The sequence below is a fragment of the Malus sylvestris genome, chromosome 5 (genome assembly GCF_916048215.2).
Source record: "Malus sylvestris chromosome 5, drMalSylv7.2, whole genome shotgun sequence".
NCBI classification, from domain to species: Eukaryota; Viridiplantae; Streptophyta; class Magnoliopsida; order Rosales; family Rosaceae; genus Malus; species Malus sylvestris.
The window spans coordinates 42,795,010-42,855,957 of NC_062264.1; the positions used below are offsets into that span (position 1 = coordinate 42,795,010).

General features: G+C 37.8%; 10 protein-coding genes and 1 pseudogene across 14 annotated transcripts; 7 read left to right on the forward strand and 4 right to left on the reverse strand.

The window, feature by feature from the left end:
* Nucleotides 1–9,720: 9,720 nt before the first annotated feature.
* On the forward strand, nucleotides 9,721–13,466 carry LOC126622262 (WUSCHEL-related homeobox 9-like). The gene is made up of 5 exons (XM_050290946.1): nucleotides 9,721–10,045; nucleotides 10,478–10,813; nucleotides 11,063–11,932; nucleotides 12,613–12,830; nucleotides 13,215–13,466. The coding sequence occupies exons 2-5, from the start codon at nucleotides 10,675–10,677 to the stop codon at nucleotides 13,218–13,220; spliced, it is 1,233 nt and encodes a 410-aa protein (XP_050146903.1). The 5' UTR covers nucleotides 9,721–10,045; nucleotides 10,478–10,674; the 3' UTR covers nucleotides 13,221–13,466.
* A 6,608-nt stretch (nucleotides 13,467–20,074) lies between these two features.
* Nucleotides 20,075–21,833, forward strand: LOC126622263 (ras-related protein RABA1f-like). The gene is made up of 2 exons (XM_050290948.1): nucleotides 20,075–20,624; nucleotides 21,112–21,833. The coding sequence occupies exons 1-2, from the start codon at nucleotides 20,404–20,406 to the stop codon at nucleotides 21,542–21,544; spliced, it is 654 nt and encodes a 217-aa protein (XP_050146905.1). The 5' UTR covers nucleotides 20,075–20,403; the 3' UTR covers nucleotides 21,545–21,833.
* Nucleotides 21,834–22,687: 854 nt separating this feature from the next.
* LOC126622264 (uncharacterized) lies at nucleotides 22,688–24,823 on the reverse strand. 2 transcript variants are annotated; one of them, XM_050290949.1, is made up of 8 exons: nucleotides 24,555–24,823; nucleotides 24,121–24,158; nucleotides 23,945–24,031; nucleotides 23,754–23,840; nucleotides 23,633–23,667; nucleotides 23,461–23,546; nucleotides 23,064–23,129; nucleotides 22,688–22,940 (listed from the first exon to the last, which is right to left on the reverse strand). In XM_050290949.1, exons 1-8 carry the CDS (start codon nucleotides 24,619–24,621, stop codon nucleotides 22,906–22,908), a joined length of 501 nt encoding a protein of 166 aa, XP_050146906.1. In that variant the 5' UTR covers nucleotides 24,622–24,823; the 3' UTR covers nucleotides 22,688–22,905. The 2 variants fall into 2 exon arrangements, with proteins under 2 accessions (XP_050146906.1, XP_050146907.1); XM_050290950.1 differs by having other exon boundaries at nucleotides 23,754–23,837; nucleotides 24,555–24,822.
* Nucleotides 24,824–26,521: 1,698 nt separating this feature from the next.
* LOC126622265 (cyanidin 3-O-galactoside 2''-O-xylosyltransferase FGGT1-like) lies at nucleotides 26,522–28,339 on the forward strand (annotated as a pseudogene).
* A 3,328-nt stretch (nucleotides 28,340–31,667) lies between these two features.
* On the forward strand, nucleotides 31,668–33,432 carry LOC126622266 (cyanidin 3-O-galactoside 2''-O-xylosyltransferase FGGT1-like). Its single transcript, XM_050290951.1, has 2 exons — nucleotides 31,668–31,792; nucleotides 31,874–33,432. The coding sequence occupies exon 2, from the start codon at nucleotides 31,939–31,941 to the stop codon at nucleotides 33,316–33,318; it is 1,380 nt and encodes a 459-aa protein (XP_050146908.1). The 5' UTR covers nucleotides 31,668–31,792; nucleotides 31,874–31,938; the 3' UTR covers nucleotides 33,319–33,432.
* Nucleotides 33,433–35,197: 1,765 nt separating this feature from the next.
* Nucleotides 35,198–37,036, forward strand: LOC126622267 (cyanidin 3-O-galactoside 2''-O-xylosyltransferase FGGT1-like). Its single transcript, XM_050290952.1, has one exon. It carries the CDS (start codon nucleotides 35,486–35,488, stop codon nucleotides 36,863–36,865), a length of 1,380 nt encoding a protein of 459 aa, XP_050146909.1. The 5' UTR covers nucleotides 35,198–35,485; the 3' UTR covers nucleotides 36,866–37,036.
* A 2,657-nt stretch (nucleotides 37,037–39,693) lies between these two features.
* On the reverse strand, nucleotides 39,694–43,992 carry LOC126622268 (uncharacterized). Of its 2 annotated transcripts, none has more exons than XM_050290955.1 (8): nucleotides 43,514–43,992; nucleotides 42,947–43,150; nucleotides 42,302–42,793; nucleotides 41,856–41,966; nucleotides 41,099–41,287; nucleotides 40,573–40,800; nucleotides 40,112–40,232; nucleotides 39,694–40,027 (listed from the first exon to the last, which is right to left on the reverse strand). In XM_050290955.1, the coding sequence occupies exons 1-8, from the start codon at nucleotides 43,904–43,906 to the stop codon at nucleotides 39,915–39,917; spliced, it is 1,851 nt and encodes a 616-aa protein (XP_050146912.1). In that variant the 5' UTR covers nucleotides 43,907–43,992; the 3' UTR covers nucleotides 39,694–39,914. The 2 variants fall into 2 exon arrangements, with proteins under 2 accessions (XP_050146912.1, XP_050146910.1); XM_050290953.1 differs by having other exon boundaries at nucleotides 42,302–42,796.
* A 539-nt stretch (nucleotides 43,993–44,531) lies between these two features.
* On the forward strand, nucleotides 44,532–46,803 carry LOC126622270 (transcription elongation factor 1 homolog). Its single transcript, XM_050290959.1, has 5 exons — nucleotides 44,532–44,692; nucleotides 45,645–45,772; nucleotides 45,937–46,007; nucleotides 46,357–46,378; nucleotides 46,533–46,803. The coding sequence occupies exons 2-5, from the start codon at nucleotides 45,660–45,662 to the stop codon at nucleotides 46,594–46,596; spliced, it is 270 nt and encodes an 89-aa protein (XP_050146916.1). The 5' UTR covers nucleotides 44,532–44,692; nucleotides 45,645–45,659; the 3' UTR covers nucleotides 46,597–46,803.
* A 280-nt stretch (nucleotides 46,804–47,083) lies between these two features.
* LOC126622269 (transcription factor VOZ1) lies at nucleotides 47,084–49,689 on the reverse strand. 3 transcript variants are annotated; one of them, XM_050290958.1, is made up of 5 exons: nucleotides 49,560–49,689; nucleotides 48,909–49,161; nucleotides 48,573–48,722; nucleotides 47,849–48,368; nucleotides 47,084–47,740 (listed from the first exon to the last, which is right to left on the reverse strand). In XM_050290958.1, the coding sequence occupies exons 2-5, from the start codon at nucleotides 49,134–49,136 to the stop codon at nucleotides 47,187–47,189; spliced, it is 1,452 nt and encodes a 483-aa protein (XP_050146915.1). In that variant the 5' UTR covers nucleotides 49,137–49,161; nucleotides 49,560–49,689; the 3' UTR covers nucleotides 47,084–47,186. The 3 variants fall into 3 exon arrangements, with proteins under 3 accessions (XP_050146915.1, XP_050146913.1, XP_050146914.1); XM_050290956.1 differs by having other exon boundaries at nucleotides 49,337–49,632; XM_050290957.1 differs by lacking the exon at nucleotides 49,560–49,689 and adding an exon at nucleotides 49,405–49,556.
* Nucleotides 49,690–51,486: 1,797 nt separating this feature from the next.
* Nucleotides 51,487–54,494, reverse strand: LOC126622271 (OPA3-like protein). The gene is made up of 4 exons (XM_050290960.1): nucleotides 54,022–54,494; nucleotides 53,383–53,517; nucleotides 52,848–52,934; nucleotides 51,487–51,908 (listed from the first exon to the last, which is right to left on the reverse strand). Exons 1-4 carry the CDS (start codon nucleotides 54,148–54,150, stop codon nucleotides 51,750–51,752), a joined length of 510 nt encoding a protein of 169 aa, XP_050146917.1. The 5' UTR covers nucleotides 54,151–54,494; the 3' UTR covers nucleotides 51,487–51,749.
* Nucleotides 54,495–55,819: 1,325 nt separating this feature from the next.
* Nucleotides 55,820–56,617, forward strand: LOC126622272 (histone H3.2). Its single transcript, XM_050290961.1, has one exon. It carries the CDS (start codon nucleotides 55,916–55,918, stop codon nucleotides 56,324–56,326), a length of 411 nt encoding a protein of 136 aa, XP_050146918.1. The 5' UTR covers nucleotides 55,820–55,915; the 3' UTR covers nucleotides 56,327–56,617.
* Nucleotides 56,618–60,948: the final 4,331 nt, after the last annotated feature.

Below are 60,948 nucleotides of genomic sequence, written 5' to 3' on the forward strand. Positions count from 1 at the left end.
ATTGTCTTTGTTTTAATCAGCAGAATTCCCTGACCGTTTCCAAGCTAGTTTCAACCGTCACAGGGTTCCAGCACAAAGCTTTGTTAGAGCTTTGAGGAACAGGAGGATTATGTTATTTGAAGAAAATTGATGAGTTGGGAGTGAGCTCTGCATGTCAGAAATCCAACCGACACTAATTAGACTAAAATCTTAACACCTCTCTCTCTCTCTCTCTCTCTCTCTCTCTCTCTCTCTCTCTCTCTCTCTCTCCGTGTATGTGCATGGGGAGTTGGACACGATATAATAATCCACACGATAACACATAGATATGCTTGCTGCATGCTTTGATCATCTTCCCCCAATACCCTGTGAAACTTTGCTGCAATATAATGTATATCTGTCTGTGTCTGACTTTTGAAAACTTTATACATATGCACATACATATCAAATAACGAAAGAACATGTTAGAAGATTATATTTTATAAACTACATAATGTGTCGATTGATAGTTAAATTCTTTTTTTACCATCAATTATTGTAACATACCACATCGACCAATGGAGAGGGAGTGATGTGCCTTATATGTACATGCCCACCTCCTATAGCACGAGACCTTTTGGGGACTTACTGGCTTCAGATTCCATCGGAATTCCGAAGTTAAGCAAGTTTGGGCTAGAGCAATCCTATGATGGATGACCAATTGGGAAGTTGCTCGTGAGTTCCCAAAAACAAAACTGTGAGGGCGTGGCCCAAAGCGGACAATATCGTGTTACGACGGAGTCGAGACTGGGATGTGACATAATGGTATCAGAGCCACTCTGCCATGTGGTGCGAGTGTGCCGACGAGGACGTTGAACCTCTAGGGGGTGGATTGTAACATCCCACATCGACCAACGGAGAGGGAGTGATGTGCCTTATATGTACATGCCCATCTCATATAGCACGAGACATTTTGGGGACTCACTGGCTTCGGATTCCATCGGAACTCCGAAGTTAAGCGAGTTTGGGCTAGAGCAATCCCAGGATGGGTGACCCACTGGGAAGTTCTCGTGTAAGTTCCCAGAAACAAAACTGTGAGAGCGTGGTCAGGGCCCAAAGCGATCTGACACACCTTGACCTCGATATTCCTCGAACACCAGGATAAGTACGTGCTGGTCAACACCCGAAGGTGACAAAAGTCATTTATTGAATGCAAATGTTGAGAATAAGAAATTAATAAGACTTATAAATATAAAAATAATGAATATGCATTTCAGGAACTTGTTTAGAGCACCCATCTAATCTAGAATGCTAAAGGAAAATAATATAAAATTGAATGAACAAAGCAATGGGGCCTACACCAAGAGGACTCGAAGATGCCGATGCGGAAGTGTCTGGACGCCGGGATTATATGCCTTAATTTTAAGTCTTGAAGGGGGCGCAAAACAAATATGAGTGGACCAAATTGATATATATATATATATATATATATATATATATATATAATAAAATAGTTATCAATATACTAACCCCCAAGTTTTTATGAAAACACCAATAACGTGATAAAATAGGTTTTCTGAACCCTAGCATGCCGTGCAATGTTTCAAATCATAACTTGTATATATAATAAACACTAGTGAATGTCCAATAACTCTCCAGGCCCCATGCTGGCTCCTCGTCTCTAAGCAAACAGTCAGAGGAAAATTACCCCAGGCCTATATATATATATATATATATATATATATATATATTGAAAAACAACTTCATAGTATAAAGTCATCTATCATCTATACTATAAAGAGGTGTTCTAAATATGTTCTAAATATCATATCGTCATCCATCAGATATTCTATAAGAACACGGGTTATAGGAAAAATAATAGTAATTCAAACTAGCCTAAATAAGTATGCTATCTCAAATCGTTTCATAGAACATAATTGTTAAATCATGTTTTTCATGTGTGCTGTTCTTTTATTAAAACATGCATTTTTTTAAGAGGTCCACTCACCGTACACTGTTGGGCAAGGCTGTACCAAAAAGGAATAACAAAATCACTGCTATTAATTGGACATATGTACATAAAGGGTACATTTAATAAAACTCTATTATAACAATTGAATTTGGGAAAACGGACGTAGAAAATGGATTCAGGACGTTGAATTACACAAATGCCGTCAAATCTCGACTGTGTCTTCGGCAAACCATACACAAAATCCATAGTGATGTCTTCCCATTTCCATGCTGGTGTCAAAAGGTTTTGCATTAATCCCCCAGGTCGTTGTCTTTCGGCCTTTACCTGATGACAAATGATGCATTTACTCACATAATCTGCCACATCCGGCTTCATTCCAACCCAATAATAGAATAGACGGATAGTGCGATATAGTTTGGTGCTTCCTGGATGCATGGCATATGCTGAAATGTGCACTTCATCCAGGACTTCCTTCTTCACTGCTTCGTATTGTAACATCCCACATCGACCAACAAAGTGGGGTGATGTGCCTTATATGTATATGCCTACCTCATATAGCACGAGGCTTTTTGGAGACTCACTGACTTCGGATTCCATCAGAACTTCGAAGTTAAGCGAGTTTGAGCTAGAGCAATCCCAAGATGGGTGACCCACTGAGAAGTTCTTGTGTGAGTTCCTAGAAACAAAACCGTCAGGGTGTGGTTGGGGCCCAAAGTGATCTGACACGCCCTGATCCCGATATTCCTTGAACACCATGATGGGTACATGTTGGCCGACACCCGAAGGTGACGAAAACCATTTATTGAATGCAAATGCTGAGAATAAGAAATAAATAAGACTTATAAATATAAAAATAATGAATATGCATTTCAAGAACGTGTTCAAAGCACACATCTAATCTAGAATGCTAAAGGAAAATAATATAAAATTGAATGAACAAAGCAATGGGTCCTACACCGAGACGACTCGAAGATGCCGATGCGGAAGTGCTTGGACGTCGGGAATGTATGCCTTAATTTTAAGTCCTGAAGGGGGCGCAAAACAAACATGAGTGGACCAAGTTGATATATATATAATAAAACAGTTATCAACATACTAACCCCCAGGTTTTTATGAAAACACCAATAACATGATAAAATAGGTTTTCCGAACCCTAGCGTGCCGTGCAATGTTTCAAATCATAACTTGTATATATAATAAACACTAGTGAATGTCTAATAACTCTCCAGGCCCCATGCCGGCTCAACGTCTCTAAGCAAACAGTCAGAGGAAAATTACCCCCAAGCCCCATGCCGGATCCCCGTCCATGTGCTAATAACTAGTAGGGGTTGGCACTTGGAATCGAAAACCGAAATCGAAACATGAATCGAATCGAACCGCACCGAACGTTTTGATTTTGCAGTTTTGAAACGGTTGCGGTTTCAAAACCAAACCGCGGCAAAGAAAACGGTTTTGTTTCGGTTTTGGGTTTTCAAAACCGCACCGAAATCGAAACCGCACCATATATTGAATGTTATGTTTTAATTAGTTCAACTAGACTAGTGACACATTATATATTAGGAACCACCCAAGTATCAATTTAAGTTCTAAATTATTAATTTCTTTAGGAACCACCCTCCACTATTTTCTGGTAATTTGCAGCTCATTATATATTGAATCCATTGATTCTTTAAACATGGGACGAGATGTAGAGACTTTCATTTCCTTTTTTAGTTGAGTGAGACTCGATGGGAGAGAGAGAGCGAGAGAGAAGAGAGACAGAGAGGGAGGGAGAGAGAAAGAGAGATAAGGATTTGGTGAGGGAAGGCATGCGGCTTGCAGGCAGATAGTGTCACAGGGGGTGTACGATTTGAGGGAAAGAAAGAAATGGGATTCAGTGGTGATGTTCGATTTGGGAAGAGAGAGGGGGAAAGTGCGATTTTGGGCATTTTTCTACAGCTCATCTCAAAGCCAAAGTCATTTTATGCAAGAGGCTTGAAAGTCGTCTTTCAATTATGGTTAAATTCCACATACAAATCTGACAAAACAAACTCATTAATATTATGGCATTGAAATTCAAAGTTAGGACATTACTTTAGTAATTAGTATTAATATTACTCAAAGTTAGGACATTACTTTATTAATTAGTATTAATATTATATTGTACATTATTTTGTCAAAAACCAAACCAAAACCGTTTGAAACCGCACCGAATCGAACCAAACAGTTTGGTTTCATTTCGGTTTTGGCTTTAAAATCGCACCGCAAAAAGTTTCGGTTTCGGTTGTGGTTTCACTCGAAACCGCACCGAACCTTACCGCGCCCACCCCTAATAGCCAGAGGAAAAACACTTCAGACCCTATGCCAATACCATAACCGTCGCCCGGGACGGACCGAAATCTATCCCTTCGTCCCGTAACGGAATAGGGACCACTAGGTAAGTACAAAACCATTGAATATATATATATATTGAAAAACAACTTCATAGTATAAAGTCATCCATCATCTATACTATAAAGAGGTGTTCTAAATATGTTCTAAATATCATATCATCATCCATAAGATATTCTATAAGAATACGGATTATAGGAAAAATAATAGTAATTCAAACTAGCCTCAATAAGCATGTTATCTCAAATGGTTTCATAGAACATAATTGTTAAATCAGGTTTTTCATGTGTGCAATTCTACTATTAAAACATGCATTTTTGAAGGGGTCCACTCACCGTACATCGTTGGGCAAGGCCATACCAAAAAAGAAAAATGGAATTGCCGCTATTAATTGCACATATGTACATAAAGGGTACATTTAATAAAACTTTATTATAACAATTGAATTTGAGAAAACGGACGTCGGAAACGGATCCAGGACATTGAATTACACTAATGTCGTCAAATCTCGACTGTGTCTTCGGCAAGCCATACACAAAATCCATAGTGATGTCTTCCCATTTCCATGTTGGTATCAAAAGTTTTGCATTAATCCCCTAGGTTGTTGTCTCTCAGCCTTCACTTGTTGACAAATGATGCATCTACTCACATAATCTGTCACATCCCGCTTCCTTCCAACCCAATAATAGAACGGACGGATAGTGCGATATAGTTTGGTGCTTCTTGGATGCATGGCATATGCTGAAATGTGTGCTTCATCCAGGATTTCCTTCTTCACTGCTTCGTATTATAACATCCTACATCAACCAATGAAGAGAAAGTGATGTGCCTTATATGTACATGCCCACCTCCTATAGCACGAGGCCTTTTGGGGACTCACAGGCTTCGGATTCCATCAGAACTCCGAAGTTAAGCGAGTTTGGGCTAGAGCAATTCCATGATGGGTGAGCCACTGTGAAGTTGCTCGTAAGTTCCCAAAAATAAAACCGTGAGGGCGTGGCCCGAAGTGGACAATATCGTGCTACGGCGGAGCCGGTATGGGATGTGACAAAATGGTATCAGAGCCACTCTGTCATGTGGTGCGAGTGTGCCGACATGCCCACCTCCTATAGCACGAGGCATTTTGGGGACTTACTAGCTTCAGATTCCATCGGAACTTCGAAGTTAAGCGAGTTTGGGCTAGGGCAATCGCAGGATGGGTGACCTACTGGGAAGTTGCTCGTGAGTTTCCAAAAACAAAACTGTGAGGGCGTGGCCCAAAGCGAATAATATCGTGCTACGGCGGAGTCGAGACTAGGATGTGACAATTACCACATTATATCTATAAAACATAATTCAAATAGATGGTCATCAACTATGTCCATATGTTTGTGAGATGTTTCTAGAGAGAAAACGCTAGCTACTTTCATTGTATAAGTTAATTATATACTTATATACTGGACATATGCCCACACTTTCGTATCTCTACTAATTAATGAAACCCTCTTTGTCAACCAACAGAGGATAAAAAGACAACTTAGTCTTTTATCACAAAAAAAAAATGATGGGCAATAATGTAAAATCAGAAAGAGTAATGCTAGAAAAATTAAATATGTGGACAAATTTTTAAAAACTAAAGGACATAGAAGTTGATGATTGGTTTATTACTTACACGTTTATAAATGTACTTATTCTTATTGATGACACATCATTTATTTTGTAAATTTAATCTCCAAATTTGGTCCCCTAGCATTACCCAATCAGAAATTACAATGTGCAGTGGTTAATTTCCCTCTAATAAATGTGTGTTCCTGATTTGCGCAGATGGATAGAGTTCTTAATAGACAAATAAAAGAGCTCAGTACCCAACAAAATTCAAATCACTCCAATTCAGCGCATCGAGTTATGATTCAGTAATTTTCTCTGTGATCAATTACTAATCTCTTTGCCTGTTTCACTTGCTAACTATCGACAAACAAATGGCAGCTGAGACCAATATTGCATTTAATCGTGTAGACAACTATGAACCCTAGTCCACAAACAAAAAGAGGTTTCGCGTGAGATTAATCGTGCGTGCTTAAATGTTCAGCAAGCACTTTTAGAAAGTAAACCCTAGGAATTGGTCTAACGGCCATGGATCATTAAGATTAAATAATCAGTCAAAACCCCTTTTTTTGGCTGGAAATTAATTAGTCAACGATTAGATATCATCAAAACGCTCCTTGCTTTCACACGTGTATTTTGTAAATCACTCAAATTAATTAGTATTTAAAAATAAAATACAACTATCAACAATCATATTTATGTGATTTACGAAATAAGTTTAAAGTATATAGTCTTTCTAGCACCACCCTATTGTATAACATGAAATATGTGATACTATAAATGTTTTTTTCTTAATAATTATCATTCAGAAAATTTAAACTAAACGTGAAACATGTGGTATATGACTAATTTAGACCATCTCCTCAAATTTTGAACATAAAATTTAAATTTTGATAGCTTATGTGGTACTTTGACATTTTTTAAAGTTTTGTTCTCCAACCGAGATATGTCAAATTAAATTAATGTTTTATTATTTTATAAAATAAATTATTAAACTAATTAAAATTTAATAAAGAACATTTAAAGTTTAATCAGCAAAAAACATCGGTATTAGTTAGAGTAGGTTCTATTTAAACCCATTGTGGGACTTTATCCCCACCGATGTGGGACATTTAACAAAAGCACCATCAGGATATTCGGCCAGTTGGCAGTGATGAAGGGGGTCGAGCACCATCAATCATCGGTGAAGGAAGGTGAAATTGGAGAGCGAAGAGGGAGGAGGCCCAGTGGTGAGGCTTGAAAACGGGAGCAAATAGGTTTCATTATTATTTTTTAATTATTTTATTAATAAAAATCATTGAGTAAAATCGTAAATATCCACCTTAGCAGACATGAGATTTTTTTAACTGATGTGGATGTCGATCTCAATTACCACATAAGATGGTATAAAATTATGGTATATTTAGATGGTAAAAATAGCATCTCCTTTGGCATCTTCTTTGGAAATGCTGTTAAGATTATAAATTGAACTGTTCAAGTTATTTATTTGTACGTTTCAATGCTGTTTGACATGCATTGTAGATATCAGTCATGTTGCCCTTGATTTTTCTAGGCATAACCAGTCGAAATGATTGTTGAGGAAGTTTTCTTCTCTACTGATCTGTCTACTTACCCATCAGCTGATGAAGCTAAAACCAGGAAGCAGGGCAAGCACCAGTACAGTCACATCGCAACACTTTAACCTTCCTTTGCCTCCAGCATTTTTCTGTAACTGCCATTTCCACTGTATGTGTTGCGTGCGAGCTTTTCAAGTGGTCATGTCGTTCATCCAATGACTTCAATATATGTTATTACAAATTGGCGTTGTAAGTTAAATTTGCGTATTTCACATACATATTTTTTAATGATTCGTCAAGTTATACATTTTTCTAAAAGTATATGTACAATACACGTATATTGTATATACAGTCATATTTCATATAGATATTTCTTACCCATTTTTAAATAATACATACAAAATTGAGGTTGGGGGCCGGCTTATGCAGTGGCACGATAGCCAAGTGAATACCCCCCTCATCGAAGGTTTGAATCCCTCACCCCCAATTCCTAACTAATGGCAAAAAAATAAAAATAAAAAAATAAATTCACATATATGTAAATATTTTAGATAAATAAATATTAAAATTTTAAATAGTGACCTAATTTTTAAACATCTGTTTCATGCTAGAGGCACCTTGATAACCATTTTACTATTAGTTTTCACTTATTATACCACAATCTTATACCACATTATGTGGCGGCTGAGTTGGACATGCCACCTCACTTAATTACAGTATACTTGGATTTCCATATAAATTTTAATTAGTTTTTGTTCAGAAACAGATATTAGATTGAATTAAAACACTTCAATTTTCATATTCTTGCATCCCTCGTCCAGTCGTCCTCAAATACTCTTTTCGTCATCCCAATCTCCTCCTCCCTCCTTAAAGTTCCTCGAATTGTCTTGTGCTTCTTCATCCTCCTTCCTCATCTTTTCCAGAACAAATAGAAAGAACATTAAAAAAAAAAAAACAAAAGGCCAATTGTGAAAGGAAAAAAAAAGCATAATTAATTTCAATAATTGACGAGCAACTGCAGTATAAATCTGAGGATTTTTCAAGAATAGTGACCTCATAACCTTCAATCTGATAGAAAACTTGTTCCCCTTGACTCCATCAAATTTTTAAAGATGCATATAAAGTCATTGTTCAATAAAACGATTAGCTAACCCTTATTTTATGACAATAAAAAGGAAAACAAAAACGATCAGTTAGAAACCAAAAACAATGGAGATTGCAGGAGGCTGAAGATGAAGGAGGGAGGAGATTGGGGTGAGAGGGAGAAAGGAGATGGAGTGGAAAACGAAGCATCAGACCTAATCAATTCTAATTAGGGTGTTTTAATTATTAATTAAAAAAAAAGAATAAGTGTGTTAATTATAGTAATAATAAAACTAAAACTAAAGATGTGGCATGTCCAAGTAAGCTGCCACAAAAGGTGGTATAGAAATTATGGTATAATAATATGGTAAGAATATCATTACTCTTTTCAAAATTTTGCTTTCAATATGAAAACTAAAATTTGAAAGTAGTATCAAAAGAGTTTTTAGTTAAAAAATAAAAAATGAAAACGAAATGATTATCAAACAACTCCAAAATTACAAATAACACGTACGTATTTTTATGCACTTTATCATCTTATATTTTACTGAGGCTTTTATATTTTAGGGCTTAAATAAAATTCCTTTTAGACTTTACCCTGAATGGTTTTCTAAATCTAATTTAAGTCTCTATTTTTAAAACTTACCATATTTAAGTAATTATAGCACATTTATTATTTATAAATTTATCATCCGAAATTTATTCAAAATTCAAAGTCAACAGCAAAATAAAAACAATTTATATTAAACAAACCTCTTAGGTACATAAGTTTTGGTACATAAGTATTGGCACAAATGTATCGGTACATAAGTATCGGCACTAATGTATTTGTACATAAGTTTTAGTATGAATGTATTGGTACATAAATTTCGATACGAATGTATCGGTACATAAGTTTTTGTACGAATGTATCAATATGTAAGTATCTAAACATACATAGATACGTAAAATACATATACATATATATGAAAAAAGTCACACACAATAAAATGTGTGGATGATAATATATGAATTTTCTTATTGTATGAACTTAATAAGGATTATCACTTTATAATATAACAGTAACAATAAATAAATATATGCCCTCGAGTCAATCCAAAAGCCTACATTACTTTCGCTCAAAATAAACCCAAATGTGAGATATGCAATTACTGTACCACGACTCCCACCACCGCTTTCCAATTAAACCCTACATTACACTGCATGCTCCCTTCTCCCTTTGCCTTGACTTTCAAACACCCTTCCCCTCCCCTATTTATTCCCACAACGACCTTTCCCATTAGAATAATCCCAATATCTCACTTCCACCCTCCTCACCTCTCCCGGCCCAATTAATTCCCCACTCACGGCAAAGCAAAACCCCAAACAATTGATCAGAGCAAGCAGGATTCCTCTTCAAATATCAGAAGATAAAAATGAAAAAGAAGGAGACAAACTGATCAGAACAATCCTCACTTCTCTCTCTCTCTCTCTCTCTCTCTCTCTCATATCTCTGATGAAGGTTCTAATTAAGCCCCAGCAGGTATTCTTTTCTAAGTTCCCTTTGCTTCTCGTCGGGTGGGGGGATTGGGTTTGTACTATACTTTTCAGTATTTGAGTAGAGTGCAATCATCAGTTCATGATCATCACTCTTCACTCACTAGTTTTAAATCTAAAGTCTAAAAGAAGGTAATGGGTCGATATATAGTACCTCCCTCTCTCTTTCTCTCTCTTTTAGTTTCACCCCACACAACTTTTTTTTATTTTCATTTCCTTTCTTGTCTATTTTTCTAGCAGGCGATTCCTGTTGTGGGTTCTGCCCATTTTATATAAAAATGAAATTATATTTGTTTAATTATATAATTTCTCATCAGTTTGTATCCTATTTTATATATTTTCTTTGGGAGATGGGAAGGACTAGTGTTTTTTTATTGTACAAGTGTTAATTAATAAACAAGAAATATTGAACTCACAGGAGTAGGTGATGAGACTATAAGAAATGATGTTCTGCTGGGCTAAGGAGAGGATATATCCAGTGCCAGAAAAACAAACAGCAGAAAAGGGTTTCTCCTTCTCTTTTGTTTGGCTATACCTATAGCTTCGTAGCTGCTATAATATCTATCTAGCTTTCTCTCTGTCTCTCTATCCCTCCCTTTGGTCGTCATCATCATCATGGCTTCATCAAACAGACACTGGCCAAGCATGTTCAAGTCCAAGCCTGCTAATTGCAGCACCCACCACCAATGGCAGCATGAAATCAACCCTTCTCTTGTCTCAAACGGCTGCCACCGACCCTCCTCCTACTCCTCAGGTAAATCCCCAAATTCCTATTTCATCACTCACTTCTTTATAACCGTCTTCAACGCTCATTTATATTAAAACTCTTTTCAATATTTTATAATTATTTTTCACGAAAGTTTATACAATCCACTTTTCTGTTTATAATAATCGTAGAATTTTTTTTTTCATAATCCATACCAATTATGCATAATTTGTTACAAATATTATGTTAAGTTTATGTGTACATGTATATTTTTGATTAATTATGTGAATGTAACAGTTGGAGGGTGCGAAGAACGCAGTCCGGAGCCAAAACCTAGATGGAACCCGAAACCGGAGCAAATTCGCATACTCGAAGCAATCTTCAACTCCGGGATGGTGAATCCTCCGAGGGATGAGATCAGGAAGATTAGGGTTCAGCTGCAAGAGTACGGTCAAGTCGGAGACGCCAATGTGTTCTATTGGTTCCAGAACCGAAAGTCAAGAAGCAAGCACAAGCTCCGCAACCTCCACAACTCATCCAGGCAACAACAAACCCACCATCACCACACCCAGCTTCCTATCTCCACCCCCGTCTCTGCCGCCACCACTCTCAACATCATCAATGCCGCCGCCCCTTCGTCCTCGTCCTCATCCTCCTCCGAAAAGTCATCCCCCAAAGCACCAAACAACAAGGCCTTCTCCATGGGGTTCTCCACTCATGAGGCTTCAATCAACTCTCCAACTGCTTCTGTGAACCAAAGCACTAACTTTTTCCAGCCTCACCATCCTCACCACAACGAGGTCTTGCCCGAATCTCCGTTCTTTTTTCCGGTGCATCAGGCCAACATTAATCCTAATTTGACACAAGGGTTCTGCTTCCCTGAGCTGGCTAATGTGGTTCATGTTCCACATCATGAGCAAACCAATAATGATAATAACAACATTGGGCCTTGCACTAATATCCTGCTGAGTGAGATCATGAACCATGGAGCAATATCAAGGAAAGAATATCACCACCATCAGGAAGATCAGATCAAGGCCATGAAGAATGTGGATCATCAGCAACACCTCAATTACAATATCGATATCACCACAACTCCAACTACTGCTGCAGCTTCTTCTACTCCTACTGTCGCTGTTCCATTCCCCGTGATCCACAATAGTCGAGGTAAATAAACTCAAAATTTCATGTTTTGCTAATTTAGATCTCCATATATATGTGCAATACTAGTGATAGATTAGAGCATTTTTCTTTGTATTATGAAGCCATAGTATATACCAAAATGTAACAAAGTGGGATTGGTTGATGATGGGTTTTGTATTTTGGGGTGAAAGTAAGGGAGAGGCATATTCTCCGATCCCTTCCTCCTAATCCACCAAATCAGGGAATCCGTACTATTGAAATTTTGATCAAACGATTACAAACAAGGGTCCGCTTTAAGAGTTATAATAATTTCAACCGTTAGATCAAATTTTAATGGCACGAATCACCTGATTTGGTGGATTAGGAGGAAGAGATCCGGAGATGATCCATTTTCGAAAGTAAGGTTTTATATCATGGGACGAAAGTGATTGCCATGTTTGTCATATATTAGGTATCGAAGGGAGGGTAGATTTGTCTTTTCGATGGGCATGAAGGTTTTAGCTTGCTAGGTTTTTGCGTTTGGGATTATGATGGACGAGTGCATGGGTTTTGATTGACTAGTATGTTCTGTAACCTGTTTGAATTTGGGTAACAATAATTACTACCCGGCCGGACATTACCGGACTGTTCACGTACTGGTGAAACGACGTCGCATACTGTGTGATTGTGTGACTTAATGTGGTGGTGTTTGGAGTTTTGGACAGGCGGTGTTGGTGAAGCGGGTGCAATGGCTCCGGGAGGTGTGGCGAAATCAACGGTGTTCATAAACGACGTCGCATTCGAGGTGGGTGCGGGTCCCTTCAACGTGCGTGAGGCTTTCGGGGATGACGCCGTTCTCATTCACTCCTCTGGTCAGCCCGTTCTCACCAATGAGTGGGGTCTCACCCTCCACTCTCTCCACCACGGTGGTTTCTACTATCTGGTATTAATCTCACACTTATCTTCCTTAAATTATTTTGATTTCTTTTTGCTAATTAAACTTTAACAGTAATGTTATTTGGTTCCTTTCTATATATATATATATATATATATACATGTATATTTTTCCAAATTATAAAAATGTGATACATCAGAGTTCCGGATTTAACCAAGTTGGTTAGAATAGTATTTCTTCTTACATAAGTTCGAATTCCACTTCGTATGAAATATTTTAGATTATCTTATTGTTTGTAAAACAATGTGATTTAGTTTTGTTTTGCATCTTTATTTGTTGGCATCCAGCTAGACCACTGTTATATACGTGTGTGTATTTATTTTATCTATGCTTGCAGTTGATGATCATTAATGTTTTCTTCTGGGATTGTAGATATAGAAGAGGTGGAAGCTATAGCTAGAGGAGACGGGCTGTGGTTTCTGTGTGCCTTTTCTATATATATGTCTTCTTTAATTTGCGCTAGAGTTTGCAATATTATAAACCAGGGCTTCATCAATTTAGGGTTATTTCAGAGTTTGTGGACCTATTGATGTACTATTAGTTTACTTGTTTGTGGTTATATAAAGGATGATAATATATATTTACGTGTGAGGTGTGCTTTTTCTATGAAAGGTTTTAGCTGCACTTAAGTTCTGCTACTTTTCGATTCACTTTCTTATTGTTGAAGGAATCCAGACATCTGGTACTTTTCAATTTTTTTAACATTTGTTCTACAGCTTCCACCCAAAATTTAGATCTAACTGCCACGTTTCTTCCACAAACAACTGTCCACTATTCGTAGTTAGATTGTCACCCAAAGTATGGATAAATAAACCTGTAGTAGCTAAATAAACAAACAATATTGGCTAAAAGGAATATCTGTGATTATATGCTATATAGTTCACACGTATATGGTTTCTTTGCAAAAATTGTAAACGGATGGGTGTATGATATAGAAGCAACAAGTTAATCATAAATTAAATTAGCTAGGAATTTCAACCAATTGTGCAGACCAAAATAGTATATAAATTAGTAATGAATTGAACTAATTAATATACGGTAATGCTTACAAGTAATGGAATGAGCTCATCCTCAAGTTGGGAATGCAAGTATTATCCTTGGTAGGTATGGTCTATATATGTGAAAGGAAGAGGAGGGGTGGGGGAGTAATATATCTGGCTAGGGTTATCATTGGGTCAGATATGGCCTTTTGCTATAGGCGCCCTCAATGGAAGTTTTTGATGAACCCGATCTCTGTGTAACATATTAACTTATTGTCCGTTTATATATAATAATACGTAAAATGGTAACACTATGTGATCATGTTTTGAATACAAAAATTCTTGACTCAATGGGACCCTGGTGAAAAAGACCCAAAAATGCTATCTCATGCAATAACGTCGAAGTAGTTGCATCGTAGTCAATTCAGTTCAATATCTTAGTGACCTTCGGTTCGATCCACCAGAAGACAAAAAATTATGTAAGAAAGAGAAGCTATCTATTAGATGGTGTACACCATTCTGCAATGTGGTAGGGCGCGCCTTACTTTGTGTACATGCACTGTTAATGTGTGTCAATGTGTCATTTTTTTTCCTGAAAAACTTAAGGCATGTGTACTTACTACGAGAAGAAACTTACATATTAGGGCGCGTCCTAAGGAAATAAATAAATTTTAAGATGATAAAAAAAAAGAGTTGATCAGCTGAGTGGTATTTAATATATAACAATGATACACGTGTTGCCAAAACCTTGATCCGGTGTTCCCTGCAAGTTGCCATGGATCGTATGTATGTATGTACACAGAATGAAATTAGGGCTTTTTAATGGATCTGTACATAACATACATTATGAGGTATCTGATATGATTGAAGGTGTGTGCATACAGAAAGTGAGCAGGGTGCCTTTCAGTTTCGGCAATACTTGGATTCGATAGATCATCACCATTTAATAAACATTATACATCTTGCTTCGACGACACATAACAATGAGAATCGTAGGGCCTGACCAGAAACGGAAAAGTATTAATGTTTGACAAACAACCGGAATACATGTTGGAATCCCAAAAGAAAACAATGGGGTTAAAATATGATTACTCCATTATAACTAATATTCAAATTTTTTGTAATAAAACCCCACATCTTATAAATTGGGCATGGGGTAAAGTTAGAGATAGTATCGGTGTCGTTAGAGTGGGGTTCCCCAAGCCCGTTGATCTAAAAAAATTCAACCTGATATCCGAGCAATGTTCGAGCACATGCAAGCCAACGAGCTTAACAAAGAGCTAACCTTTGAGTTTTAATTGTCAATGTGTGGATCTTCACACGTGAGGAAGGTTTAAACATGATTACTCATTCTAACTAATACTGAGACATTTTGTAATAAAACCTCACACCTGATGAATTAAATAAGTGGTAAAGTTGAAAACAATATCAGTGTCGTTAGAATGAGACCTCCGACCTCGTCGATCCAAAAAATTTCAACAATACATGCACTCACTACTCACAGCTGTGTGTTTAATTTCTGCCACATGCTTTCTTTGCCGTATGTATGTGCTTTGCAGTCGGTGATCATCAGAAGAAGGCAAGGCAGATTGTAAGCAGAGCTAGATAGGTCAACTTTTTTTTTTTTTTTTGGTGGTGCAGATTTGTTACGTGCAATTTGCAATCTGAGAGGCCAACAGTACGTAGCTAGTGTTCTTACTTGGATTTGATTGAGTGATATATTGCGATCGATTGGATATATCAAACAAGACCTGCAGGTCTACCAAAATTCCTTGCCCTGTAGTCTATAGCTACATGAGGCTAGGCCTACCACGTCACGTCGTATAACACTAGTCACTTGTGTGTTTACTTTTGCATGAACTATCACGTATTGTGGTGGAAGAAGATCGACCCCTTTACTACACAGGAGAGGTGGAAAGGGATTCAAAGCATGGCGGTGGAAGGGGAAGAAGAAATCTGTTTGATCATGAGGTGCCTTTCCGAATCAACGTATCCAGGGTTTCGGACAAGGATTGTCTGTCCTTCCATTTTCGGTATCCTTCTGTTTTGTATGATTACGATTAAGTTATATCAATATTTTATATTATTTTTTTATAGAAATAATAAGATAAAAATAAATAATAATATAAAATATTAATGTGGCTTAACCGTGACTACATAAATAGGAGGGCATCGGAAATGGAAGGGTAGACAGGGATGATTGTTGGGGGACACTATACAAGCTCGACGTGCCGCGTTAAGATTGGCTGATGTTGATCAGATCATGGCCTACACTCTGCAGTAATCTGCATTTACATGCTCCCACGAGTGGATTAGGTGAAGAGTGAGAGAAGAGAACAGTCACCTTGATGGGATTGTTCTTACATGTCCACCCCACGTATGTGATTTGAAGCTGAAGGTTTCATGTAAATAATTAATTCGGAAATTGACGTGAAAGGAGCGGCGACAAAATACACCCATGAGGTTTCTGGTTGTATTTTAAGAAGAGATTTTTTAGTGTGATTAATATACGAGATGATACATTACGTATTACTAAACAAATTGTAAGATATGTATGCTGAAAAGTTAATAACTTGTGTTTCTCTCACAACTAAAAATTTATTTTTAAGAAGGATTATGATTCTCTCCTCTCCTCTTTCCATCAATTTCTATATCCTTCTCTTACATTCTCTTTTTTGTCTTTCTCTTTCTATAAAAAATTAATGTCAGATGTTGATATGACTTAACTGTGATCATTCAAATAGGAGGGGAGGGAAATGGAGAGAAAAAAAGAGGGGAGATAATTTTACTCCTTTTAGGAAACACAACCTTTATTATTTGGCAAAACTATTGAAAATAGCTTAAAAACTTTGAGTTTTAACGAAAATAACAAAATAAAGGGTAAAGTGAATAATATCATAATTGATTTTTTAGTGTAAAAATGTGATTTTCGCTAAAGTGGACAATACCGGAAGCTTTTCGTTAAAATTCCCTAATTATTTTTACATTACAACATGAAATATTACAGCTTTGATTTTGGCATGAAGTTTATAACCTAAAGTAAGCTAACTTTAGTGATTTAACTTGGACGATCAGAGATGTTGAGTTATCTTGTGTTAGAACAAATTTTAGTTGAGTTGTCGCCTAAAAGCCTTCTAGAAGTGAGCCCGCTTGCAACATCAGTAATTAACGGATGTTCGTATAGTTAGATGTAAGTGTGATTTGAATTGTTATTATTTTCAACCCCAAACCTAAAAATGTATTTTGCAATTGACTATTTATTTTCTCGGTTAGTATTTGATATGATTAAAATCCACTTGACCACGCTCGAGTCTTAAAACAATATGAGCCTCGTGTTAAAGCTATATAATTGTATAAGAAATTAACGAAAAAGTCCATCAAGCTAGGTCTCCGAGGGCGTGAGGTCATCTCCAATTAAAAGGACTAAGGTCATCTCCAACCGAAATGTCCAGAGGGTCAGATGGTAAAAAATATCCCGAAAACCGTCTCCAACCGAGAGCTAAGCTAAAGGGCTCATAGGCCCCACTAAACAAAAAAGGGTCAACCGGCTGGCTTAACCCAACCAGCTAGCCAGCCCTAGGCTGGGCCAGAAATTTCAATGCAATGGCTTGCTGACGTCAGCTAGCCATTATGTTTGAATTTTTTTTTTACAGTTTTTTTTTTTTTTGGGCCACAGTTTTTTTTTAAATATATTTAATTATAGGCCCAAAGTTGATTTGTTCAAAGCTGTGTGTTGGAAGGTGGCTTTTATAAGCATGTTTGGTTACTCAACTCTCTCCCACAGCCGATATGGGACTCTCCCACGCACTTTCAATTTTTTTTTTTTTTTATACTTCCTCTCGCACAGCCAATGTGGGACTCTCCCTCCCACCCACTTCCTTTTTTTTTATTTTTTATTTTTATACTCTAAATAAAACCTCTCACATTTGACTTGAAATATATAAGTTGTATTTTTTAAATTTTACTTGTAGTTATTAAATTTAAGTTGTAGTTTTCAAATTTAAATAATAAATTATGTTTAGCCCTTTGACCCTCGGTTGGAGATGGTTTTTTGTGACATGGCTAAAACGAGCCTTATGGCCCTTTGGCCCTTGGTTGGGGATGGTAAAAAATATGACTATGCATTGTTCATTAAAATATTAATTTTTTGAAGGGCCAGATGGCTCAATTTCTTGGAGGGCCAGTGGGCTAAAATGAGTCATCTGGCCAGCCTTCGGTTGGAGATGGCCTAAATATAGCCTTGTCCAAAATTAGAGCATCTCCAACCGAAGAAACTAAACATGATCCCCTCAATATTTATTAGTTTTAAGTTTATTCTTTAAATTTATTGGTTAGTTAATTAAACTACAGTTTGATGTTTTTAAATCTAGCCACTGAATTTGAATCAATTATTGCGATTGAGGAGTTGACCCCCAAGAAAGGGCTAAGCTGATGGCTACATTTGACCAACCTAATGCCCATTTGGCCAAATAATGGTTTGGTTAGCTGCATATAATTATAGCTCAATCATTGATTGAAGATGAGTTTTTGGGCAAATCATGCCAGTTTTTTGCTTTTAAACCTTTAGCCTTCTCCATTGGAGATGACCTGAGTTTGCATGCTTTTTTCTACCATGAAAGCTGATCCAACATTCACTTTCCTTTTAGTTCAACCTAGCCTAATCTTCAACCTTTGCGCACAATACATAAATTTGTTATAGGGCGGATATGTGGCACTATTTTTTTTACACAATGTTTTACATGTTTTGTGGGACCCACTCTGTAATGTACTTTAACAATCCATACCATCTTTTTTTTTTGGACATTATTCATAGATCATCCTTACAAAAAATTAGAAAAATTCAAAACTATTAAGGCATTCATTTGTAGTGAAGAAAATAGACGAATACTGTTCTACAAAGAAACCCATAATTCTTAACTCAACAGTCATATAGTTTCAGATTTGAGTGATTTTTGGCAGACATGATAATACCTAAAAGATTGACCGTTCAGATAATTGAAATACATTACGAAGTGAACCCTACAAAAATGATGTAAAAAACTTCTAAAAAAAAAGTGGTGCCATGAATACTTCCCCTTTGTTATAATTCAAAACTTATATGATAAACGTCAAATTAATCATGTGTCGGTTAGAAATTATCATGAACATTTGAAAGTAACCAATTATTTAGTCTGAATGAATCTTAGAAATCACGTATCTTACTGGACATCGTTTTTCAATTTTTTCTTTTGTTGGATGTTTTTCAAAGCAGACTCACTCATAAAAAAATAAAAATCAAATCAAATTTGAAATTTGAAATGGTAAACGTTGGATTATTGCTGGTGAAATTAACGTGGATTTGTGGCTGATACAGTCGTAAGAGACTAGAAGAGCTGACCTTTCTTCCTAGAAACTATATCTCAAGATATATGGTGTTCCAACAAAAAAAAAATTATATGGTGTTGAATCCAAATAAATTAAATATATTTCCACAAGAATTTGGGTGTGTATATATTCTGTAATAACAATTGGACCCTTTCTCTATCCAATTTTAAATAAAAGAAACAAAATTACAGATCTATCGGGTTGAATCTAAATAGTAAATGGAGCAATATCATGTTATAAGCAACTCAAATCAGGAAAAAAAAAAATTTAATTTTTGAGAGGAGATTCAAATTTGAATGTAAGAGCAAAATTTCCGTATATTATTGATACGTTATCATGATATTCTAAATAAATAACACGAGATGATATGATTGCATCACACATTTAACTAAAACACCATTACATTATTACTTTCATTTCACGTTCGTCATTCTTGAATGCAAAAGAACAAACACCTGTCGGCCTAATTTTGAATAATATTTGGTTACTCAAATGATAAATGTGAGTTTCTACTTAAAATCGTTCGTTACCAATTTATAAAATTTCGTGTTTATAATTAGAATTGTTCATATTATAAATAACTTTATGAAAATCATCTTTTGCAAAATCAATTAAAACTAAGATTGTTTAGTTATCGAACTGTGTAAGAACAGATAAATAGAATTGGTAAAAGTACTCCAACCGTGCATGTATTTACTACAATAAATTGACTAAACGATCTTATTTTTAATTCATTTTCTGCATAGATGATATTTACAAAGTAATTCATAAAATAAACGGTTCTGATCATAAGCACAAAATTTCGTGGTTTTTTTTTTTTTCTTCATATCTTTGGTTGTTGTGACTAAAAGGTAAAAGGGTCGAGAACTTTTATTTGGGACCGGGAATTCTTAATCATAACCACAATTTCGCCAACTAAGAGTAAAAAGAAAAAACCAGAATTCCAGCTTGCTTTGGGTTGCTGGCTGTCTTCAACCTCCATTTTGCTATATTTCTCGCGAAATCTAACAAAACCCGTTCACCACATAACTCACAGACACACATACATCCACTGCCATCGCCATGATTCTTCATTATTTATAACCAAGTTTCCCAAAACCCATCATCCCAGAACTCCCTCAGATTCCTTCCAAATCGAAAGTAAAAGACAAACCCAAGAGCAAAAACACGACAAAAATTCGCTCCTTTTTTTGCAGTATTTGAATTTTGGAGAGGAGATGGGGGCGTACAGAGCCGACGACGATTACGATTACTTGTTCAAGGTGGTGTTGATCGGCGACTCGGGCGTCGGAAAATCGAACCTTTTGGCGCGGTTCACGAAGAACGAGTTCAGCCTCGAATCCAAGTCCACCATTGGCGTCGAGTTCGCCACCAGAAGCATTCGGGTCGATGATAAGGTCGTCAAGGCCCAGATTTGGGACACCGCCGGCCAGGAAAGGTTTGGATCCGCATTCTCTGTTTCTTTAAAAATCTGGGGTTTTCTTAATTAGATCTGGGAATTCGCATTTTGATTTATTTTCTGGGTTTTCTTGATTTCCTTGATTTCCTTTGAAAGTTGGGGTTGTTTTGCTCATATGGTATTGCACGGATTAGATTATCTTGTTTCTGGATAGGAAAAAGGTTTGTTTTTATGGGTCTGTTTGTTTGATTGGTATTGTTTGGTTGCTGCGAATGCTGAGGAAGATATCATGAAATTGCTAATAAAAACATTGGAGCTTTTTTTTCTCATTGTTTCAGCCATGGGAGAAGGGTAACTTTTTAGTTAGCTGAGCTGAATCTTACTGGGTTTGTATTTGTTTTCGGAATCCATTTCGAACAATCTTCGTTAAGTATGAACACTAGCAGATTATCTTCTGGTTGGTCGACCCCGAATAGACTGCATTGTTCGTAAATATCCATCTGATTTTGTTCTTCTTATGTAAAAGGTATCGTGCGATCACAAGCGCATACTATCGAGGTGCCGTTGGGGCCTTGCTTGTCTATGACGTTACTCGTCATGTTACGTTTGAAAATGTGGAAAGATGGTTGAAGGAGCTTCGCGATCACACAGATGCCAACATTGTGATCATGCTGGTGGGAAACAAGGGAGATCTGCGTCACCTGCGAGCCGTTTCCACCGATGATGCTAAGGCGTTTGCCGAACGAGAGAACACCTTTTTCATGGAAACTTCTGCCCTCGAGTCCATGAATGTCGAAAATGCTTTCACCGAAGTGCTGACCCAAATCCATCGTGTTGTGAGCAGGAAGGACCTTGACATCGGGGATGACCCAGCAGCCTTGCCCAAGGGACAGACGATCAATGTTGGGGGCAAGGACGACGTATCAGCTGTGAAGCAAGACGGGTGTTGTTCTACGTAAAATTTGAAGGAATTGTTCCAAGTGCCTTTCGGAGTTCTATCGGGCGAGGTCATGTCTAATTGTCCATGCAGATGTTGGCCTGACTCCATGAAATTGCTTTTCTCGACAGGATGCTAACTCTTTGAACATTATGCTTTAGATGCTCGTAAGCTTGTCCATGTTACCCAAAAATTTAGGATGTTAAGATCATGTTGTTTTTTTCCTTTGATTCGATTTGAACGACTTGCTTCCCGTTGTGTACTATTGTTCTTTCTTGGTTGAGTTTTATATAAAATTCATTTGTTTGGAAGACACGTAACTCCGCCGCATCTCCAGCACAAAAAGTGAAAATTCAAAATTCGAAACGGAATGGCGATTAAACAGGTTCCAAAAGTTTTCTTTAGTTATATGAATTTCGTGGTTATCTTGCTGATTGCTAGGACTACCACCATTTTTGTGCCATGTTCTGATTCAGATGAAAAATCGAATTCGCACCACAAGATTGCTTCTTTAAACTTCGATTAATATGTGCAAGAGCTATTGATTTAAAATTGAATCGAAATTACGCAGAAGAAGACTAGCTCACCAGGAACTGGTGGAGAAATGGGGCTCATGAGCGTTAAGCTTCATCGGGTTTGTCGGGAGGAGGAAGAGGAGGAGAATCGTCGTTGTGGCGGCCGGAAGAGGGTAGAGGAATGGATTACCGCCCTTGATGAACCAACCGAGGGCAAAAAAGGAAACTCCAGCGAGAATGGTGCTGCCCCAGGCGGGAGAGTACCATCTGCTGTACTGCCTGATGGCGAACTTCACTGCTCCCGGAGCGTCACCGCGTCTGGGATTTCCGGGTCAGGCGGGTTCAGGAAGTGGACGTTTTGGCCTGAGAAACTACTGTTGGGTTTGTTAGTATGGGAGTTGTTGATATAGGAAATAGAAATAGGAACGTTTGGAGGTGTTTTGTTGGGTTTGGGTTCAGTCATGGCTGGTGAATCGGTCGGTTCCCAAAGTTTTGTTTGTGTTTCAGGTTTTGCCGAAGAGGAAAGTGCATCTCTTTTGTTATATATTCCCGGCATTTGCCACCTATCCTAATGGACATATGGCTAACTCTCGCAGCCGAGGAACTGCAATAGAACTGACTAACCAGCTGACTTGTCCGACCATCAAATATCGACAGGATCTCACTTACATTTGATTGATAACATTAATCTTTTATCGATACAGTAAACGTCTATAAATGTTTTACACAGTAAATATTCCAAAAGTTTCTAAAAGGTCTAAAAATATCCAATGGATTTTTACCACATAAGAGTGAAAAATTTCCAATCGGTTTTTCCATTACCGATAATATTCTAACAGCAGCATGACCATGTTTTGCTTCAAGTTGATCATTTGCGGGCTTCAACCTTCTTCTGTTCTTTGGCTGAAACAATTAGGAGTTGAACAATTACAGTTCTTGAAGATCCAGAGCAGAGAAATCGACCCGAAAAAAAGAAAAACGAACAAAGAAAGAAGAAATTAGTTGTGGGGGTCTCAGAAACATTACCAGCTTTTTCTTCTTCTCTCTTTTTAGCAGCTTCCGCCCTTTGCTCTCGTATAAGAGCTAAACGCTCTGCAGGATCAACAAAATGATATCAATAAAAATTCAAAACTATAGCGATAAAAATGTAAATCCAGCCCATAGGAGCCTCCTTTCATTCATTGTTCTTCTCTAAAGAACCCATATCTAACAAGACTTTTCAGCATTAAAATGTGCAGCAATCAATAGGTGTGGTAATAGAACGTGACTAAATATTCGTATCTCTCTCATCATGTGAACGTGTCACATGATGAAAGAGATGATAATAGGAGGTTATCCCCGATTACACCCCATAATTTTCCCCTAATAGACATTCGAACGGATTTAAAGGTACTTTTTGCAAACAATTATCAACGACAATTACCTAGATCTTTCCTTGCTTGTTCAGTTTTTCCCTGTTCTTGCAACCTCATATATCTCTCACGGGTCCTCTGTTTCTCTAATTCTTCTCTGAAAACAAATGAACAAAAATTGAGGATGTCAAAACCGATTAAGATGAAATAAATACGAATATAACTTATATTCCACAGACAAACCTTTCACGCCTTGAGAGTTCAGTTGTCCTTCCCATCTGTAGAGACAAAACAAATATTACTCCTTCACAAAATTCACTATCAGAATTCACAAGCTATTCTCAAAGAAATTTGCAGAACTTACATCAACGTCTCGAGCTTTCACAGTCTTCGGCTTTTCCAAATTCGGATTTTCAATCTCAATAATCCCTTGGATCCCCTTCTTCTTCTGCTAAAATTATTTGACAACACGAAAGAAGATTCGCATTTTTACAAACCAAGACAAACAAAAAACCAAACTTTTCTACAAGGATGACAGTTCATATGTTGACTGACCTCATCTTGTCCTTCGGATTCATCTCCGGACTCCTCTTCGGAACTTGCTACAAAATCTACTTCAACTTCATCATGTTCAGCTTCTCGCTAAGGAAAACAAACAAAATAACTTTCTTAAGCCAAAAAATCAGTAGTTTCGTATCACTATATAATATGTGAGTGCGAGAAGGACAAACCTTGGAAAAAGTTCGAGGACGGCTGGAGGTACCAGCAACTGCAAATTTACAAATACAAGAAAAAGGATATCAGAATTGCTTAATTTGGAAACAATTAACCGATTCTGCGAATCAAACAAACCAAAACAACCAAAATTCATATCAATTACCTAAATTTTACGTCAAATCGTTTTCATGGTCTAAAAAAATTGTAACATCAAACAAACCAACGATCAAAATTCATATAACTTCAATTCAATCACTCACAAAACACAACATGATCAAGCAACACAAATACAACTTGCCAATTCAACGAGCCGAAGGGCTTTAATCCTCTGTTTGGTTACCCAGAAAACCCCCAGAAAGTTGGAGGGAAAGCAAAATTAAAACAACAAACTGGTTTTTAAAACATAAAAAAAAAATTAAAGTTAAGAATTAAGAAGTATTTAGCTTACGAAGATCTTCGGGAGTGGAGAACTGGCGATGGCCGGTGGGCTTGCCCTTGAACTTCCCCCTTCCCATCGTTTGAATTCAAAAGGAAGACGAAACGGCACAAGAAAATTCCGGCTCAAGAGTCTGATCAGAAAATAATCGGAAATTTTGGTGGATTCTGGTGTTTATTTGGGGGCTAGGGTTTCGATACAATTCGACTGTGAAATCGAAAAACCCTAGTCGAATCGTCCCCCCGAGATCCGAGCGGCGTGTTGTGGAGGGAAATCCTCAAAATCCATCGATAAATATGTGAATGCTTCGGCTTTGTTGACTTTGACTCTTCTACTATTGGGTTTTGGGCCTCACGATCAATTTACTGTAAAGCCCAATAATTTTGAATGTCCTGAGTAATCAAAGGGCCCAATTACTTGCAAAGCCCCATTGTAAATGGGCTTGACTACAAAGACCCAATTTCTCTCCACTCCCACAAAAAGAAAACCCGATGGAAGAGTGGGTGGCTAAACTCATAATGGGCAAACAATAATGTGGTTTAAATTTATCTTTGACGATAAACGAACCTAAAATCTCTCACTTACAAGTGAAGATGAATACTAGTAGAATGTAATAATAAGTGACACCTTCTTTTAAAAAAGAAATTTATTATTACTAAAGGAAGACGGTAGGGTACGAAATTGTTAAAAGAGCATCTCCATTTAAGGACTCCAACCGCCATATATGAGAACTCATTTAATGACTTAACAAGAATCTTCATGTCCCTAAAGAAATTTATCTCCAATGGATGAACCTCATATAATCTTTAAATTTAGGAACTAAAACATTAACAAATTCAAGAAAAAAAAAATTGAACCGTTGGATCCCATAGGTAATTAACACTTTTTTAAACTTATCCTTAAGAAAATAAAAACAATTTTTAATTAACACTTTTTTAATTTAACAAAGCTACGTCATTCCCCTTACCCTTCAAATAAAGGAAACATGAATACGGTGCTTCTCCACCACAGCAAACGCACAAGAACTTTTGAGCTTCCTTTGCGCAGGACTCCTCCACAATATCCCTTGGTGTATTTCCTAGTAAAATTAGCATTGATTTTATCTATTGCGGCTGCTTCAGTTGAAAGAGCTTTTTCAGTGATGAAAATTGTGAAGAATCCACATGAGAGTGACGTAACAATTTACACAGTTCGGAAGCTTTAAAGAATACAATTACTAAGATGAAACACCTGAGGTGAGTCCTACTTTTGTGAATTCTGTCAGAACACCGTTGGATTCCTCGTGGCCACCAAAGCTCTGTTATCTTAAACCTGGAGGGGTGCAAAACAAGATTGAGTGGGTTAGTAAAACAAAGTTTTTTTAAAACATTTCAATTAACAACAATTCTAACCCCTCACTGTAAAACCTGTATACTTTCCCAGAAAAATAGTATATATATAATCATATATAATCTCAAAACTCAAATCGCAAGTCTTTAACACTTTTCAAGAAAACATGCCATGCTATGCATCAAAACATAATAAGGATGCAACATTATAACAGGTGAAATAAGGAATTAACCGGACATCGTAATAGGATGGGTGATCAATGGTTGAATGATAATTTGGTTGTGTACATTGAGGAAGATGGATTTGATTATATTGATAATGATGCTATGATACGACGTTTCCAAAATATGAGAACACGTAGTGAACAATTATAAATGAAAGTATGATGATCGATTTTTTATAGCTATTTTTTTACCCAATCACTTTAAATTCCCGGCTCCGACACTGCTTCCATCCAGGTATGTGCATGTTTTTGCACCATGGCATCTAACTTCCAGTTAACTAAATATACAAGTATTGTTTTGTTTGATCTGAGCGATATTCTAATGTAATCAGATTACCGACAGGAGAACCGACAGGAGAATCCGAGCTTCAGTGTATAGGGTTGTCCACGCCGATCTAGCCAGCTTGACTACATTCCGTTTGCAAACATGGGGGACAAGAAACTTCACGTTCCCATGTATCCTTGGTTTGCAATGCGGCACCTGATCGCATTCCTCCACACCTGCAACAAATTAGCTGAGAGAGGCCACATAATCTCCTTCTTTGTCCCCGTCAAAACCCTACAAAAGTTAGAGGTTTTTAATCTCTACCCGGATCGCACTGCCTTCATCCCCATCAATGTCCCTCACGTTGACGGGCTTCCACCGGGCACCGAAACCACAGCTGACGTTCCTTTCCCCCTGCACTCGCTCCTCATAACCGCCATGGACCTCACCCGGCCTGCAGTTGGACAAGCCCTCAGGGAACTCAAGCCCGATTTTATTTTCTTCGACTTCACGCATTGGCTGCCGGAGTTGTTACATGAGCTTGATATGGGCATTATGTCCATACATTACCGTATTATTAGTCCTGCAACCATCGGGCACCTGTCAACTCCCGAAAGGAATCCGATGGAGAAACAGCCAACAGCGGCTGACCTTATCCTGCCTCCGCCATCCTTCCCTGCATCATCGATTACCAACGCACGAAGCTCATGGGCTTGTAGCGGTCATGTCGATGGAATTCGGCAGTGGGGTGACATTCACGCAACGCCAATTTATTTGTTTTAGTGGATGTGATGCTATTGCTTTCAAAACTTGTAGAGAGATGGAAGGGCCCTATTGCGATTATATCGAAACCCAATATAAGAAGCCGGTGATTCTGGCAGGGCCGGTGGTGCCAGAGATCCCAACTGTTGAGTTGACGAAAAATGGGCAAAATGGCTTGAAGGGTTCGAGGTCAAAAGCATGATTTACTGCGCATTTGGAAGCCAATGCATTCTGAAAATTGATCAGTTTCAAGAATTGTTGTTGGGTTTTGAGCTCACAGGTTTGCCCTTCTTCGCGGCGCTGAAGCCGCCTATGAGAGCTGAATCGATCGAGTCAGCATTGCCGGAAGGGTTTGAGGAGAGGACACGAGGAAGAGGGGTTGTTTACGGTGTTAGAATATAAGTATGAAACTGAATATTATAACCGGTTACAGTGTTTCAATTGACATAGAAAAGTCTTGCTAGAAAGCTTAAAACTATCCTAAATCTTGTAGGATTGTAATTCAGATATGATTTTGGATTCATAGTTGGTATCCTATGGTGTTTCTAATAGGAGAATTATTAGGATTAATCTATAATAAATAGCGGTCACTGCTCTCACAAAATACATGCTCAATATTGAACTAAAACCTATTGTTAGTTTGAGTACTTTTGGTTTTGCAAGAGAGGAGAAGGTGCACTGTTTAGAAGTTTACTTTGGCTTCTTCTTCTGCTGCTTTTACGTGTTAGTTTGTCATTGTGTTTATCAAATTGTGATTTTAATACTTGAATAAGTTTGTGGTTCATGAGTTTAATCTCTTAACTTATATTTTTGATAAGTTTAATCTTACATACGGGGGTTGGGTTCAGCAGCCATTGTTCTTGAGGCACCCTTCTGTGGGGTGCTTTGTGACTCATTGCGGCTCAGGGTCTTTGTCCGAGGCGCTAGTGAATGAGTGCCAATTGGCTGCTGCCGAATGCGGGTGATCAGATCATCAATGCGCGAATGATGGGCCGCGATCTGAAGGTGGGAGTCGAAGTGGAGAAAGGAGACTTAGACGGCCTGTTCACGAAGGATGGTGTTGCCAAGGCAGTGGAAGCTGTGATTGAGGATGGCGGTGAGGTAGCTGAGGAGGTGAGGAGCAACCATGCAAAATGGAGGGAATTTTTCTCCGGCAAAGGGCTTGGTAGCTCTTATTTGGATAGTTTTGAACAAAAGCTGCATCAACTGCTTGAATGATTTTCTCTAAGTAGCCTTTGACGAAGTAAACTTCCTCAATTCGTTTTCTTCTGCACGCTATGATAATTATCTTGATTGATAGAGTTTTATGCTTAAATCTTGTTCTTTGAAACTTCATTCCTAAGAAGAATGTTGGAATTTATGTTGAAGTAAATGAAACAAATTACTAGACGTGTTATGAATTGAAAGGATTTGTAGCACCACGGCAACATTCCATATATATATATATATATATATATGTTTGATCTTTTAAGTTAGAAGTAACAGATTATTATTTTGTTCTTTGTTTCAAGCTTTTTTCTTGGTGTGACCTTTTCCTGATTTGCAATTGTCAGTTTTCTACTCTTGCACTTGATCTTCGATTAAGCCTTACAATTTTTGACACCCTTACAGAAAATAATATGTGCTGGATAATGGTTTTTGTATGAGACCCAATAAAACTCAATCCTATCCTAACTTTTAGGGACTGACCGACAGGGACCCCAAATTTCCAAAATAGAATTCTCTCATCTCCTATTACCATCCTCTTCAATCATCTCCTCTCACTCTTTTTTTTGTCTTATTCTCTATATAAAAATTTCAACACAAAATGTAGATATGACGTAATCGCAATCGTTTAAATAGAAGATAATAGAAGAGAAGAGAGATTCGGAGGGGAGATAATCCTACTCCCATATTCCCAATCCCGCAAATTTAACAAATCATGATGGTTTACTTTTCAAAATTCGTTATCACAACTAAAGTACTGCATTTATTGAAAAGAATTTTATAATAATTGGGAACTTTAATGAAAAGGTTTTGGACAAAATTTATTTTAATAAAAAAAATCCACTAAGTAAGCGGCATTTTATTACAATTGTAGAAAGGTGTTGAGTCATTGCATGACAACGTGGGTTTAAACCCTACTGGTAGCAAAACTAACATCTAATCAAACAAAATCTATTGTTAGACAAAAAAAAAAAAAAAAAAAAACCATCTACTAATTTTATTTAATGTAAAGAGCCTCAAATTTAATGAAAATGATAAATATTTACTAATTAATGAAACCCTCTTTGTCAATCAAAAGAGAGTGAAAATACAACTTATTCTTTTATCACAAAAAAAATGATGGGCAATAATGTAATTTTACAAGTCTAAATTTTACTGTTTTTTTATTAAAGTCTCACCTACAGGTGATGTTAAAATATCTCTAATATTTGAAATTAAAAAAAAAAACAAAAAAACAAAAACCCGCTACTTTCTCTCTCCCTCTCTCTTTCTCATTTTCTAAAAAAATGTGTTCATACACACAAAGTGTGTAGGCAAATGCTAGTACAATATAATAAGAACAAAAAGTAAAGCCCATAAATAGCAATCATGTTCGTCAGTCCAATTCCTCTCGATTTGTCCGTCAACTAGCAAAAATTCCTCTCAATTCATGATATTTAGAGAGTGAGAAATGTTGATGCTGGAATATGGTGTTTATTTGGGGGCTAGGGTTTCGATAAAATTCTACGGTGAAATCGAAAAACCCAAGTCGAATGGCCCCTCTTTGATATGCAAGCCGTGTTGGAGAGATTTTTCAATGTGATCAGTATACAAAGTGATACACCACATATCACTATACAAATGATGAGATGTATGTGCTAAAAAGTTAATAACTTAAAAAATAAAATTTTCCACAACTTCTATTAAAATACGTGGTATACCACGTGTGTTCACGTTATAATTAAAAAAATTTCGCCGTGCTGTGGAGGGAAATCCAAAATATCCCACTATAAATATGTGAAAGCTTTCGGTTTTGTTTGACTTTGACTCTTCTACTGTTGGGTTGGGCCTGATGGTTAATTTACTCTGCATAAACAAGGGCCCAATTACTTGCAAAGGCCCGTTATAAAAAATTAATGGGCTTGACCACAAAGACCCAATTTCTCCCCATCCCCGAAAAGAAAACTCTGATACGGGACGGAAGCAATAGACTTGTAGCTTAAATGGTTGAAAGTTTTTATTCATGCATCTCATTTTCACGTCTCATGTCCCAATCTTCCCTCCTCAGTATCATTAGCTTTAGGCTGGACCTATCTGCACACTCTCTGTTAATTTTTGTCTTTTGCTCATTTTTAATTTAATTGATATGACGACAAAAAATAAGAAGGATGTGTATAATAAGGTATATAAGAAACATGATATGGTGACTGAAATGGAAATGGAATTTGGAATTTGGAATTTGGAACGACACCACACACATTTTACACTTTTGTGGCTTACCCTAGTTAGTCAATTCGGAGTTGGTAAATTCAAGTCTAATATGCGCATGTGCATATTTTTTTATATAAATATTATTGTATCGTATAAATACACGTAATTTTCAAGCAATTTTGAATAATACAGGTTAAATTTAGCATGTTATACACCTATTTTTTCATACATTATTGAAAAAAGACTAATATTAAACAACATTGGAAAAAAAAAAATCCTTATCTTTTTATGTAAATTTGATGATGCATATATTTTTCAACAATTCATCAAGGGGTGCAACTCGGGTGGGTTGGACGGATTGGAAGGTCAACCCAATCTTAACCCAACTTTTACAATTCGGGTTCGGGTTTAGGTTGTCATTCGGGTTCATTTGGGATTGGGTTTAATTGGGTTAGGCTTTACTTGGGTTGGGTTCGGATTGTCCAACTTTTTCAAGTTTAATCTTGTACCAACTTAGTTTCCAAGAATTCCTAAAAAAATTAAGCCAAGTAGCATCAAAGCTAGCTAACTTTACATAAATCAATCTACTATAAAACTTTAGGATTTAGAGACTACGAATATGAGCTGACTAATTAACGCCTCTTATTACCTAAAAGTTTAAGTAATTATAAAGGATAATTTATTAAAAAATATTAGAAATGGCGGAAGTTTTTGGACTTGGCTCACTTGGGTGTAGTATTAGCATTAATTGATATGTATTTGGTTAGTCGGGTTGGGTTGGGTTGGGTTGGGGATGGACGAGCAAATGATCAACCCAATTCAACTCAATCAATGAACGGGTTGAAATTAGGTTGGGTTCGGACGAGTTATAATTATATAAAAAACTCACTCGTTCGGGTTTAAAATCGTATGGACGGGTTAGGATTGGCCCAACCCAAGTTACACCCCTAAATTCACCATTCACCATTCACCAACCAGAAAAACCAAAGGAAACTAGAAGCACATCACATTTAGCATCACCAAAACGACCACTTCTCACTCATATTTTTTAGCCGTGATCGATATCTACTTCTGACTACCAGTTGGTTAAATATCCAACAAATTCGCAGATTTTGTGTACTTTGACTCATTCTTCTTTAGGCATGCAATACTCATTTCGAACCCCGAGTTAGGTAAACAAATTTTTTTCCTTCTTATTTTTGTCCCAACTTACAGCAGCTATTTGTGCTGATTTCTGATTAGTACCAAGAGTTCCTTGGTTCTTCGATGAACAAGGTAAGTACAGCTTGTACTGTACATGGATTGTTTTGTTTGATCTGAGCGATATTTTGATATTATAATTTAAACTACTGAAAGGAGAATTCAAGCTTCAGGTTGCCCCACACTGATCTAGCCAGCTTGACTACGTCCAGCCTGCAAACATGGGGGCCAAGAAACTTCACATTGCCATGTATCCTTGGTTTGCAATGGGGCACCTGACCTCATTCCTCCACATCTCCAACAAATTAGCTGAGAGAGGTCACAGAATCTCCTTCTTTATCCCCGTCAAAACCCTACAAAAGTTGGAGGCTTTTAATCTCTACCCGGATCGCATTGCCTTCATCCCCATCAATGTCCCTCACGTTCCCGGCCTTCCCCCAGGCACCGAAACCACAGCTGACGTTCCTTTCCCTCTTCACTCGCTCCTCATGACCGCCATGGACCTCACCCGGCCTGAAATTGGACAAGCCCTCAGGGAACTCAAGCCCGATTTTGTTTTCTTCGACTTCACACAATGGATGCCGGAGTTGTTACATGAGCTTGATATGGGCACTAAGTCCATACATTACTGCACAATTAGTCCTGCAACAGTCCTGTACCTGTCAACCCCCGAAAGAAATCTGATGGAGAAACAACCAACGGTGGCTGACCTTATGCTGCCTCCGCCATCTTTCCCTGCGTCATCAATTACGCTACGAACGCACGAAGCTCGTGGGCTTGTAGATGTCATGTTGAAGGAATTCGGCCGTGGGGTGACATTCATGCAACGCCAATTTCGTTCTTTTAGTGGATGCGATGCTATTGCTTTCAAAACTTGTAGAGAGATAGAAGGGCCCTATTGCGATTATATCGGAACCCAATTAAGGAAGCCGGTGTTTCTAGCAGGGCCGGTGGTGCCAGAGACCCCAACTAAAGAGTTGGACGAGAAATGGTCAAAATGGCTTGAAAGGTTCGAGGCCAAAAGCATGATTTACTGTGCATTTGGAAGCGAATGCATACTGAAAATTGATCAGTTTCAAGAATTGTTGTTCGGTTTTGAGATCACAGGTTTGCCCTTTTTCGCGGCGCTGAAGCCGCCTATGGGAGCTGAATCGATCGAGTCAGCATTGCCGGAAGGGTTTGCGGAGAGGACACGAGAAAGAGGGGTTGTTTACGGGGGTTGGGTTCAGCAGCCATTGTTTTTAAGGCACCCTTCTGTGGGGTGCTTTGTGACTCATTGCGGCTCAGGGTCTTTGTCCGAGGCGCTAGTGAATGAGTGCCAATTGGTGCTGCTGCCGAATGTGGGTGATCAGATCATCAATGCGCGAGTGATGAGCCGCGATCTGAAGGTGGGAGTGGAAGTGGAGAAAGGCGACTTAGATGGGCTGTTCACAAAGGAGGGTGTTTCCAAGGCAGTGGAAGCTGTGATGGAGGATGGCGGTGAGGTAGCCGAGGAGGTGAGGAGCAACCATGCAAAATGGAGGGACTTTTTATGCCGCAAAGAGCTTGAGAACTCTTATTTGAATAGTTTTGAACAAAAGCTGCATCAACTGCTTGAATGATTTTCTCTAGGTAGCCTTTGGGGAAGTAGGATTCCACAATTCGTTTTCTCACACGCACGCTATGATAATTATCTTGATTGATTGAGTTTTATGCATAAATCTTATTCTTTGAAACTTCGTTCCTAAGAAGAACATTGGAGTACTAATTAACTTGAAGTAAAAGAAACAGATTACTAGAGTCGATCTTTTAAATTAGAAGTAACAGAATATTATTTTGTTCGTTGCTTCAATCTTTTTTTCTTGGTGTGACCCTTTTCTGATATGCAAATGTCAGTTTTCTACTCTCGCACTTGATCCTGGAGCGAGCCTTACATTTTTTGAAACCTTTTCTGTTTGAACGAGGAAATTAAAGATTATTAAGGAATTCTAAAATGATGGAAATTGAAATGATGAAACTTTATTTTTAAAATTTTTTGATTTTCTTGTTTGGTTAATCTAAAAGAACAATGTAATTTGAATACGGAATTTGCTATTTTTAAACTCTCATTCATAGAAATTGGGAAATGACACATATTAACATGAAATTTAAACTTGAGAATAGAAGGCCTTAAATTCTAAGTTTTTTTTTCCACGTGAAAATTCTAAATTTCCGTGTTTATAAATACAAATTTACGACATATTGATCAAATAATGACAACGCAGAGATTAAATATTGACGACAATTAATATCGTCATATATTACCGTTTCTAGACTTAGCTTAGAATTCACAAATCAAACAATTGAACCTCTCAATTTAAAGGTCCTAAAATTGATAATTTAAATAGTGTAATTTTAGGACAAGTATTCTCCCCCCTCTTTTTTTCCCTCCCCTTCTCTCCCCTTCTGATTGTGCATCATTTCAAAAAAAAAAACATCTCATAAAGTAATAAAAATATATCGATCAGATAATGACAATATATCGCTCAAGCAAACAGCAACTCACAAACAAACAAGCAATGCACAACGGAACAAAATGTCCAACAGCTCTTTTGAATTGCATAAATAAATTTTAGATGGCAAAATTTTCCGGGGACCCCTTTAAATTTAGGACCCATGTCGGATTACACATTTTGCTCCCCTCAAAGCCGCCTATGTAACCCAACACCCACTACACCTACTTTTTCATACATAATTGAAAAGAGGATTTTTACCAAACAATATTAATAAATAAACATTTGTTGTATTAGCCAAGGTTCTAAAAGACGTTGAACTAGTCAGGTAGCGAGTTGGGACTTAGCGCCTGGGCAGTTAGGCAAGATCATAATTGGGGCCTAGGCTTAGGCGTTGTCATGGCGGGGGCCTAGGCTTGCTAAGCGGATTTAAGTAAATTTTTGTATATCATATAAATAAGTGCCATTTATACTTATAAAATATAATTGTGTTGGAAAACATAAATTGCAAAGTAAAATGACATTTAGGTTATTAGAACATATTAATAAACATGGAGAACAAACATATACTGAGTGTTCATCTAAGTATTCAACAGGTCTCTTACATTTTATTGAAAAAAATAAAATGCAAAATGAAAGTTATTGATTTTTTGTCTAAGTGAGAATCGCGACCTAAATGGGTGCCTAAGCGGTCTAGGCGGGTGCTTAGGCGGTCTAGGCAGGCGCCTAGTTGGGTTAGGTGGACACCTGAGCAAGTCTAGGCATTCTTTCTTAATTTTCAAATGCCCATAATTAATCGGGGCGATAATTAGCCGCCTAAAGCTTAGGCGTCCACCAGAAAAACCAAAGGAAACTAGAGCCACATCACATTTAGCATCACCAAAACGACCACGTCTCACTCATCATCTTTTCTTGTGATCAGTATCTACTTCTAACCACCAGTTGGTTAAATATCCAACAAATTCGCAGATTTTGTGTATTTGACACTCTCCTTTAGGCATGCCAGGATCATTTCCAACCCTGACTTAGAAAAAAAAAAAAGTCTTATTTTTGTTACAACTACAGCAGCTTTATGAGCTGATTTCTGTTAAGTAGCAACAGGTTCTTGGTTCTTCAATGGAACCAGGAAACTATAAGGATTGTTCTGTTTGATCTCAGCAATATTTAAATATAATTGTTCTATTTGATCTGAGCGATATTTTAATATAATCTAATCTACTGAGAGGAGAATTTAGCTTCTGTGTATAGGGTTGCCCCACGCTAATCTAGCGAGCTTGACTACATCCGGCCAGCAAACATGGGGGACAAGAAACTTCACGTTGCCATGTATCCTTGGTTTGCAATGGGGCACCTGATCGCATTCCTCCACACCTGCAACAAATTAGCTGAGAGAGGCCACAGAATCTCCTTCTTTGTCCCCGTCCAAACCCTACAAAAGTTACAGGCTTTTAATCTCTACCCGGATCGCATTGCCTTCATCCCCATCAATGTCCCTCACGTTGACGGCCTTCCCCCGGGCACTGAAACCACAACTGACGTTCCTTTCCCCCTGCACTCGCTCCTCATGACCGCCATGGACCTCACCCGGCCTGCAGTTGGACAAGCCCTCAGGGAACTCAAGCCCGATTTTGTTTTCTTTGACTTCACGCATTGGATGCCGGAGTTGTTACATGAGCTTGATATGGGCATTAAGTCCATACATTACTGCATAATTAGTCCTGCAACTATCGGGTACCTGTCAACCCCCGAAAGAAATCCGACGGAGAAACTGCCAACGGCTGCTGACCTTATGCTGCCTCCGCCATCTTTCCCTGCATCATCGATTACCCTACGAACGCACGAAGCTCGTGGGCTTGTAGCTGTCTTGTTGAAGGAATTCGGCCGTGGAATGACATTCATGCAACGCCAATTTCTTTCTTTTAGTGGATGTGATGCTATTGCTTTCAAAACTTGTAGAGAGATGGAAGGGCCCTATAGCGATTATATCGAAACCCAATATAAGAAGCCGGTGATTCTCGCAGGGTCGGTGGTGCCAGAGACCTCAACTACAGAGTTGGACGAGAAATGGGCAAAATGGCTTGAAGGGTTCGAGGCCAAAAGCATGATTTACTGCGCGTTTGGAAGCGAATGCATTCTGAAAATTGATCAGTTTCAAGAATTGTTGTTGGGCTTTGAGCTCACAGGTTTACCTTTCTTCGCAGCGTTGAAGCCGCCTATGGGAGCTGAATCGATCGAGTCAGCATTGCCGGAAGGGTTTGAGGAGAGGACACGAGGAAGAGGCGTTGTTTACGGGGGTTGGGTTCAGCAGCCATTATTCTTGAGGCACCCTTCTGTGGGGTGCTTTGTGACCCATTGCGGCTCAGGGTCTTTGTCCGAGGCGCTAGTGAATGAGTGCCAACTGGTGCTGCTGCCGAATGTTGGGGATCAGATCATCAATGCGCGAATGATGGGCTGCGATCTGAAGGTTGGAGTGGAAGTGGAGAAACGAGACTTAGACGGGCTGTTCACGAAGGAGGGTGTTGCCAAGGCAGTGGAAGCTGTGATGGAGGATGGCGGTGAGTTAGCCGAGGAGGTGAGGAGCAACCATGCAAAATGGAGGGAATTTTTCTCCGGCCAAGGGCTTGGTAACTCTTATTTGGACAGTTTCGAACAAAAGCTGCATAAACTGCTTGAATGATTTTCTCTAGGTAGCCTTTGAGGAAGTAAAATTCCTCAATTCGTGTACTGCTCACGTAACGATAATTATCTTGATTAATCGCGTTTTATGCTTAAATCTTGTTCTTTGAAACTTCGTTCCTAAGAAGAATGTTGGATTACTAACATGAAGTAAAAGAAACAAATTACTAGACGTGTTATGATTTGAATGGATTTGTAACACCACAACAACATTCCATATATATATATATATATATATATGCAGTTTGATTTTTAAGTTAGAAGAAACAGATTGTTATTTTGTTCTTTGTTTGAAGCTTTTTTTCTTGGTGTGACCTTTTCCTGATCTGCAAATGTCAGTTTTCTAATCTTGCACTTGATCTTCGATTGAGCCTTACATTTTTTGAAACCCTTACAGAAAATAATATGTGCTTGATAATGGTGTTTTTATAGACCCAATAAATTCAATCCTAGCCTAATTTTACGGACTGACCAACAAGGATCCCAAATTCCCAATCCCACAAATTTGACATCACGATGTTCTACTTTTCAAAATTTGTTATCATAACTAGAGTATCGCATTTATTGATAACATTCTTGACCATCTTTTTAATGTAAATTAGTTCTAGGTACGTTAGATCAACAATGTAAATAGTAAATAATATATATATATAGTATTATTTTGACTTGAGACCAAACACCTTGACAACATAATATGATCAATATATGTTGTATAAGGTCAACCTCTATTAAACACGAGTTGAGATCATCTCCAGATCTCATTGTTCGGAGCCTATCAACTAAAAAATCTAAACCGTTCAAAAAAGAGAGATTCGGGCCCTAGTTTTGTGTGAGTTGACCAGTGAAATAGGTTAACGAGGACTACAATATTCAATTTGAGTCATTCAGGGTCCTTGAGCTCTAAACAATTAGATCTAGAGAGAATCTCAACTAATAAAATACCATATTATTGTTCCTTGATGCGTTGCCGTTCATATACCAAAGCTACTTTTTCATTATTTAAAGAATAATTATTTAATGGCACACAGAAGCTCGAATGAACAAACAAGTTTATAAACCAGTTTAAGAGTGAAAAACTCAAAGAGGCAATTTTCCGATAAACTAAAGACAAGCTCAAACTCGAATACTAACAACATACCGATTCGATTTGATAATGATGACATATGGATTATAATTACAATATATGGGTCATATACTTGGGGCATATGTGGATCAAATACTGACAACGTATTGATCAAGTATTGACAACAATTAATATCGTTAAATAATTACTGTTTCCAAACCTATGGCATATTGGGTGGAGGGGAGTAATCGCTTAGAATTCACAAATCAAACAATTGAACCTCTCAATTTAAAGGTCCTAAACTTGATAATTTAACTAGTGTAATATTTAGCACGTTTCATACTACGGGGGTACATGATGGTTGTGCATAATTGCAGAAAACATCTCTTAAAAATAATAAAAATACATCGAACAGATAATGACAACATATCAATCAAGTAGGCAGCAACTCACAAAGAAATAAGCAGTGGACAACTGGAAAAATGTCCAAGAGCTCGTTTGAATTGCACATATAAATATTCGATGGCAAAATTTTTCGAAGGCCTCTATAAATTTAATACCCCATGTAGGATTACATATTTTGCTCCCCTCAAAGCCGCCCGTGTAACCCAACACCCTCTAAACTTAATTTTCCATGCATTATTGAATAGAGGATTTACATCAAACAATATTAACAAATAGACATTTGTCGTATAAGCAGTGTGAATACTCACATAATGATTTTGGACATTAGAACATGGGATGGTAGGTATTGGTCCAACAGCATCCTCTCCGGATCCTTTTGGTAAGGATTATGAGGATCCATGAATCGTGTCTATTCATCGTACATTATGCGATCAATTTTTGTCAAGTATTGTTTGTGTTTAATTTTAAATAAAAATATTTAAGATAATTTCTGACCGCACGATGTGCGATGAACGGATAAGATTGACGGATCCCTAGGATCCTCACAAAGAGGATCCGGCGAGGATCCTGATTCGGTATTGGTCTCCTTGCTTTTGTATTTTATACATAAAACCAAGAATAGAAAAGGTTGCAGTAGATGTAGAAGAGAATTTATCAGTAAGCTATAAGGTTAAAGAGAATTCGACCTTTTGTGTAATAGGTTGCCCTAGGCTGATCTAGCCGGCTTAACTACGTCCAGCCTGCAAAAATGGCAGCGAGCGAAGCCAAGATATGTGATGGCAAATAAATCATCGCTTGGATTGCCACCTAGGTTACCTAGAATGCCTAGAGAGCGCCTAGGCAGGTGCCTAACTCTTAGCTGATTTTACTAGATGACTTGGCCTAATTCGCAACGGTATTCCACCACCCAGCACCTAGGAGGCTGCCTAGGCTAATTTTTAGAACACTACATAAAACATCTCTTAATGTAATAAAAATATATCAATAAGATAATGACGACATATCGATCAAGCAGGCAACAACCCAAAAACAAATAAGCAGTGTACAACTGGACAAAATGTTTAAAAGCTTGTTTATAAGTGCTTTTAAATGAACCTTTTGGTGAAAACGTTTTTGAAACCAATCCTTTGTAAAAATGAAAGTGAATCCCACTTAAAGTACCTTTTGGAAGAAATACATAATTAATGCTTCTTGCAGAGTGCTTTCAGAACCTATAAACATTTTCTCTAAAAACACTTTTAATCATTTTAAAAACTCTTTTAAACAACCCCAAAGACACTTTGAGAGCAAAGTACAAAAGTTGCTAAGAAATTCAAAATACAGTTGGTCTACAAAGGGAATGCAAAGTTGGCCCCGCCAAATTATCTCTTGTATAACTGGTTTTTTATTTATTGAGCTTTACCATAGTTATTGTTTTCTTTTTCCCCCGACGTCTTGCAATTATATTGCAACTAAAATACAAACCAGACCAAAATTGTTAGGCAATCTAACCTAACTTTGACTGTAAACCCTACAACTCACCACATGGAGTGCCGAGTGCCGATGGCATCACCAAGATGTGCATTCTTGTCGTTGTAACCAATTATCGAACTGGCCTGGCCAAAGCAAAGCAGCCATCTGGTTTTACTGACATTAACAACTCTATGAGGGCGACCTCGTTCGGACGCTGGACCTTAAGACCGGGTTCAGTTAAACCTATTTGAGAAAATCCCATAGGTAAGTCAAGTGGCAGCTATCATAACATGATATTAACAGGTTACAAAAGCAGCTAGCACTTACCAGGTGAAAGCTTTCGCCCCCTGTATAACTCTTTTGCCAAGGGATTGGCAGCCCAATGGTTAACAGCCACACTGCTTAAAGGTTGGAACCCGACTACCTCACCATCAGTTGACAGAACCACCTAAATATTGCCCAAATAGCATGCAGAAATGTTAAAAACACCGGAAAAGGTACAACGAGGATAATCAATAATAGAGCATATAAGCCAACAACATTCTCCTTGGTACTAATGGCACACCAACATCTAGAGTATCGATTGTCGATATTAAACCACAGTTAACCAGAATAAGCGATCTATTTTTTACCAATAGACAGACAAAGGAGGGGCTGGGTGCATTATGAAAGATGGAATAAATATCCGAGAAATATTTGAAATGTGTGTTAGTGAAGGAGAATGAAAACTAAGTTAAACGGCGGGTGAAAAAAAGACAGAAGAAAGTAAACTTTAACACATGAGTTACCTGATAACTTGCAATATCTTGTGCTGATGCTTTCAAGTCTTCATCAATTTTCTCAGAAGAAGAAATAGTTGACATTGCTTCGTTGTTGGAACAATCATCACCTACCATCCTCAAATAATTTGGTACTTTACCAGTCCAAGCACCCACATCTGTTTCCATCATGATCTCACCCGGCCAACCCAGGGCATCCTTTATCTTTCTGACAACTGATATGCAAAATGCTTCCAACTGTCCAAATAGAATACCAAATTCACATTTTTCTCAGAACAATTAAGAAGCAGAATAAGATGAAGCAAAAAAGGTAAATCTTTATTTTTCATTTAATCACGGCCCAATATTAAGTTCACTTCTAGGAAAAACTTCTATATATGCAACATGCTTCTAATTCTTCCATACTTAGAAGCCTCAGGTGAAAATTGTGCACAAAATAACAATATAGATAAGTTTACTTCATAGTCCAAAATTTTAAAATTTGATTGACATGGTGGCTAGATCCTAGATATCATCCCTCTCAGTACATACATACCTTCACAGCATCCACCGACTGGTATAGTGCACTACCAACTTCAGATGATGAAATTGAAATGTGTTCACTAGAGTACCTTCCACCTTTATTTGGGTAAGGAAAACCGCGTTGACAAAGAGCACTAATTGTTATGAGACAAATTCCACTCGCAACGGTGATAGGTAGCATTCTTAACAAGACAGAGCCCGTCTGAAATAAATGGAACCAGTTAGCATTGCACCAATTTCGAAATTCATTATCCAATCTGAATTCAATTGATCAAAGGGTCCCAGACACACCAGAAGATATTGCAATCTGGGTTGAGAAAACATCCCTTCTACAAGTTATCACGATTTCAATATGTGCTAAAAGTATAAAAGAAACATAGAGCATCCATAACAAATAGGTTAAGACTTATGAAAAATCCTTAAACAAATAGGAGTATCCAAAGCATTGAAAATGCATGATTCCATCCCACAACTCCCATGGAAGAAAGCAAGTAAAATCACACATTACAACAATTTCCTTACACATGTCCTAGTATAAGTCCCCGGTATTCTCATACTAGTGTCATATCACTTGTATATGCCCCCTAACACAAGCTTGAAACTTCAGTAACTTTTCTTGAAAGAAATAGAAAACATGCTACAGCCATTTACCTTCTAAGATCTAAATGTCATCGCTAATTTTACAACTATTAGCAGAACCCTTCACATACATGATCAGGCTCCAACTGTTAACTTTAACAAAGAGAAATAAAACATATGCACATCAATACCTTCTTATTAGACAAATTAGCAGAATTGGCAACAACACCACATGATAGCTGTTTATCCGGCATTGTGTAAGGATCTTCGTAATACATATCTATTAGGTCAGCCAATCCAACCTACAAATTTTATAAAGTAAAATCATAAAGCAGACTTGATTCCATAAATCAATAGTTCACAACTGGAACTGGTATTAAGTTACATAAACTTAAATGGTAAAGAAGCAAATACAAATAATATTGGAAAGAAAGGAAAGGATAAACTGAACCTTCTCCACCATGCACATCGTCATCCTATCTCAGATAGATTTAAGCTAAAACCCTAAAACCCCAAGACATTACATGGACACTTCAACATGTCCAACATGTCGGAATTTGAAAGTACCCAATTTACAGACACTGCGGCAAGAACCATTGAAGGCAAGAATCCCAACAACTAGGAAAGAAAAACGTACCATTTGGGAGTGTGTCATGAGAACTTCACATTTATTCTCCTCAGATTTTCTCCAGCCTTCAAATTTCACATTCTCATGTTGACTAGCATCAATTTCTAGCCTATAAGCAGGAACATACTCGCTAGTCCATGAACTAAACTCAGGACCACCAATCTTTTCCAATTTAGAGAGTGCAGTTGGTGTCCACCAATAGTTCTTTGATTTTGTTTTTACGGGCTTAAAACTTCCCTTTGTTGAATTAAAAAGGTCCAGCAAACTCTTAGCATTTTCAACTATCTCATCTTCAAATAATTTGTATATGACAACTGAGGAATCTTCTGACACGGTCCTTCTAGGCTTTCGGAACCAGCGGAGAAGATTACTCGAAGTTTTGCCTACGTAATCTTCAAGAAATTGTTTTTCAGTGCTTTCAAGAGCAGAGCTGCACACAACTTCAGCAAGCACAGAGATAATCCGTTCATCCGATGAACTAAGGGCGAAAGATGCAGGGACCTGCTGATACGAAATGTATAAGAGAACTGAACCTATCAGTATCATGTGGCACCTGCAGGACAGAGATTACTATGATATTACATTTTACAAGATAGTGATGCAGATGTCAAATTCTTTTACCAGAACCATTACAAATAAAGAACAAGGGCAAACCTCTCTTGGGTTCTCGAGATCCTCCATATCCCTTTCCGTTCCCGATTTAAAGACAACCAGCTCAAAGTTCCACAGCAGGTGTAGCACTACTTGCCTAAATGTCATCGAAAGAATGTTTCTCGACGTAGTGGTTGACAGCATATCATCGGTGATGGACCTTCTCAGTTTGCCGGCTTTCTCTTTAACTTTCCTAGCAGGCAGAAACTGTTGAAAATGTCAACTTCACATCACCAATCCAGCAAAAACCAATTCAAAAACACGAGAACAAACTCTCGACCAACAATGTTGAAAGTAATTAGTTCAGCAAAGTGCATTTTAATGATTAGTTAGTTCGAATTCTCGACTACATTCATAACTAATATGAAAATGTCAACTTCACAGCACCAATCCAGCAAAAACCAATTCAAACTACGCAAACAAACTCTCAAAGAACAATATCGAAATTGATTAGTTCAGCAAATTGCACTTGATGATTAACTAGTTCGAATTCACAACTACATTCAGAACAATTAGCACAAAGTTACACGATTTCTAATATACAAAATGGATACATAACAATGAACTGACCAGTCGGGTCGAGACTGTGCTGCGGGGGCCCGGATGACCCGGGAATAAGGTCTCCACAACCATAGCGGGCATCCCCGAGCTGATGTGCTCGTCGGCAGCTTGTCCTCCGTCGGCCGCAGCCGCCGTGAGAGCCTGCTCGAATTCGACAGCGCCGACTAAAGCGAGCCGAGCGGCGTCGTTCTCGTACGTTCTCACGCCGGGGAGGACTTTCTCGTCGGACTCGGACACGGCTTGGAGGACCTCCTGCTCTGTGACTGGGACGGCTTTCCGATTGGAAGAGCGGGCAAGGGTAAAATGGACATTTCGAGGGGGTTCGAGGGTTATAGGTGAGAGGTGGCGGGGCCTCAGGGCAAAGAGTGGAGCGTGGAGAAAGATGGATTGAATGGACGCCATCAGTGACTGAGTTCGAGCTCTGAACAGGGGCTTAGGGTTTTGAACGTTGCGGTAGAAGTTGGGTAGTGGCTTTTTATTTCCTTTTTTTATTTTTATTTTACTATAATTTCTTTAATTGCCGCATGTTTAGTAGTACTGCGCTTGTAAGTTGCAAGTGAGATGATTTGGTTCAATTCTCGATAAAAGCCAACTTAAATCCGATATTGTTAATTCATTATGAGACTTAGCCTACTCCTTCCATTAATGTAGATAATATCGTTTTGTTCAAAAAAAAATCTTTAATTGAACTATTATTGGCCACTGCTTAGGACTAAGCCAGCAATTTCTTGCACAACTTGTTAACACGACATGATATTATATGAAAAATAATAGGTTTTGGATCAATCCATTAATCATTATCGTATCACTAACTCGAAAATATATCATTTGCTAAACCTAAACATTAAACATGATAAAGTATAATCCATAAAATTAACATAACAATATGATTCATTAATGAATCCAATAATTATCGGATCATTTATTAAGAATGTATTAAGATAACAAGTTTGACATACGAAAATAACATTGTACGACAAACATGACCCATTTGGCCAGGCTTTGGGCCCAAACTGCGAAACACCAAACGGCATCGTTTCGGTTCCCGCTTGAACGGTTGAACCGCTTCCTTCTCCTGACACATTTTAAAGCGTTTCTCAGTCGGTCGGGAAGAACACTATATTTTGCAACAAATCTAAAACCTGCAGAGAGTAAATTACCAAGTCGGCTCCTTCTTCATCGATTTCCGTAAGATTTCGCATTTCCCTTCTATATTTCATCATCTTTTTGGGATTTGATTGCTGCTAATTTCTTTGTGTTTACAAATTACACCTGTTTGGTTCCTGAGAAAACGAAGAAGAAGGGAAAATGTAGTTTTCTTATATATGCTATAAATCTGGGTAATATATTCATTGAAAGTTACAATTCGTAACGTTATCAGCTTCTTGTTCAGTCTACGAAGAAAACTAGAAAAATAGCTTTAATTTGAAAATGATCGTATGAATTTTTTCATCTTGTTTCCTTTTCTGAACGGTAAATCTGATAATCTAGGGTTAAATTTGTTCATGATTTTGGGACATCATATTTTGTTTATTACCAATTATTTATTTTTACTATTATTTTTACCTCAAGAGGTGATGCTGAATCACTCACGACTTATGACTCGTTTAGAAGAGTTTTTAAAATGATTGAAAGCGGGTTTTATGAAATTGATTGAGGGTTTCAGAAGCAATTTTAAGTGTTTTTTTCTTTTGAGAAAAAAAAAGCACGAGATATGTGCTTAGTGTTTTTCCGGGATCCACTTGGATTTTTACTCAGGATTGGTTCAAAAAACATTCACCAAAAACGTTTTCAATCATTTTAAAAGCACTTCCAAACGAGATCTGCCATACAACCAGATGTTCTACTTGATTACAAACTCACCCGTCGCTGCATGCCTTTACCATTAAATAGTCCGTTCTACAGTGTGGAACCTAATTATTTGTTCATAGTTTATGTTTTTTTACTTTTTATGTTTAATATTTCAAATTGGATTATGCTTTGCCATTGTACAATGCTGAGATGCTTGGTTGTGAATCCCAAATTCGTCTTGTTGTATTGAGAACAAAAGGTATTCGCTATTCGGGAACATTCTTGTTTTAAGCACTAATTTGCTATCGTTAATGATGATTGATTGATGAGTGTGACATTGATGTTACAGAAAACATTTTGAGCAATGGGGAAGAGGAAGTCATCAGCCAAACCGCCTCCTAAGAAGCGGAATGACAAGCTTGATACCGTCTTCAGCTGTCCCTTCTGCAGCCATGGCACCAGTGTTGAATGCCGCATGTGAGTGCCGTTGTTTGTTTCCTTCTGGTTTTTGAGTCCTCTTACTTAACCCTCTGCAGAGGAATTCATAACCCGGTACTAGTTCTAGGAGATTGTTATTGAATGTTAGGTTCTGCATATTTTTTGGTCTTGTAACTCGCGTTTATCGTTTATCTTTGCTTCAGTGACATGAAGAACTTGATTGGGGAAGCTTCTTGTAGAATATGCCAAGAAAGCTTCAGCACCACCATCACAGGTCTGCGCAAAACTTGGTCCCATAATTTGAAACTTATTTCCCCTTTTGTTGGAGACTTGGAGTTGAATTTTAACGGGGATGATATTTGGCCGCGTTTGAACCCTAAACCCTTAGATTGTTACGAAAATGTCATTTCTCTTAAGTTTATGGATTTCTTTTAAGGAAAACTAACGAAAAGTCCAAAAAAACTTTCCTTTTAATGAAAAACCATTTTTAAAGATATAGTGAATAGTGACGGTTAAAGGTTTATTTTTCGTTAAAAGTGAATAGCACAGGAAGTGTTCTGTTAAAACTCTCTTTCTTTTATTGTATTGTTTTCATCTAACTCTGGTTTCCTCCTTGTTTGCAGCTTTATCTGAACCAATAGACGTGTAAGTAAATTATTTCCCACTATTTCTCTTTTTGGTCCGAGATCTCTGTCTATCACGATTCACCAAAGGGTAATCCTGTGGTCACACACACATGTATGTGAGGGTTGTAGCTCCGCGGCTCTTTTTTTTCATGTCAAAAGTTGCAACTTTGCAGCTACAGCGAATGGATTGATGAATGCGAGCGGGTTAACAATGTCGAAGATGATGGTGACGCTTAGGAGGAGGACCTGATGCCTAGATAGGTTGTCCCTGTGTCTGCTGCTGTGGGAGTTTTATTTCTCTGACCAAAATCAGTAGTAGTTCTAAATAATTTTCCAAACCATGCTTGTCAAGCAAGTTTTAAACATTTCAATGAAGACGCAATGCGAACCTATATCTACGTAACTTTTATGTGTTGGTGATGCAATGCAATGTGTGGTGCAGAATGGCTTCTTGTTTTTTTGGTAGAATTCTAGGGATGGTCTCCCACGGGCGCTACAGTCCCGATGGTTTCTTGCGCATTGCCCGTGGGGTGGCACAGGGGCCGTGCCGTCCCAACCCGTTCCTAACTACAGATCAACCTAACACGACCCATTATTTCTTCTGACTTGCATTTAAGCACCAATGAGGATGGTAGCCCTCTCTAACAAGAAATAAAATCTCAACCTAGTCAGGTAGTTCTACCGAAGTTTCTCTAATCCTGTCGAAATCTAGTAAAGAGAAACATTATCTGAAAAAGTAGCAGCATTATGAATGGAGGGTTATTGTAAAAGCAGCAGAAACTAAGGATGGGCATGCAGCTTATTGGAGCCCATCAAACTTCTATCAGTTAGGTTAGGTAATATCCGTTAACATTGTCAACAAGGTAGTCGTAGGGTGCACCTATCTCGTAGTCAAATGTCCCATTTGTTGTTGACCCTCGATTTGGAGCGTAGTAGACATTTCCGACACTAACCTTTGCATTAACTTTGGCCCTGCCCTTGACAGTGCGCTTGTTATCGGAGGGGAACTCAGCAGAAAGCCTTCCCATCTGCTTCTGCAGATCAGCAACTGAATCGTTGGTTAGTTTGGACTTGGAATTTTTCTTCCCATCAACAAGTTTCAGCTCCAATCTGTACAAGGCACAAGCATCGCATTTGTTGATCTCGTACTCATAAAGGTGCCACTCAAAATGGTTCAGCGGTTGAGGATCCATGTAGTAAGACCTCTTCAGCCCTCCAAACTCATTCATCACTTGCTTCCTCGACTCATGCCAACCTCGTCCGTTGTAATCTGGCAATGACCTCTGCTTTCTGTTACCGCTCTCAAAAGCTCTTCGAGGCTTGTCAAAAAAGAGCCACTCCCGGATTATCTCACCCTCGAGAACCGAAAGATCAAAGAATTCTGGAATCACAAGGAATTGATCAGATAAAATTCACAACAAAAGTCACTCATGACTTCTAAATAAATTTTACAACAGAACAAAGACAAAAACAGCTAAAATGCACTTACCAGGTGCATTCCATGGAGACTTTGCAGTAGCAGCTCCCTCGCACTCAGGGATACCGACACCTTTTCCTTGTGCCTTTGCACTAAGAGCAGCAAAAAGTAGGCCATCCTTCAGGCCGATGCCCCCAGGTCTAAGGACCGGACCCATGCCTGGTGGTCCTTCATTCAATGCCAAAGCAGCATGAAAGCTACTGCAGTAGTCTAGCCACCAGTCCAACCCTTGAGCAGGCCTAGGGCAATCCCAAAGTGCACACTTTGGGCCCAAGAAAGCAGAGGGCGGAGGGAAAATACTCGGGAGATAAGTAGAAGTCTGAGACAATGTGTCCTCCCCCCTCGAAGCTGTGCCATGAAAACAAGGGTAGAAACTCTGCTCAAAGTCTTGATGCAATTCAAACTGATGATAGTCCAATTGATTAGCCCCTTCTAAATTGTTAACAGCATTGCGAACTCCGGAAGGGGAGCTTTTGCACTGATCAGCCAACGGGAAGGCATGTTCCTGTTGCCCTTGATTCACACTAAATCCCTGAAATATTGTGTTGGCAACCACCAGTTGAGTGCTCATATACAACTGATTCACTTTTCATTCAAAGCAAAATAATAGAGCACATAGCTATACGGATAAACAACGAAAAACTGGAAGAAAAAAAAAGAAAAAAAAAAGAAGCAAATACCATTTAACAGTTCAGAAAAGAAAGAACAAAAAGAAAAATAAAGGGGGCAAAACCACCTCATGAAAGACCAAACTTTCTCCAACTTGCAAGTTCTGATCATTAGGCTCGGATTTCGGTGCAGCTAATGGACTAGTGGCATCATCTTCCTCTTCACATAGCTGCAACAGCCGGCAAATGTCTGAAGAAAACGAACCAAGACTGCCACCCTATATTCGCCATAAACACCAAAATTCACAACCCGACCCTTTAAAGCAAAAGCATAACCACATATTTCATGAGTTCATGTATTACATAAACGAATAATCACACATATGTTAATACAGTAACAGGACGCTTCTAGTTCCACATATGCACTCAAAACAAATATGTATTTGATATGATCAAAATGCTACCTGCTGCTGAAAAGAAGAAGCCGAGGAGGGCTCATTTAGCTCGGCTTTCCACTCGCGTAGCATCTGATGCACTTGTTCTTCGAGGAGTGCAGCATCGATGGAGCGGCTCTCCTTCCTGGCAAACTGGAGGTCCGTGAACATCCCCTGCAAGTCATCCACACGGTTCTTTGCTTTGTCCTTGAAAAGCTTGTGAGAAGCGGACTTGCAGGTGCTCTTTGAACCCTTCATCACAACCCCCGCCCCCTTCTAAACCCTACAACTCACACATCAAACAAAAACCCATCTCAGATTATCGAATACTCATCAAGATCAAGAATTTAGCAACACGCTCACAAACCCATCTCAGATTACCAAAAACCCATCTCAGATTAGTACATAAACAAGCCAAAAAAAAACCTGAATTACGAATAACAACCACGGAAACTCACCATAATTCAGACCAAATTCATAAAAATAACTTAAACATAAAGAAAACTAGTAAACACGGGAGTGGAACCTCTACTAATCAGAAGCAAGCGTGCCCGATTGGTATGGGAATAGAGTGAAATTCAGCAGTTAATCGGAGTTTAATACCGAAAGAAAGCTGGGATCGGAAAGGTCTGAGAGGGTTTGGGGTGTAGACGGCGAGAGGTGTGGAAGCGAGATGCTTACCCAATAGTCTCCCTCAAAGTGTTTGATGCCAATTTCCAATCTGCACACTTCGGGTAAAAGAGAAGGAGTGGGACGCATGGTTGGGTAAGAAACCGTGGCCCTTATATCTTGTCGATGGGAGGATGGGTCGGTCGCCAATGACATATTCTCTGTTTATTTTTCTCAAAAGAAATTTGCCTTTTGACTTGTGAAGACTAAATGAGAAGTCGTGTGAAGCTTTTTCCGTATTAATTGTGGTTAAATTACTTGAAATTTCAAAACTTGCGTTTTAGATCGTTTAAATCAAAATAGTCTTAACGATAATTAATTGAGGAGGTAAGAACTACCCCCCTTTTTTAGGGGTGAGCAAGAAATGCACTTGGTTAAATAGATAGATCGTTCTCACTCAGCAAATGACAATTTGAGTACGTGACATTCAATTTTCACTTTGCTTCTTTTTCTAATCCAATTGAACGTGTGAGAGGCAAAATCAAACTTAAGACTTCGAGTGCAGCGATAAAATACACGATGACAATTTTTTAGTAGCAATTGGGAGAAACATATTTATAGTTGTAACTTGCAATGAATTCATCCGTTTACATAATCTATAAGATAATTTGCGAATAAAAACTTATATTGATAAGGACATATGAGACTGGGTTGGACTTTTGACCTCCCATATAAAAACTTATATCTACAATAAAATATTTATGTTCGTAAGCATTTTTATTAAAATTATAATAAATAGTCATCCATTGAAAGATATCAAGGCGCAACAAAAAACCAGAAATCCTATATCAAAGCATTTTAGAGGTCAAGGGAGTTTGATCTGGCTACAACTCTCCTCCTTCCATGCATGCTCGAAAGAGAAACAAGAGTTGTAGGGATCATGGGTTGAACAGTAGATCGAAGTCTACTTATTTCTTGGTGGGAGAGAGAGAAGGGGAAGACAAGTCGACCAAGAAAGGGATAAAGAGAGCATCCACTACTACCAATATCATCCATCAGATTCCTAATTTGATGCCTGTTTGTGGAGATAGAAGGGAATTAAAAGGTATGGTTGTGCTGCTTTACATGTGTATCATCACTACTACTCAACTTAATCAACATTTTATGGATAAATTTTTTAGTGTGCCGGAAACACTGCTCGATACATCTAATATAAAATTGAATGATGATTGAATTTAGCGTTTCTTCTATTTATTTGATTAACAGTTAGACATGTGAACAATTTCCAATTTAATAGCATAGATGATCGTTGAAGGGTGACGTAGAATATGACATGTCCAATAGAATTAGGGAATATGTAAAAGGCGAGAGTGACTAAATCCCATTTCCAAATCTTAGTGAGAAAGAAAAGCACAAATAAAGTGGAACAATAAAATTAGTATTTTCCAAATCTTAGTGAGAAAGATAAGCTGAGAGTGACTGAATCTCATGTCGATGAAATGAGAGCAATAGTTTTTGAACTATTACCGAATTGTAACTTTAGTCTCTAAACTAAAATTCCAAAGATTTGGTCTCTGTATTTAATTAAATATGGAGCATTGATTCTTTCATGCTAACTCCGTTAACTATGCCGTTACTTTCTTGATGTGGAAACGTATGAGACATATTATTATGTGATTGAATGCCAACTGGATTAAAAATAAAAGAATTTTTTTTTAAAAGATAAAAATAAAAGTTCATGAATGATGGTTTAAACCCAAAACCCCAAAATTAAAATCTCTTTACACTCCAAAAAACCATGTATGTCTAGAAGACTAAGGGCTCGTTTACTGTGCTTTTAAAATAACTGAAAACGCTTTTAGAGAAAATATTTTTTGGTTCCAAAAGCACTTAAAATGCTTTATACAAGAAACGCCAGTTATGTGCTTCTTCCACGAAGCACTTTAAGTGCTTTTCAAGAATTTACTTGCATTTTTACTAAGCATAGGTTCCAAAAACATTTTCACCAAAAGCGCTTTTAATCATTTTAAAAACACATTCAAACGAGCTCTAATGCCACAACACAAGGGGCATCATTAACTTGGCATCTTCTGTTAACAATGTTTAGACATTCCGAAAACAATGAAGCCAGGCATCAATCTAAAAAGATGACCTACGGTCGAAAGAATCAAAGGTGAAAATTTTCCCTCTGCAACGAGGGAAGCATTGTACGAATTAAAATCGGATTAAAAACCATCTTTATTAGATGAGTTTTGGGTATGATCAGGCTGGCTTTACTGACTTTGCAGATTCTGTATCAGGGCGCTTGAAACTGATAATACCGCTAAGCCCTCGTCCCCTGGCAAGCTTCTCCAGTTCTTCAAATTTTTCCTTAAGAAGTTCTACTTCTCTTGATAAGGCTTCGTCTCTTTGCTTGAGTGCCTGAAAAACAGTGAACGGCAGGCAGGCAGTTAGGCCCCCGTAAAACTTGATAGGTATTGTTCTAAGAAGCATGTAGTGTGAAACAGATATTGGGTTGTGCATACTGCATAGTATGATATATATTTACCAAACTGTGATATGTTTGTTTCACAATACCAAGTCTAACCAAGTTGTTATAACGTGGTCTTAGGTTATTCGTGATAATCCACCAAGATTTTCGCGATATTAGATATCCCCAACCTTAGACTAGCTTTTTCATAGGGAGTTTCCTTGGTTTGTAAGGTAATATTCATTAACATCAGCATGCTCTAGGTGTCTATCTTTCATTAGTCTTTTGAAGGACAAGCTACATATATCTAGTTTGTCACCGGATAGTACTTTATCCCATCAGAAATTGAGAAGATGATATTGTACCATCTTGTTCACCAGAGAGTGCACAAGAGAGCATAATAGAGAGAGGGAGAAAGGGAGAGAGACACTCTCCTGATTACTCTTTTAGGGGACAAAAGGGGCAGCGATTTGCAAACGAACAAAGGGTAAACCTAATAGGAGAGTTACAAGCTGCTTTATTCATTTCCACTGTAATGAAGCAACAAAATTGACCTTGGCATACGGTTTTGACAAGCAACTGTATTTCAGTAAGTGGAAAAAAATGTACATCTTCTGTATTCAAATAAATATGATCTTATCCACACTAATGAAAACGAAACCAAAGAAGGCAGTTTGCTCAGATAGTTCAATATCAAAATAAAGAGTTACCATTTTCTTTCAACTCCATTAGCATTTTCAATTTGAAAAGGATTGGAGGTCATTTGTTCAAAAGAGGGTAAAAATGTAACTGAATAAAAATTCTATATTCTCACGAGGTCAATGAAATAATAGCATGTCAAGGTTGGCACACATAAGCAAATTAACACATTGACAGTATTGCCACAATACCTCCAGTTCTTGCTTGCGTGCTTCCTCCTTTCTCGCTTCTGATCTAGCACTTCTTTGTACTTCAAATATCAAAGCAACAGTTGCAACCTGTGTATATATGTACATATATAGAAAGTTAGAAATGTAAGTATTATCATGGAACATTCACTACATATACAGTTGGTCTTAGTGGGACGACCATGGTCTCAGATTTCCGTGCACTTTAAGCACAACAAAACCTGCCCTACCCTCCCAAATGTTATGTACGAAAGAATCCTAGGCCAGCTCATAATTCCCGTCCATAGAGCATGTGAGACTTATAAAAGGAAGCCATATTTCTCAAAGACACCCCAATAAGTTCAATTGCCCCTTTTTTTAGTCCTTGAGTAACATTAGAGCAATCACATCCACTTATGCAATTAGACACAGCCCAAATCTACATATTTTTATTTACATTTCAGCCTTCCAGTGTGCATTGATAAATCATAATAAATCGTAAACTTAAGAGAAACAGCTATGAGAAACTGCAAAACGAGTAGCTAGCACTAAATATTACCGAGAAGACAAAGAGCTCCCCCATAAGGTCAACAGCAGCCTGCACAGCCTTCTCCTCATTCAAAGGGCGAATCTCAACATCGGTCGCATGACTGTATAGGCGCCTTTGCATCCTCGTGGTAATTCGATGGTTTGCCTGAATCCCAATTCATTAGAGATTAAATCCCTTCACAGATTAATGCATACAAAGAAAGTTGATTTCAAGAAAACCAGCATCAGAACGTAGTGTTTGTAATATCAAATTCATACAGTTACATGAATTTACAAGCAGATAAACCTAACAAAAACCCGAAAGCAAGATTCCACAAAAGTATAAACAGTAGCTCAGCTCTAGCACCACTGTCAACAATAATTTTACAACACTACATAACACAACCCATTTGTCGAAACGGGATGATAAACGAAAATGCGATTCACAAGCACTAGCTGGGACCATAGAAACTAAATAGCCCATATGGGTAAGCTCGAAGATTGATTACCAACAAGAAAAAATGAAACTTTTTGATCTCCGAGTTAAAAAGAAAGTAAATTTCAAAAGGGGGCAAGAATAACTTGTCAAAAAATGTATTGGGATCACATTACAACGAAATACAAATCACCAATTCACCATCTGAAACAATGTCTCGTAGTTAAAATTTACCTGTGCCATGCTGACGATTAACTGGCGGAACCTGGGATGCACTGCAGCTTGATGTTTGAGTCGGGCGGCGACGGGTTTGCTGAGAGTTTTGATGGCAAGAGTCCCGAGCTTCAGGAGCGGAAGCACCATGGCTGCGTAATCCGATCTACAAATACAATTGTTTGGTGCTTACTGTTCTTGCTTCTGAACAAAGCTGATGAGAATTCAGTAGCAAATGCTCAATCGACGGTGGTGATGCAGTTGGAAATGGGGTGGTTATGTATCATTGCTGCGGGGTTGACCGGTTCAGAGGGCGGGTGAGTTTCTTGGAGAAGAAGAAGAAGAAAGCTGAGAAATGGAGAAAGTCGGAGGAAAGGGAAGGCATGTGGGAAAATTGGGTTTGTTTGTTTATTGCTGAAATTGGGGAAAATTGGACTGGAAACTGCGATTTGTTAGTCCTCCTGGCTCTAGTTGGTTTCACTCCCATCAAATTCGACGGCTGAATTGTATAAAATTGCCATTCGGCGACGTTAACCGAAAATTACCTGTCACTTCGACCCAAGAGACCGAATTGTATGAAGTTAAATTGCATTCATGAGTTCCTAATGTTACATGTAGAAAATAAAGTGTTTTCCCACTTACAACCATGAACAGTTAATACAAATTCACCGCTTGATAATGTCTCACAAGAATAAAATACAAATTCACAAATAAAAGACTTAGATCGAGTTGATGCAACTTATTACAGCTTATAACTAATCAAACTAAATAACTTATAATATAAAAAACTCTCACAATGGTTATGTGGGAGTCTTTGCCCATTATTCCAGCTCAAATTGAGCATATCTACATAGTACAATTTTGATTGCAACTAGGTATCATTGTCTATGAATCAGGCTCACACTGCATTATATTGTGCAAATTAAAGCAATCTACCAACCTAACCATTATAGTTGGTAGAATCCACAAGAGAGAGGAAGAGAGACCAAGAGGATAATGAGGTTTGAATCGGATCAACCGCTATGTAATAGAGATTCAGTCCAAATGCGCACCAACTAACTGTAATAAGTGATAAAACGTCAATGTTTAGAGAGAGAGAAACAAAATGTGTGGTACTTTATTAGGAAATAAATCTTGAAACGATAATTTTTTAGTATTTCTTTTAGATACCTATTTTTCTATTGATCTTAATGATGTTATAATAATTACTTGAAGATGTCTTAAGTTCGTCATGGTCTAACAATTCAAAGTGAAGTCATTTAGTACTATAGTCTGGTGGTATTCATTTTCACTTTAAAGTGAGAGGTATTAGGTTCAAACCTCGTGGATGGTGAATTCGATACAAAATTAGAATACCCATTATGTAGCTTTGCCGAACTCCCTATCCCTTTAATGTAAAAATATCGATGTACGAAAAGAAAAATAAAAAACAATTCAAAGTGAAAGTTTACCCCCACAATTTATCATGGGTTGGATGAGATCAGTAAACAAAACCCATTGACTTAGCAGCCCGGCCCACTTCCACAGCAAAAGACAAGATAATTAGGCCACGCCAGCGATCCTCAATCAGTATGACACCTCCTAAACCAACCCGCGTCCGTCGATTACCAAAGCATCAACGGCCAAAGACATTTCTATATCCGCGCCATTATTTTCAAACTGGAGCCCGAAGCACAACAAAAAACACCCTCCACGTCAGCGATCCGCAACAATAATAACCAATCAAACTAGGCGCAGCCGTCGATAACATCCTAAATCAACGGTCTCAATTCGTTCTCTCCCATTTGCATTTTTCACACATCCCGCTATAAAGTCCCTCCATGGCCAGAGCTCTCATACGCTACTCACAAATCAATAAAAAATCCCCAAATCTCAGAAACCCTAATCGCCTCTCCATCTCCAATCCAATCCACCAATGGCACGCACCAAGCAAACCGCCCGCAAGTCCACCGGAGGAAAAGCTCCCCGCAAGCAGCTGGCCACCAAGGCGGCTCGCAAGTCTGCTCCGGCCACCGGCGGAGTGAAGAAGCCCCACCGCTTCAGGCCCGGAACCGTTGCTCTCCGTGAGATTCGTAAGTACCAGAAGAGCACTGAGCTCCTGATCCGAAAGCTCCCATTCCAGCGCCTGGTCCGTGAGATCGCCCAGGACTTCAAGACCGACCTGAGGTTCCAGAGCTCCGCTGTTGCGGCCCTCCAGGAGGCGGCGGAGGCCTACCTCGTCGGGCTTTTTGAGGACACCAACCTTTGCGCCATCCACGCCAAGAGGGTTACCATCATGCCCAAGGATATCCAGCTCGCTAGGCGCATCAGGGGTGAGAGGGCTTAGATTCCATTGGGGTTTTAGTACAGATAAAAAGTAGTATGGTTTTCGTAGGTAAGATGTTTGTTGAAATGTTCATGTTATTTTGTGGGGTTTTCGCTTTTGGGTTTAGGGTAGGAAATGTAGGTAAGAATCTGAATGATTGTAATGTTAACATCTATGGGAATCTGAACGATTGTAATGTTAACATCTACTAATCTCTCTGTATGTGCTTATGTGCATATGAGAAGTATTTTTTTTAATCATAGGTTTGTAGCGCCTCTCAAGATGTATTAAATTAGTTGTTTACCATTGTTATTAATTGGTTATAGACATTAATAGTGTCATTACAATTTTAACTTAAGTTACAAATAAACTAATGTCACTAACATTTGGAAGAGATAGAAACTCTGTGGAAAATAGTAATGAATGCATTAATCACTATTGATTAAATACATGTGTACAACATTGAAGAGCCGCTCTAAATAGTCAAACTACAAACAACAATTGTAGAGAACGAATATATCAAAATGCAAATAATAAAACTGAATAAGAAGGAAAAAGGAACTTTAAATAATAAGTGCAACCATCTGGAATTCATCATCCATCATCCAAATTGCACACTTTGGACAAAGATTGAAACTGCTATGACTTGTTGCGCTATACATACATACGTCTTTATTTCTGCTTCTTCAGTACCGTAACCTTTACCAATGGCCCGCACTGGGATATCTGCAATTTGAGATATAAACTGATGGAATGGCCTCCGCCTATCCTCCTCGTCGGATCAGGATCTTCTCCTGAGCAAATGGAGAGGATCCTTCTGACCGGATCCATCGAGCCGTTCAAAATTTATCAAACGGCTACAAATAAGGAGCTCCACTAAAAGTTATAATAATTATAGCTATTGAATAACTTTTGAACTGTCCGATGGACCCGGTCAAGAGGATCCTCTCCATTTGCTCAGGAGAGGATCCTGATCCCTCCTCGTCAAGGAAATCTAACAGTTTGAGAAAAATTGATTTGCGAACGTGGTGGAATTTGTTTCTTCCACGTTTGATTTCTAAATTGTACAATATTTCCCTGTTTTGTTGGGTGCGTGGGGTAACTGCTCTCTCGATCTCCAAGAAGTTGATTCTTAGAACTAACTGACATGTTTTTTATTTTTATTAAAATAAATTGGATTTTTTTTATGTTTTATTTTACAAAAGTACCCATAGGAGTTATAATCCTTATTTCTTTGTCTCTTGTGGATTTTTTTTGTTTCAAGGGCTTTTGTGTCCAATTTTTTTTGGTGAAGCCTTGAGACACCAAAACTCACTTCTGGCATTCTAGTATTAGAGATTAGAGATGTTAATGAATTCCAGTTCTTTTGATTTGTGCAATTTACAGTTAACCCAAAATTATGTATTAGTTTGCAAGTGGTCTCTTATTACTGTAGTAAAAAGGAGTGTTATTTTTGGATTATGGTTTGAATTTGAATTTTGATAGCTCTTTAATTTAATAAATTTATTCTTTAGACAAAAAAATTTGGGATATGCTATTTATATATTTGTTTTTATTTTTTACATATTTTTAGTTATTTTTTTATTAATCTTTTTTAATTTATTTGATTTGATAATTGAAAAGTAAAAAAGTTGTGCAGATCCATATCTCAAAAGATTATTTGCTAGTTTTTTTTTTTTTTTTTTTTTTTTTTTATAAAGTCAAATTCAATTGACATACAGGCTTGAACAGTTAATTTGTTGGGATTGTCTGAGATATTTGTTATCTGAATGTGTGGTGAGGCTTGAACAGTTAATGTGTGGAGGTACAAGAATTGAAGTTCAATTTGTATTGTAGTGCACAATTATGGAAGGGTTCCGTACAATTATGGTCCGGATCATTTCTATCAAATTCACCCAATCAATAGATTCAGAAATTTGAAATTTAAATTAATGGTTAAAGTTATTATAATTTTTAAAAGAGACTTGTTTTTAATCGTTGGATCAAATTTCAAGAGTTCGGATCTCTTAATTGGGTTGATTTTGTGAAAAAGATCAAGAGAGAATCTCTTTCCCACAATTATTGTCTACTTTTTACAAAAATAACACTTTCTTAAAGTCTTATCTTTCTAGCAATGATGTAATGTAATTTGGAATCGGATCCCCTCTGGACCCTTTGAAACTGAGCATCCTGACCAAGGGATCTGGTCCAATAAGGTCATATTCTTCCTTTATGCAACTCTATTTGATTGTGGAGAATTGGATGCCATTATTTCATGTATAATACCATGCTCTTCACAAAAAACACTAAGATCGGTAAAAGTGTACTCACCACCTCTATTAGACCAAAGTCTCTTTATGCTTTTTTTTAATTGATTTTCCATCTGTCTTGTAAATCTTAAATTTACCAAATACTTCATCCTTGGTCTTTATCAAATAAAAATAACAATACTTTGAATAATCAGCTATAAATGTGACAAAATACTTATTAGCAGCTCTAGTAGGTAACATATTTGAGTCACAAACATCACTATGTATAAGCTCTAAAATTTGGGTATTCCTTTCCACGGACTTAAAAGGTTTCTTGGGTTGTTTTGCTTGTACACAAATTTCATACTTATGTTTAAGGTTCATATTTGACTTTGGGACTAGGTCCAAATCCATCAAATTCTTAATTTTGAACAAGTTTACATGTCCCAAACGTCTATGCCAAACTTACTAATTCAACATTGAGAACTTTTGGAAGATTATTACACTTGGAAGAAACACTTAACTTAAATAATCCTTCAATAGCCTTGCTTTACTAAACATGATCTACTAATTAAATTTCTTCTAATATCAGGTACATGTCGCACGTCCTTCAAAATTAAGACCTTTCCGAATGTCATCTTTAGTTCTATGTCTCCAATTCCAAGCACTTGCGACATTGAGTCATTTCCTAAAGTTACATGTCCTCCACCTGATTTCTAATAGGTTTTAAAAATTTCATGATCAAAATCATACTTAAAATGTGTTTGAGAAGATTGTTGCTCCATTAGCATATTCACTTGGGCTTTTGGACCATTATGATTTGACTTATACTTGTTCTCCTCAGTCTTCTTGTAGAAGCAATGCTTAGCCTTATGATTGGTTCTTTCGCAAACGAAGCAAACCCTATTCCCTCTCCCTTGATCCTTAGTCTTGTGGAAGTTTTTATTTTGGTAAGGTGATTTGAATTTAAAATTTGTTCTTCTAGGTTTGAAATTCTTCTTATTATTTATGGTGAACTTGTTTTTGTTTTTCCCAATTTTGTTTGTGTCATTCTCAACCAAGTTCACAGTTGTTTGCCTTTCAGTTTCCCTCTTTTGGCTTAACCTATGGTTCTCTTCGATCCTAATTGAATTTATGACTTGAACCAATGTAAGTTCTCCTTGTTTATGCCTTAAGGTTCTAGCAAAGTCATTCCAAGATTGAGATAGTTTATCAATAAGGTAGGAGACTTTAAAGTCCTCACTGAACTTCGTTCTTTTCTTTTCACACCTCTTAATAGCCCTTGATACTCATGTATTTGTTCCACCACAGAATTATTATTAACCATCTTATAATCATTAAAGTTTGAGACCGTGAACCTATCCATCCCAAGGATTCAGAGGGGATTCGGTTCCATGTAATGTATACTTTAGAGATATCCGATATGGTGGAGGGTTATATGTTTCTTGGACTATTTCTTGATATCATGATTCTAAGGTCATCTCTAATAGAGAGGGCTAAAGGTTCTAAAGCTAAAAAGGTACTCGATTTGTCCAAAAATTCATCTCAAACTGATGGTTGGTCTATAATCTTATGAAGCACACCAAGCCATTATTTGACTAGAGGGGCATCATGCTAGTCAAATGTAGCCTTTAGTCATTTTTGGGGTCAACTTCTCAGTTACAATAATTGATTGAAATTTAATGGCTAAATTTGAAAACATCCAATTAATTTAATTAATGAATCACAAAATTTAAATTATAAGCTTAGAACTATTAATTATGAGGGCTATGTTTAACAGGACTATAATAGTAGACGGAGCTACGTGTAGCATTTTCAGATGGAGATGACTTTAGTTGTGTAAAAACCGGGCTGCTTCGTTAGTGGCTACAGTCTACAGAATTTGCAGAATAGTTTATTGGAATAAGTCAATAGTTAGGAGAAAAGGAATGTAATTATTCTGTAATTATTAGAGTCTTGCTTAGGAAGGATAATATGTCCTTTATTTGTTTCCTTTTACAAATAGGATTGTATGTACCTATTTATTCAGAATTATGAAATATACGAGGTTAAGCCGTAAAATTCAATTTGGTATCAAGAGCCAAGCTGTAACCCTAATCCCACTGTGCTGCCATGCTGTGTGTGTCGTGAATGAGAGAGGAAGACGAAACTGTTTTTCTCGCTGCATACCTGCAGCAAGAGAAGTTTTTGTCGTGCAGTGTACGTGGCTGCTGTGCAGTGTACTTGTGTGTACCGTGAGGTGTACTTGTGTGTGCCGTGATCTATGGCGAGTGACAGAGGCGACTTGGGGCTGAAATTGGAGGGTGGAGCACATGGTTCTACCCACGGTTCAGTCGTAAACCCAGTTGTTATTCAGAGTGATGCTTCAGCGGTACCTAGTACTGTCAAACTTAATGGGTCCAATTATTCCCTTTG

Coding starts and splice junctions, on each gene's coding strand:
- LOC126622262 (XM_050290946.1), top strand. CDS start 10,675: ATGGCTTCATCAAACAGACACTGGCCAAGCATGTTCAAGTCCAAGCCT. Junction 10,814..11,062: donor ACCCTCCTCCTACTCCTCAG/GTAAATCCCCAA, acceptor TGAATGTAACAG/TTGGAGGGTGCGAAGAACGC. Junction 11,933..12,612: donor CGTGATCCACAATAGTCGAG/GTAAATAAACTC, acceptor AGTTTTGGACAG/GCGGTGTTGGTGAAGCGGGT.
- LOC126622263 (XM_050290948.1), top strand. CDS start 20,404: ATGGGGGCGTACAGAGCCGACGACGATTACGATTACTTGTTCAAGGTG. Junction 20,625..21,111: donor GACACCGCCGGCCAGGAAAG/GTTTGGATCCGC, acceptor CTTATGTAAAAG/GTATCGTGCGATCACAAGCG.
- LOC126622264 (XM_050290949.1), bottom strand. CDS start 24,621: ATGGGAAGGGGGAAGTTCAAGGGCAAGCCCACCGGCCATCGCCAGTTC. Junction 23,841..23,944: donor AATCCGAAGGACAAGATGAG/GTCAGTCAACAT, acceptor AAATAATTTTAG/CAGAAGAAGAAGGGGATCCA. Junction 22,941..23,063: donor GAGAGAAGAAGAAAAAGCTG/GTAATGTTTCTG, acceptor TAATTGTTTCAG/CCAAAGAACAGAAGAAGGTT.
- LOC126622266 (XM_050290951.1), top strand. CDS start 31,939: ATGGGGGCCAAGAAACTTCACATTGCCATGTATCCTTGGTTTGCAATG.
- LOC126622267 (XM_050290952.1), top strand. CDS start 35,486: ATGGGGGACAAGAAACTTCACGTTGCCATGTATCCTTGGTTTGCAATG.
- LOC126622268 (XM_050290953.1), bottom strand. CDS start 43,906: ATGGCGTCCATTCAATCCATCTTTCTCCACGCTCCACTCTTTGCCCTG. Junction 42,797..42,946: donor ATCTCGAGAACCCAAGAGAG/GTTTGCCCTTGT, acceptor ATTTCGTATCAG/CAGGTCCCTGCATCTTTCGC. Junction 40,801..41,098: donor AGTCGGTGGATGCTGTGAAG/GTATGTATGTAC, acceptor CTATTTGGACAG/TTGGAAGCATTTTGCATATC.
- LOC126622270 (XM_050290959.1), top strand. CDS start 45,660: ATGGGGAAGAGGAAGTCATCAGCCAAACCGCCTCCTAAGAAGCGGAAT. Junction 46,008..46,356: donor CTTCAGCACCACCATCACAG/GTCTGCGCAAAA, acceptor CCTTGTTTGCAG/CTTTATCTGAACCAATAGAC. Junction 46,379..46,532: donor TTATCTGAACCAATAGACGT/GTAAGTAAATTA, acceptor GCAACTTTGCAG/CTACAGCGAATGGATTGATG.
- LOC126622269 (XM_050290958.1), bottom strand. CDS start 49,136: ATGAAGGGTTCAAAGAGCACCTGCAAGTCCGCTTCTCACAAGCTTTTC. Junction 48,723..48,908: donor CTTCTTCTTTTCAGCAGCAG/GTAGCATTTTGA, acceptor TGGCGAATATAG/GGTGGCAGTCTTGGTTCGTT. Junction 48,369..48,572: donor AAAGTTTGGTCTTTCATGAG/GTGGTTTTGCCC, acceptor ACAATATTTCAG/GGATTTAGTGTGAATCAAGG.
- LOC126622271 (XM_050290960.1), bottom strand. CDS start 54,150: ATGGTGCTTCCGCTCCTGAAGCTCGGGACTCTTGCCATCAAAACTCTC. Junction 52,935..53,382: donor GGGAGCTCTTTGTCTTCTCG/GTAATATTTAGT, acceptor ATATATACACAG/GTTGCAACTGTTGCTTTGAT. Junction 51,909..52,847: donor CACGCAAGCAAGAACTGGAG/GTATTGTGGCAA, acceptor ACTGTTTTTCAG/GCACTCAAGCAAAGAGACGA.
- LOC126622272 (XM_050290961.1), top strand. CDS start 55,916: ATGGCACGCACCAAGCAAACCGCCCGCAAGTCCACCGGAGGAAAAGCT.